The sequence below is a fragment of the Rhopalosiphum maidis genome, chromosome 2 (assembly GCF_003676215.2).
Source record: "Rhopalosiphum maidis isolate BTI-1 chromosome 2, ASM367621v3, whole genome shotgun sequence".
In the NCBI taxonomy this organism is placed as follows: Eukaryota; Metazoa; Arthropoda; class Insecta; order Hemiptera; family Aphididae; genus Rhopalosiphum; species Rhopalosiphum maidis.
The window spans coordinates 29,403,021-29,463,968 of record NC_040878.1 but is presented as its reverse complement, the minus strand read 5'-3'; the positions used below and the strand labels follow the sequence as shown (position 1 = coordinate 29,463,968).

The 60,948-nt window shown below is 30.7% G+C and overlaps 2 protein-coding genes and 1 long non-coding RNA gene across 4 annotated transcripts; 1 reads left to right on the top strand and 2 right to left on the bottom strand.

Annotated features, from left to right (window-relative positions):
* Positions 1-2,051: 2,051 nt before the first annotated feature.
* On the bottom strand, positions 2,052-2,651 carry LOC113552425 (troponin C, slow skeletal and cardiac muscles-like). The gene has a single exon (XM_026955308.1). It carries the CDS (start codon positions 2,649-2,651, stop codon positions 2,052-2,054), a length of 600 nt encoding a protein of 199 aa, XP_026811109.1.
* Positions 2,652-3,662: 1,011 nt separating this feature from the next.
* Positions 3,663-28,502, top strand: LOC113554981. The gene is made up of 3 exons (XR_003405321.1): positions 3,663-4,009; positions 27,156-27,261; positions 27,400-28,502. It is a non-coding gene; the product is annotated as an uncharacterized LOC113554981 (long non-coding RNA).
* LOC113554980 lies at positions 10,416-11,128 on the bottom strand. 2 transcript variants are annotated; one of them, XM_026959217.1, is made up of 2 exons: positions 10,924-11,128; positions 10,416-10,859 (listed from the first exon to the last, which is right to left on the bottom strand). In XM_026959217.1, exon 2 carries the CDS (start codon positions 10,846-10,848, stop codon positions 10,561-10,563), a length of 288 nt encoding a protein of 95 aa, XP_026815018.1. In that variant the 5' UTR covers positions 10,849-10,859; positions 10,924-11,128; the 3' UTR covers positions 10,416-10,560. The 2 variants fall into 2 exon arrangements, with proteins under 2 accessions (XP_026815018.1, XP_026815019.1); XM_026959218.1 differs by having other exon boundaries at positions 10,928-11,128.
* Positions 28,503-60,948: the final 32,446 nt, after the last annotated feature.

Sequence of the window (60,948 nt, the reverse complement as noted above, 5' to 3'; positions counted from 1 at the left end):
TAATTAACACATTAATGAATTATTTAAACAAAGATATTTTATCGCTACAATCACAGTGAACCACCGTATATTAACAAATTAAATTTTAAACGTTGGACACTAATATCAATGAATAATTCAATATTATGTTAACAATATTAATTATAATTTATGATTTTCTACATTAAACTCAACTACTTTAAGTTACAAACTTTATCATATTAATATTATCAAATACTTATCAATTTATGATCTATTTTTTTATTTCTGTGATAAATATTTTATTTTATTTATATATATTACTAGTTACAAGATTAAAAAAAATATTTTGTTATAAGATATGAGCTGGGATTAGTTCTCCGCTCCATTTTTCCTGCCACAGTTTCACATTGAATCTGGACTTGGCTATTGCGTCGATCATTATTGCAATGGCCCTTAGAAAACTAAAAAAAACACTTCATCTCATGATGTATTGACCGATGCGAATTATAACAAATACATATTATATACTTATTTTCATTAAACCTCGGGTTTTTGCACACTGTACTTAGTGTACCTATATTATAATTTACAGAAAAAAGGTAAGTGCTTATTTTTCAAGATAGATTCACTAGTAAATATATCGAATCTTAATTATTGGTTTACCCAGTACTCGCCAATCTTAAGTATTTATATTTGTTTTACAACTTTCGTCATTAAGCTAGGACATTAAAAAAAATTCTTTTAATTACAAACTCTTTCGGCCTGGTAATAATTATTAGTCTTTGCTATTTATGCTGTCACTGTTTTCCAACAAAGCTCGTCATATTTGTCCGAATGAATCAGGTATGAAAATTCAATGACGAAAATACAAAAACCGAATTAGGTATAGGTAGTACGTTATTTTTTTTCAACGTTAACGACCGTCGACCGTGTGTGAACCGCACCAAGCGCGACCGCGCGCGCGAAATATTGAATTTGGCCGAGTCGTTGAGGGGACGAAGAACAACTAGTACCCCGTGTCCGGGTAATCAATCAAAACGAAAAACGGGTAGAGGAAAAAAATATATCCGAAATAATACCCGTTTTGTCCGACGACGATACCACCGTAGCCTTTTTTCGCGCTACGTCCATCCATCATCATAGTATGTGGCGTGGTAATACGTATCATTACGTGTATATACGCATATAAGACCGGCTGCCGCCGATTCGTATTCGGTCAACCGTTGTCACCGGACGCGTCCGCCGAGAAAAACTTCTGCGGTCGTCCTGCGCTTATTTATGCATTCCTCTGCCCCGTCACCGTATTATATATTATTATTATTGTGTACAATTTGGTCGTTTTTATGTTAACCGGGGTGGTAGTCGTCACATGTAGTGACGCCCGTCCGTCTCGTGTTTTATATTATATATAGGTATACCATGCCGTTTTCGATGAAGGGGTTTGAAACTCTTTTGTCCGAAATACTAGTTTGACGGGGTGGGTTTTTCTTGTTTTATCGCCTGGACGCAGCTTGCTCTGCCGCGTGTAATGTAGCTGTCTGCTCTCATCTTCTCTCGTCCATCGTGTGTTCATTATATTATATTTATGTTATATCGATGTATATAATATCTACAAACTATTATATATGTACTTAGGTCGGTTAGTCGCAACCCTTGCGTTGATACCATTGTGGAGACTGTCGTGTTTCTCTAGTTACTTACTTATTGTTACATCGAGTAATACCTACCTATAAATTTCGATTTCGTATGATTTCTGATTGATTTGAACTATATTCCGGTTGTTTACAAAATTTCGCGCGAAATGCAGAATAATTTAATAGTAATACAACCAACCGCAATCAATGAGATTCGGGAAAAACTCGATTCCAAAACCGTTGTCATCACGAATTTTTATTAACTTTTAATGGTTTTTATTTTTTATTTTATAAATTTATAAATTTAAGAATACACATTTCCATCTCACGGGGTTAAATGTATTTTAATAACATGAAATGCAATATATGCATAGATAGTAAATATAGTTACAGACTTACAGTTATATGGGTGCATAATATGTATATGAAAAAATACTAAAATAGTTCGCCAACGATCTAGTGATATTTGTCCAGCGGGGCCGGTCGGACCATCGTGTCCATGAAATCGTCGTAGTCGATCATTCCCATACCGGCGTAGTCCATGGTGGTCACCATCTCCTCCACATCTACGGCCGTCACCGCCCTCGGGTCGAATTCGTTAATCACGGCGCGCACGTGGTCGACCGTCACCTGGCCGGTGAACGTCGGATCGCCGGCCGCCAACATGGCGCGAAACCGCCGGCGCCGAGCTCCGTCTTCGGCCCAACGGCGTGCCATGGACGCCGTCCACTGATTGCGAGTGATGTAGCCGCGGCCTTTCGAATCGTATTCTTCCACCACGGTGATGACGTCCTCGTCGGTCGCGTCCACGCCGAGCGCGCGCAGCGCCTTGTACAGTTGCCTGACGTTCATCCGGTCGCCGCCGTCGCTGAACATGGCAAAAGCCGCGTGTGCCTCAGACAACAATTCCACGGGTAGCCTGGGCCCGGGAGGCCCGTCATCGACGTCATCGTTCGATGGCTCTGCCTCGGGCAGTTGTTCCTGCTGGTCGTCGTCATCGTCATCGTTGTCATGAAACTGTTCCGACGCAGTCAGCTGCCGTTCGGGCTCAGACATGTCAGATGATATACATTTTTGTATTTCTTTTAATGACTATAGATTTTTTCGTTTGAATATGCGAATATCTTTATGAAAATATATCATATGCGTATGATGTATTACCTAATAATATATACATGTATGAATTACCTAAGTAACAAAAATAATAGTTAAACGTAGGTAATTGCGCGGGTGATTCTTGTAGTGTTTTAAAAAAAAAAATGAAGTAGGTAATCGTCTTATTTGTGTAGTGAACAAAAGCCAATAGGTGAGTGCGTTGATACTACATGAATACTATATATATGAAGAAAACAGACACGTTTCGAATAATAAGGAAATTGAGAAACTTGTTATTACAATCGTCTTATTAAAGACCTTTTATTTTTGGACCTCGTAGAATGCTACACTGCATAATTGCTATTAAGGGTACAAAATCGAACTTTTAAGGTAGTTTATAATAGATCTATAATATAATACTCATGTTTAAAAAAAATTTTCAGTGTCCATCTAGTACCTGCAGTGCATTATAGCCGTCAGATTTAGCAACTATATATTAATTTTTAATAATTTTACTACCTATATTATTTTATTAGCAGAATACGTAGGTATAACTAGCGAGGTGGGCCGTGGTGATGCGATTTTTGATGTGCTGCTTGCGTAATGTGCTACGAAAAGGAGGGGATCGTTTTGGTTGTGGTGGCTAGAGGGTTGGACTGCTTACGATGAAAATTGCATGAGCTTTGCCTCTCACGCAATGGCTCCTTGGGTTGTATGAGTATAGTGCACGTATATTAACTTGGTAATTAGCTCGGCGGGGGTGGACGGCGGCGGCTACTCGATGAATAATAATTTTTGAATACATACATACATATTGGACGGGCGACGGCGGTGTTAGGGCGAGAGGAAGAGAGGAAACGGAATAATAATACGCCGAAAAAAAGAAGAAATTTATAAATATATTATATAGTAGACCTCCGCCGCGGCCGAGTTGCGGGTAAATAACCGCCGCAGTCTGTGCCGAAGAACGCAGTAGCCAACACGCGCGTGACTTGCACGATGGAGACAATGATAATATACACGACGCATCCGTTGTCACCGACGTTGTGCAGCATCTGCGTCCAAAGATCAGAGACATATCTTACTTGAGTGTCTGCTCGCGAAAATAATATACAAGTCGCCAGCGAATATAATAAGAGTCCATGGAGGAGGCGGCGGGGAGAATAGGAAACGTGCGCAAGCGCTGCGAAAACCTCAACCGATCAACGAAGACTTATATCGGTGTCTTTATATATATATGTGTGTGTGTGTGTGTGTGTGGAGAGAGGTACACAACGCATCGTGCAGGATATAACATCATTACGATAATTGATAAAGAGGTATGTTTATCATATATTATAAATATTATAATATCAAATCGTCAATGGAACTATGAAGGAAAGATCTTCTCATTCTTTTCCTACCATAGTCTCGTTTATGTATATACTATATACTATATAGTACCTAGGTATAATATGTAAAAAAAAAATTGTAGATATTACTAAATCGCCATTACAGAAATATTAATATTTTTATAAGTATAATAGAAAAATTATGCATATTTTGTCTATTTCGGTTATTTTTCATAATAACTTGTCCCTCTTTTTTCAATATTCCTGACCACATGGATCATGGATGTACACAGGCACCGCTTTTATAATAATATTTCCGATAACATTTTAGCTTATAACTTTGATGATAAGCAAATGGTGTTAAATAAATCGAACTATGATATTTTTTTAACACGTACGTACATAATAATTATTAATTACAGTAGCTATATATATATTATATAGGGCTGCAATTTTAACGATTTTACTGCACATAATATCAAACTATGTAGGACGGTCGAGAAAAACTAATAAATGATCCGTGTCAACGGTTGTGGCCTTGTGGGTGGCCCGTGTGGAAATCAGTGATCTATTGAAAAACGCGACCGGGTTTACCCTGCGGGTGTGAGAAGGACTACTATTATCGTTACTTTCAAACATTTATTTTTTTTAACTTTTCATCGCACCGCCAGAGTTTTTATGATTACAATGATTATTATATATAATAATCAGTCGTTCATTGTGCCTGCGCAGCGCGTTGATTGCATTATCAGTACTTTGGATGAGTGGGCGTAGCCTGCAGCATCGAGAAATCGCTGCCGGGCAAACGCGCCTTTTATTTTTTCTCTTGCAAGTTTTTTCAACAGACTCCATACCCGTTCATTGCGTAGTTTATTTACGCATATATTATTACCACGGTGAAGTTTTGACTTGTATATATTATAATAATATCTGACACATTTTTCTCTTCTAATATGTTTAATATCCCTTCTCTTTCTTCACGCTACATTGCATTAGAAAATCATTTTGTAACTGCTCTCCTCAAGGGTGGCGTATTTAAGATCCGAAATCACTTGCTCATACCTACATCCAATTTAAGATTTTAATCTGTGCTATCTGTAACCTAGTCCAGTTCTATGTCCCAAACCATTCCACATTCTATATGCCTCTATGGTTATACAAATCACCGCCAGTCGCCACTACTTCGTAATGCAAATTATATTGTGTCTTAGCTTGTTTTAACTTAGTTTAGTTCTCCGGCTCCCTTGAACATATTTTAAGTACTCTGTTTTACCTTCATCTATTTAATAATGTTGTCATACCACATTGTTTTTTTATTGTTTACTCGTGTAATTTTGTTGAATACCTACCGTTTAGAATAAAATATTTTAATAAATATTAATAAATTAATAAATATCGATTATATATAGCTGACTCGTTTGTATACCGATGAATAACAACTTGAATAACTTTATTTTAATTGTTAATTAATGTTGTTTATCCATGAACTTTTTTATAATAAGTATCGCAGAGAAATGACTTATAAGTGAATTTTCTTTATCGAGACCAACTCCCCAGACACCATATTAATACCTTATGACTTTATACCGCGTGATTTATTGCGTATAATAGAAATTCCAATATTTAACTCATATTAATGTTTAAATATTAGGCCGATTCATCTGCGATATTATTTGCAGTATAAATTTAAATTCAAATTTATTTCGTAACACATTTTTTTTTACACACATTTATAAAAAAAAAAAATATTTTTATTATTATTATTATTTTATAATTTCATATTTCGTAATTTGATATGTTTATTGGATGTTAGCTATCTTTATTAATTTTGTGGTATAAAAGTACAGATTAGATAATTTGGCTCTTGATATAATTGCATTAATATATGTGGCTCGCGTACATAGTCATGTTGGCCACCCCTGATATATATTAAATGGTTTGACTGGATAGCAATAAATTTCATGAAAATCGTTACCTACGTAAACGATCATACGCAATCGTTTCATATCTGGTCCCGACGTGTATAACACTATTATAATAATAATATATGCAGTGAGGGCCCGTGTGCAGAGGACACGTCGATGTTGGGATCTATTATGCTTTGGTGATGGGGGGGGATCATACTATGTATAATATATTATTATTATTACTATATTTTTGTATGATGTGCGCGCGTGCAATATAAATATATAATAATATAATAACAATTTAAATGTATATATTATTTATGCTCACCTGTTGGCTGACGTCCAACAGGACGAAACATTTACGTGATAGCAGCTGCTGATAACCAATAGGATGTGGTATATGCGCCAAAAATAATATATATATGCAATATGGCATTTGAGTTTGTCCCGTACACACTATATCATATATACCTGGCTGTCTATCTTCACATATACGCTCGTGTAAGTACCTATACTTGGCTACTTATCTACATTAACACACACATATATACACAGACTAGCGCATATCCATACCTAGCTATCAACCGTCATATACTGCTGTCCACGCTGTGGTTTATTCTATGTGTTCGTGTACGTGCCCGGTCCGGTTCAGTTCTGTCATTGCGGTCACGTAAATATTATATTATTATAGGTATATGTTATAATAATAGGTATACATACGTTTATGTACGCTGCAGACGCAGAAACGGCCGGCGACTACCGGTCCCGCCGAATCGGACTTACGGCTATGGAATACTAAAAGCTCATATATGATATATACATAGCCGGGGAGACACGCAATTGTATAGATAGGTACACTTCTGCAACTTACGTGAGCATATACGTTATGATAATAATATAGGAACATGTCGTATTATTACTATTATTATTGTATACGTTTGGCTGCCTAACCTCTGTCGGCCGTATTTCACTTTCCAAACAACCGGTTTCTATGCTAGTATCATGTACGCCCGACAGTGCTCACGTCCACAGATCGTCTGCGCGTGGGTATAGTATTATTATTATTATTATACATGGATATGCGAAAAAATAATTCTTTTACGCATCTATTGTGACAAAATATACCAAAAACTAAAATATTTTAACGTCTTATATATTATGCTTATATAATATCGTCATAGTTCTATGATATTATTCAACTTTTTCCACTCTACCGATTAGCACTCACCAACCGTTTGAAACTTTATGAGAATGTTGTACTCAAAATAATTTAATTTAAAACTATTTTTAAAAATAATTTATTTTCTTATGAATAAATTAAAATAAAATAAAATTTTAAAGTAAATTATACAATTTCACTTATGTGTGAACGGTTTAATCATTGATATGGTAATTATATGTCTCTAAATTGATGAATAAAGAAATATGTATTTTTCTGGGTGAAAACTTTTTGTAAAAAATGGTATAGAAATTTAAATATACTATGTGTTCATTTAACATCTACGTAGATAAGAAATTTGTTTGAAGTTTACTGAAAAACTGTAAAATTGTTTATACTCACAATATCATCATTCATCATATCAAACTTATAAGGAATCGTATGGCTGCTTTCTCTAGTCATTTATTCAAAAAATTGTCAGCTCTCCCACAAAGTAAACTGCTCTAAAGTTTTGCAATATAACCGTGGTTATGATATTAAGTCTTAAAAATTAATTAATTACATTTTCAGGATTTAGTGTCCCACATATAATTATTATAATAATAAAATGGAAAAAAATATTGCAACACTTATTGCGTACGGATTTTATACTTATAAAGTTAAAAGACATTATATTAAACAATACTTGAATACTATTATACTTAACTATACTAATGAATAATATAATTAATGATTAACCCGTCGTTGGTGCACATGTGAGCGCGCCGCTCACACAGATAGTATTTTGATTTTGAGTATTATTCGTACACATATTATCGAATTAATCTGATACTATAAATACCTTCAAATAACATGCCTATAAATATTTATAAGAATAAATTATTGTGCTATTTGCCGTTTCCTATCAGTTATTGACTATCGTTAGACAAAGTCGACAATACCAATTAATTGACCGTGTCAATATGTATGCTCCATACGTCGAGCATATATAAAGTAAAAATAATTTTTTGAAATGAGATTGTAGTTTTTCATTTTTATTTTATAAATTATAAACTGTACATGCAAAGTGTTTATTTACTTTTTTGTAAAGGATTAAAATATACATATTTCTAGGTATGGTTTGATTTTTTAAGTTAATTAATTAATAATAATAAAATTATAAAATTATAAAAAGTAAAGTGTGAGCGCCACGCTCACAGTGTAGCAATCATGTTACGAACTATATACGTACCAACGACGGCTTAAATAATATAATATATTGATTTAATTAAACTAATATAGGTACCTACATAATAAAAAATTGTAATCTATTCTACCTATATTATAAGTAATTGTAGTATTATACTTTGTGGCCGTTGTGGGTACCTATTCCTACCTAAACAACGTACAGATAACTACAGATTAATGCTACTTTAACATTATTACAACAGAAATAAATAATAATATAATATTATGTACTCGTATTTTAATTGTATTATAATAAACATTATCATTTATGTATATTTGTATACTACTTGTAATTGTAGTAATTGTACTCATATATAAAAAATGATAATAAAAACATAATAATTAATAATTTATTATTATAAACGTTATCGTGGTTTGGTATTCATATTGAAAATATATTCATCTATTATATACATTCGTGTTTGTTGTTAATACTAAAAAAATATTAAAATATCTAAGTAATAATTATTTGTTGGCAAAATATAATAATACGTAGGTAAACGAAATTTAAAGAGAAAAACATGTATTATACAAATTGTTTTTTAAATAGTAACGCAAATAATAAGAAGGAGTGGAAATTATATTGGAAATTGAAAAACTAAAACTAAGATTGTTAAAGAAGGAAGAATATATTATTACAAACATTTTTAATTATATTTAAATTTTAGGATAACATATAAATTATTAGATATAATAAAAATACTTGTATAATATCGTACTGGGTAGTTTGGCTACGTTATACTATACGACATACCTGCCAAAATTATGTTGTAGATATATAATATAGTTATCTACGCGCTGGTGGCAACGGGAAAATGGGATGTCTTACTTGTCATTACACTATCTCAATCATGAAATATTATTAATTATTATGCATTTTGGTACACTTTGTTGATTTGTCATATTGCCAAGCAAAACCAATGAAATTATATTTAACGAATATTATATTAAATTTTGAATCAGCTACAGCAGTCGACCAACCGTATTATTCAAACACGACGATTAATGTTTGATACTTATATAAATAATGGTAATTTTAATACAACCAATAATAGCAATCTATCATCGGTTAAAAGTAGGTATAAATAATATGTTCCTTTTTGTGCCATCAACCACGAAATCGAGTTTGACAACCTACAGCAGATAAATATTTTTTTGTCAAGTAATTGCCTAGGCGAATAATATATACTATTAAATTTTGTATCCTATTGCACAAGCGTTAACCAGCAATTCTAAAATAACTCAGTGCCTATGGCTATTATGGTTATAGACTATAGATACTTATATTGTGTTATAATGGTTTATAAATCATTCGAACAAAAAAAATATATTAACATAGTTTTCTTCTCTTTTATTTATTATTGATAAAGCAATATTTGATGTTGTTTTTGGTAGGACATATTTTTTTTAATACTATAAGCTCTTCAAGCCATTCCACCCATACTTATAGTTGTGTCCATTCAGACTACAATATAAATTATTACACTATACCTTCGCAGGCCGGACACGTATTGTATAAAAGTAATTAAATTAAATATAAGAGAATTATTCATTTACTCAAAAAAAAAAAAAAAATGAATTCGTTTTTGGTTATAACATAAACCCATTTGCGGCAAATTTACTTAAAACATATTTGTGTAATATTTGATCATAGTGTAATAATCAAAAATTTTATATATTATATAAAATATAAATAAAAATATCAATCAAAAATAACCCATAATATTAAATTTATAATAATAGTACCTAATATTTTTTTTTATAACATTAAAATGGATATTATTTTAAATAATAATCAAAGCAATGTTTTTTTTTTACCATAATAAATTATTTTAAGCCCTATGATGAGTTATAAAAATAGCCCATTGTAACGTACTTATGTATATCATGTTTTTAAATCTAAAGTACCTACATCATGTTGATTGTTGTAAAATGTTTTCACGTTAGGTAAATTTAATGCAAATGTGTTGTACCAAAAACAATTTTTAAGTTCAAATGGGCAATGCCTAAAACGTATACTAGTCTTCAGTCTTCGCATCTTCCACGATCTTACGATGGTAATCCGTGGATGGTTTTAGTATATTATCGGAAAACGAGAAAGAAATAAAAACAATAGTATATTCATTAAACCTTATTTACAGACTACAGGTATATTATAATTATTAATTTTTCGTTGTTTATGTAATGTTGCAATATACCCATATGTATTTTATTATCGATATCATCGATGCATCGCCTTCGAAGTCTTATTGATCATCGGCTCGGGACAGTCTGTTGGTCATCAGTTGTCCATCTGTCTGTTGCACGTAGCAGCTTGTCGACTTGGTCAAAGGAGTCCTCGGTTGATCATCGTCGTCTCCGCTGTCCGGAAGTGCGGACATCTCATCTGTATTGATCATTGGCTGACGTCTGTCACGACAAATTTCATCGTTATGTGTACTACTCTGACCGAGTATCGGCATGCTAACGGTCGTTTTCAGCGGTTGTTTGCGGTTTGATGCGCTCGTCACTTTGTCCATATCGCGTTTATCCATAACGGTTGACTCTAATATAATATTTTTTTTAAGTCGCAGCTGCGATTATTCGATTAATATTTGATATAGGTATACCTACTGAAGATACACGCACAGTCTGTCGGTATATAGTTGCGACTAATATATTTTAACGGAATCGTCACTTACAATCCGCTGAAGACGATATGACTTCTCGACTCTCGTTATTATACTCGCTGTGGTATGATATATATATATATAATATATTATTATATCAATAGGTAAGATGTTAAAATTAATATGTTATTGCACGAAATACAAAGGCAATCGCTGCTGATTAACTGCCAATCTGCAGTTGATCGATCAATGAGCTTTGCTCGGAATTATATATATATATAATAACGTTTTACTTAGATACGTATATTTTATTTTATGAACCGTTTACATATTACCATAGCTTGTTATTTTCTCCGTTGCTTCGTTGCAGCATATGGTCTTTGATTGTTGTGCAAACGGACAACGACCAATAGCAGCTTATATCGTAGATCTAAAATATTAATAGATTAATATTATTATCAGTTGAGCGCAACCTCGAAGACTGTAGGGAGAGGCAATGTGAGGAAGCATTTAATTAAATAATATATTTACTTAATAGTTTATTACAATTAATCAATTTATCAGAGAAAGAAGGTTAGGTTAAAAGGCTTATAAGTTACAATTATAACTAGGAATTAAATTTAAATTTATTATACATGATATTATTAAAATAATAATATATTAATTTTTATAAATCGAACAAAATTTCGAAAAAAAACTTTTTTTTCAGTACGCCTTAATAATTTAGATTTATTCTAAAATATTCACAGTTAAAAAAAAATAGACAAAGAAACCTTTTTTTAAAAAATTAATACTAATTTTAGCGTTAGCAAATAAATTAAAAAATAATGATTTTTAACATTATGATGTACGTGTAGTATATGCACAAATTACGAGTTAAATCGCTTAAGCTTCAAAACTATAAAGCTAAATGTTATATTTTGAATTCCGACTTCAGCATTATTATTAGTATACATAAATAAATAAGTTTAGATAAAACAATTTCAAAAGAAAGGGTATCCAATAAAATAACAATGTTGTACAAACGTTTATTATTTTTTATGTATTACAATTTTAATAACCTATTAACATATAATATTATACATATTGCATTATAAAAACAATTTTAATTTATCTTCTTTGCAGATTTGCAATAAACTTTCCTTGACATATTGTTAGATATTCTACATAATATATAGTGACATAATAATGTGTTTATTATGTATAACTGCAATGCTATTGGGTTATTGATTTAAACAATATTGTAAACCTACTGACTCGTTTGTCGGTTGTAATTATTATAATTAAAATAACACTGCAGATAAAGTAAATGGCAGTAAATGCACATAATATAATATGTGTATGTATACAGTCATAAAGCTCCGAGCATAATATTTGTATAAATTTGAATATCACGTTTCAGCCGTTTTGGTCTTTTCGTTAAACCCACAATTTCTTGCGAACTGTGTACGCGTATAATGCACGCAGTTAGGTGTAATATACAAAATACAAGTATAGTTTTCCCGTTATACACGATAATATATTATATTTACGTATATGATGTGCTGACTTATAACGATTACTATATTATTAAACTATGGTATCGTTCAGTGGTCATAAATCGGCCAGAAAACATTTTAAATTGTAATATCAACAATAAAGAATCGACTAAAATATTGCATTTCTTAGTGCAGCTAAAGTTCGATATTAGCGTTTGACTTCCTCTGCTTTTATTCGTTTGCACTTTTTGTATAAAAAAAACAGGCGTATTTCGTATTTTAGTTTTAGAGTTTATAAGCTTCAAACATACGGATATTGCCTTTTTATGTAGGTACATTTGAATAACAAACAATAATTCACTAGTATACCTATTTTCTTTTTTTTATTATATAAATTGGTTAGGTTGCTGCTTTTTATATTTCGTATTACACTCAACTCAACTGAGACATTTGTATTCTACTTTACTGAAAAGATATCGTCACTACTGCATTCCAATGTTCGTATTGTACCTGCCTAAATGACAAGATAAAATGTCCACTTAATAATGCCTTTTATATATATTTTTTACTATTCCTGAATAGACGGAGTTATTGGCATGATAAAAAAGAGCATAAAGGTATTGATATCTAGAAATAAATATACACGCTTAAGAAATCTTAACATTTTCAATATATTTTACAACACGAATAAGAATATATACGTCAATATTATTTAATATCTCATTAATTATTGTAGATGAATATTGCATGAATTGCACTATGGACACTATAATAATATGTACATTATTAAAACATTTATATTAGTATATTATATTCCAAGTTATATTTAAGCAATTAAGATATTAAAATATGTCAGTATACTATTTACAGTTTACACATACTTCTGAAAATTATTTTTTAAAAATCTTTTTTTTAAACTAGATTATTTTTCTTGTATACGTAATAACACGTCATGACAACATTCTATTATAAATCCCATCTTCTAAGTCAATATTCATGATTTGTAATTAAGTATAGGTTTCAGGTTAAAAGATTCATTCGATGAGTTTTATAGTATATAGGTATCTACCGTTTACACTGTACTTATCATAGTTTTTATCAATACAAATTTGAAGTATAGACTTGCAGCGGAATAAGTAGCTTATAAAAATTTCAATAAAAATATTTTAAAAGTAAATAAATTTTTGATAAATATACGAAATTTATGTAGATAATATCAAATAATTAAATATCGGAAAACCTAAAATTAGTATAGATATAAAAAGTACCTATTTAAAACTAAACTTGAGTAAAATAATTTTACAAAATTATATTTTCAGATCATACTGATTGTGTGTGTATAAAATAATACATAGATTCTGGGTACAATAATAATATTATTACACATGCACGGGGAGAACGATGTACATTTGAGTAAACCCTACTGCGGTTGCGGTATATTTTGAAAATGAATTATTCAACGGAATAAAAGTGTGTGGCCGATAATATACATTTATATAGTGATATAGTATACCACCAAAGTTATATGATATATCATATAATGGTACCTCACAACTCTCAACAGTAGTAGTAGAACAAAAGGAGTGGTTAGCGAAAAAGCAATACTCTCTCTTTAATCTCGACGATTGGCGATGGGGTTAAAATGTATTTCGAGTTCCAATACAGTCAGCGACAAAGCAACGTGTGGTTAACACAAGAGAAAATGTGCAATAGAATAAAATGATTTATATTATAGATCTGATATATATATATGTATTATAACTTCGTCAGATTGTTTTTTCTTTCTAAATACATCAATATACCGTGTGTATATTACACGCTTACAGAGTGTAGTTCCACATAGTACGTAAGTGATGAGAAAGCGAAAACCTTAGGAAGAAAGATATAATAATTGATAATATACGACTATTCGCAAACGATACATTATCATTATAATTCAAATTGTGCTCAAGCCAAGGGGTGGACAGTCAAATGAACCATTCGTACACATAATATTATATAGGTGTCAGTCAGATATTATCCAAGTGGGATTGAGGGTGGTGCAGTATACTGTATATTATATTATATAGCGTCAAATGTGCCGGAAATTTTAGGACATTTTTGACGGCCGATTGAACTGGAGACGGAATAATATCGTTATCATCATCATCATTATTATTATTACATTGAAAAACGCGTATACTATATTATTGCAAAGTAACTGCACCCGAAAGAACGCGTTATATTGTCATCGTAGTCGCTTTAACCGTCCGAAACGATCGGATCACGCGGTCCGTTGGAAACGGCCAATTTTTTAAATAAAATTGCGTACGAATCCATTACCGGTTTTTTAGTTTTTATTTTATTTATCTTTCAACACTCGTAAAATGAGTCTTTATACGTATATAAAGTACCACAGTACTCAGTAGATTGTTGCGAGCAGATCGTTACGCGTTCGACCCATTTGTCTCCGACAATGAGCACTGTGAAAAAATTATTATTATATATTATATTTTAAATGTGTTGTATTAAATTCGTATTCGTATTTTAAGTAGTACAGATAATTGTATATGTATTTTATATTATATGCTACACTTGATTTGTTTGTCAAAGCTTTTAATATTATTCATAAACGACTTTGAATATTTATATTATTGATATGATTTTAATAGAACAAGTAGGTAGGTATGTTTTGTTTACATTATATAGTATGTAAACATAAATAAATAGGTAGGCAGGGTTTGTCATTTAAAACAATAAAAAGTTTTCGACAGTTTAATTTAAATTATATTTATTATTAAATTGAAAAAAAACCATATTTAATACATTTGTATGTAAGCATAATACCTATACTGAAAAATAATAAAATAATAAGAACAATTGTGTAAGCTATATAATATGGATAGGTACGACTTGATTTTAATGATCTATTTGAAGAAGTGTCAGCATTAGAAACACTTTATGTAAGATTTTAATTGTTATCTCATTATTTACCGATAAACGAACTATTAGCGGTCTTCCTATGTGCTGCACAAGAATGATATTTTAGATTGTATTATATGAAATACCCGAGTGAGAAAAATCACAATCTAATTTTTCATGTCTTCATCGAGTCATATTATTTCGTTGGTATAGTGATTTTTATATATAATATATGGTGCGCGCATAAATATAACGGATATTATTATAAGTTTAACTTAGACGTATAACGAACCAACGCATAAAAACAACCTTCTCATATATTATTATTGAATACTGTACCCTGATGATATGATATTGTCGGCACTTACGTAAAATCAAATACTTGAATTTATAGTTGTGTAAATATACTTTGGTAAGCTTCCAAGTCGAGTTCCAACCAATACTATATTAGTTTGCATTCCGATTGAGAAATTTAGAAGAATTTCAAATAACATTTAAAAAAAAAAAAAACATTATTTATGAAATGCGTGCAAAACAAATCAATTTCTCCCTTCCGTAAATAATTAATTTCCATAATTGTTTTTCTTATGCCAATTTCAATATTCACAAGATTGAATTTAACGAGTTTATTTTTTACCCGGTACAGGTTGTGTATCATCGATTTTATAAAATCAATGTCGTAACTTGTAGAATAAGATATTATTGTAATCGTCTATTATATAACATTATGAATATATTAAAATTATGCTAATCAGCTAATCCCTAACAGCTTTTTAGTTTATCGAGTTCGTTTTTATATTTGCTTTTATTAAATATAATAAACAAAGCTAATCATGTAACATAAGTAGATATAATTCTCAAACTTTTAGGCAAATTTAATATATATTGTGATTATATCAATTTTAATCATAACCTATCCTTAATAAAATGTATAGAAAAAATATTTTGAAATTTCGTTGAGTAGAAAATGTTGATTTAATCGATTTTAGATTCTTTTGTATTTGTACGCTTACTAAGTTTATTTTGATTAATGAGTTGAAAATATTTTAGAATAATATTTTTAGATATTTATACCATAAAAACGCGTATTATGGATACAGTATTTTTTTTCCGTTTCTATATAAATATTGCTTTGTCACTCAATATTATTGTAATAAATATAAATATCAATAATTCTATGCTTATTAGTTATAATAGTAAATAGGTAATCTTATCGTTTTCCCGGAACTCTTTTCGCGGAGGAATATCACTTTATATAACGTTGTTTACTAACCGTCCACCATTTAATATTTCTCAAATTACTACACTGGACTATGTGTTAACGAACTTAAATAAGTAAATCGCTTTTTTTCCTGTACAGCATTTATTAAAATTAATAGACCTATGTTGTTACACATATACGTCTTAGTGACGAATAACTGTAATATTATTATATTAAAATATATACTTATATTAAGCGTGTTCTGTTCTTGTACTGTTATTTTTTTTATTGCTAAATGGTATGTAATGGATTGTGTAATTTACAATTCTTAATTTTGACTTTGGGGCGTTACATAAATAAATACTAATATTAAATAATGATACACATTATGTTCCTCACTTAAGTAATTATATAGGTATCTACTGACTTATCTGTGGTTATATTATTATGAATGATTCAAAACGGTTAGGACACATTATAATAATATACTATATTATCCATGTATTAGACAGCTGTAATTATTTGTTTTTTAATTATTATTTCTGTATCTTCCGTTGTGTTAATTTCATTTTTACGCGCATATTGATGATGTATATTAATAATTGCGTTGAATCATATAATAATTATATAATTATATTATAATTTATAAAATTATTATTAAGTATATTTGTTTTACGCGTATTGTATTCAGCGATGGTTACCATGGGATAATATGTAGATAGGTACTTATATATAATATTATAATAATTAATTATATATTTTTGTAATTTCTTTATTAATCTATTATCTTTTTTGTTTTTATTAAATAAACAGTTTTTTGGAATGAATTAAAATTTTTATTAAATAAAATGCTCGAGTTAATAATAATTATGCTTAAGAGTTGGTCGGTTAGATTAGGTCAGATAAACCAATGGGTTTATTTTAACATAAGCCACGTAATAATAAACGAACCAAACCTCAGCTGTTAAGTCCTTTTATTACACAGATTAATTTGAAAGAACATAGTTTTTATAAAAGCACACGTATAAAGTGTTGTTTATAATCCAAGACCAAGTTAAAAATCATATTATTTTCCAAAAACCAAAATACGATTTTAACACTTGAATTTTTAATTTTTAATCATTTACAATGCCCAATTTATACAACTGACTAAAATAGATTATTTATAATAATTGATTATAATAAATTATTATTGCTTTTTTTGTTTGGAAGTAAATTTCGGTGTATTATATTTATTTTCAATACATAATAGGTTAGGTAAAAAAACATCATATATAAATGTTGTGCTTTGTGTTCAAAAACTTATAAGAATAATTAAAATTTAATATATACTGCATTACCAATATAATAAAATATAAGTTGGATATACGTTCCACTAGTTATTTCGATTGCAAAGTATAATATTATTATGCACAATGTAGGTACTTGTTCAAGCATATTATATTATTATTATATTTATTATAACTATAAAACGTTTCGCAGTCACGCCACACCGGTCACTATATCATAACAATATGCTATGTGTTTACGCATTTCAACCGATGTGTCGTAAAATTTGTTATTTTAGTTTATCAGGAAAAAAAAATTCAAATCGTCCGTAAACTACGTACCTATTATGATAATATATTATGTGGTATATACCAATGCCAGGCACAATACAATTTTATATATATCGTAATATCGTCCTGACAGTTGTTGTGCTCTAACCAGTCTAACTTATAGTTGGGCAGCTATATGCCGTACTTGTACTCCTATACGTATGTATATATATATCATAGAGAAATATATACTACTTTATGGTATATATAAATATATGCGCACAACATACGTATATTTAAACCAGTTACATTTCCGTATTACGCGCCGTTCATACAGGTAGTAGTGCCTACATATACACATCGCACACGCTGGCGCGGACGTACCTGTAACGATTCTTATCTGTTAAAATTAATGCCGTTCGTATTTTACGTCATATTATTATTAGGTGTATAGGTATATCATCATTATTACGGACGTTGAAGGGGAAAAATATGAAATAATGAACTATATTTTATATATAATATTATACCTAAGCTCCGGCCCCGAAGACGGCAGCTGTATGTCTGTCCGACGTATACGACGCCGACCAGTCACTTCGATGGGTTTCAATAACTACACTATATATATATACGCTTGTATATATAGTACGGCTATATGACGTATGGGCATGTACCATCAGTGTCCCGCTTGTGCGTTCATTATCGTGCTGGTGGCGGCGAGCAGCAGGTGATTTTTGACCGATAGAAGTTATAATATACAATATAATATACTTGCCGAGTATTGCGTGTGTGTATATATATATATAGGCACACTAGTGGAACGGAGCGTTACGATCTCTTAATTGATTCAAAAAAAAAAAAAAAAAAAGGCACTTATGTATAATATTATACCTATCTTGTGTATATATATATATACCTACATGCTATCGTTATCTATACTTTTGATCTTTCCGGGGGCATCCGAGAAATTGCTCTCCGAATATTTTCATGCTATCCGGTTCCAATTAATAATAATAAGCCGTGGCGTGCGCGAACGTGTGTAAGGTCGTTCTTTTCTTTCTGGTATTTTAATTCTCTAGTTTTTTACCACTTTAAAAGTAATTCTTTTTTTATCCTATACTTTGTCGACGCTTTTTATATGAACACCCCGGATAACGGTGAGCAACCGCGCACCTTTATTCTGCGTTACGACTCGAGAGTTTTATAGGTACGTTATAAATAGTAATAACATTCTGTTTTTACGACGTCCCTGCAAGTCTAGCCGGGGTTGTTGTTTCGATGTCAATTACCCGTTGTTCAACTACGCACATCCGGTTGCTGACCATTTTGCAAATATCGAGCGTAAATCAATCATGTATTTTTTGGTATATTATTACCAATGTATTTTTTTTTTTTTTTTACATGAAATCTGTAGCTGTCGATTATATAATTATGATTCTAAATGTATAATTCTCGAACTTTGTGTGTATGATTAGAAACACATTCCGATATCCATATTCGATAGTATTGTTATAATAATTAATACGATAGATCGGGAACGTCGCGCGCGATGATCTAAAAACCAAATCAATCTTCAACGACTAGAACACCACTAATTTATTTGATGAATGCATATTGCATATGTTAGATGTTAGAACAATAATAATATAAATTACTATTATTTATTGACAAAAATTTGATTGAAAACAGAACCTACCCTCACTAAATCCTACCGTGCAATTTAATACTCGTAGTACAAAAACAATAACTATAATTATTATTTATCCATTTTGAATCTTGAATAATATCTGAAAAAATATATTTATTCAGTTTATTGGAAATTTGGAACACCTTTTAAGGTAAAAAAAAAAAGGCAATAGAGTATATTATTCAGTATTGCGGTAGTCCAGGAATAAGTGATCAATGCAAATATACAGGAGTATAATCTAAGATGAATAACTTCTTATACCTTGAACGAGATACATCTTCGCAAATATTGAAAATAAAAGTATATTAAAAACGATATAATTTATTTTATTATTATTTTTATAAATGCTCGCGTTAATAAGTGAATTCACTGGATTTTCAATAATATTTTGTATAGTTGGTTTTCAATTGAAATCAATTATTATCATATAACATTATATTATTCAATTAATATTTAACTATAATTATTTCACTACAAGTAAGATACATATCAATGAGATAGTAAATTATAGACTAATTAAGTAAAAACAAACAATAGGGAATACAATTATTTTAATAATACCACATTATAGTACTAGGTATATGGTATTTATATCTTTATACATTTCTAAACAAAATTATTGTTGGTATTTATGGGCAGTTTTGTGTGATGTACATTATGTTTTTTTTTAACAAATAATAATTAATAACCATATTACACTATTATTATATAATACTAAAAAATAATAATAAGCTAGTTGTTTTATAAAACCACACTAAAAACTTGTTTTAAGTCTTTTGTAGCCAATCTGGAGTAAAGCACACAAGGTTAAATGTTTTCTCAACAATATTTGACATTGGAATAATTAATTAAAATAGTATATGAGTAATAATTAAAAATAATATTGTATAACGTAAAGATTAAGTAAAAATGCAATTTTTTAAATTATGATTTCAATTATTGAATTAAAAAAAAATTTTAATAACTGTCCAACTTTATACTTACTTACTTATTAATAAGTAAAAAAAAGGAAAACTTCTTATACATTATACAACATATTTTGTATCCATTCCAAACGAAATTTAATATATTTTATCGTGTATAAAAAAGTGCATTAATTGTACGTATATACTATATCGGTATATATAAAAAATAAAAAATTAGTAGTAAGGATGTCATCAAGGGGAGAGGGAGGAAGGCATAAAGGGCAGCAGCTTATTAAATATTTTCTCATTTTTGTAATTATTTTTTTTTACTTATCAGTTTCTAATTACTAATGCACTTAGATTATAGATACTAAGTATCTTATAATTGTAAATTAAACTTTATATTTTAACAAATTTATGTTAAATTGTATTGTTTTAATATGTGATTGAAATTTAACTAATTAAATTAAACTAACCAAACCAACATTAATGACAATGTTATATGATAGTTAATTATAAAAGAAAATATTAAAATAATAAATATAATATTCGATAATATTATGAAATATTTAATTTTTAATTATTTATGTAGTATCAAGCACCTGCTTACTAAATATACTAATATAATTATTTTTAAATATTATCATTGCTATTAAGAATTTTGTTTTATATTTTTGGTAGTGAGCTTAAATTTATTTTTTATATACAATTAATTTCAAAGCAAATAATATCTATATAATATCATATTAAATACATTTTATTTATATTTCCATATAATTTATACTTACTAATTTTTTCATGATATTAGAACATGACATTTTTTTTATTTTACAACGGATACACACCGAATATTTTATTTCAACCAAAACATTACTAAAAACAAGTTTTATAACATAAATAAAACATTTGGCGTTTGTAATTTGTTTTCTTAAATTATCTACTAATATAACAATATCTAACATTGATATATTAGGTACTTACTTAATAACGATCAATTTAAAAAAAAAAAAAATAATAATTTTCATATTAAAATAACTATATTTTAAATTTTATAAATTTACAAAACGTTATTATTCACAATATAATAAATTTTATACTAAATTTTTTACCTAAGTTGTAAATTTAATTTTAAATAATAAAAATACCAATAAAGTATTGTTTAAAAAAAACAATAAATTATCTTGTAAGCAAATTTAATTAAGTATAAAAACTATTGTTATTTTTAATTAAATGTATTATTTAATATCTTATTACTGTTTAAATTATACTTTACTATGCAATGTCATAAAGCCAACCAACTATACCAAGTAAATTGATTCTATTGATTCAACGATTTTGGTGATATAATATTAAGTTTAATTTGTGCAAAGAATGTACTTACTTGTGATTTGATGTGCTTAGTGTTATTACTTCATCAGGTAATACAATACAGATATAATGCCTAATATAGGCAGTATATAGTTTATATTAAGTGTATACAGTATACACTATATAGTTAGTGTATACGATAAATCGTAACTAAAAAGTAAAATAATGCATTTGCAGCACTCTGAGTGATCAGTGCATTAAACTGTTTTATCGTCTGTCAACATCATACCATCGTATCTACACCAACAACCGAGAGTCAATAAAATATTGTTTGGATTTTATGACTTCTATTTATTTAAAGGATATATATATATATATGAGTGTATGTGTGTGTGTGTGTATATATTGTGGAATAAAATGAATATCCCAACACAATGACTTGCAAATTACTAATGTTATTAGCTAATGGATTGCTTAGGAGTCCATTAACTTGACTTCTATTCCGACCAGTCGGTTAATTCTCCCGGTGTGTACAAAGTTTTAGCAATGATTACAGACATTTAAGAAATTGACTTTATCGCGGAAGAAAATATTCTTCTGATTTTTTTTAAACCATTTGTACGTTTTAAACTAATGAAATGATGGAAATTCGAGTTATATACCCGTTAACTCTAAATTTAACCTGTGTACATTAATATATTTTTATTTATTACATTAAATGCAAAATATTTGTGCTATCCATAATAAAAGACAACAATTAAACGAGCCTCTCAAACAATTACACGATTCTCTAGGACCTAAAGAATCTACGATCAAATAAACTAAAAGTTCAACAGATAACATCGTACCTATTTTATGATTTAATTTGTTAGAAATAACAAGGTAAGTAGTGATTGGTTATTTTAATCAATGTTATTTAGTGAAATTTGGCACTCAGTGAAATTTCACGTTGATAAATGTCATTGGATAGTTGACTGGTTTTCGAAAAAAACATATATAATTTAATTTTACCCTTAAATATTAATATTATAAATATTGAAATGTTTCAGTTAGAATAAACTTATATCAAACTATAATTTATAATAATATTATCGATGATATTATGGGTTAAAAATATTTATCTGGCATTTAAAAATAATGAAATAATAACAGGTGATGAAAAATGTGGGTCACCTAATTGTTTACGTTGCATCTGCTAGTTAGAGTTGGCGCATGTTTATACGGTTAGCAAGGTTTTAGCGCAAGTTATTATATTGTATGGTTTACAGTTAAAGACTCGTCCTGTATAGGTATATACTATACAGGATATACAGTGTATATAATATTATTTTATTGTGTAGTGTACATGCAGGTGTATAGTATTATATCACATTCTTTTGAGAGGTAGAACTAAAAATATCGCACAACCCTTTCGTTCGTACGTGTAAATATATAACATAATATAAACATATATTTCACTTACACATTACGTGCATTATTTAAGGTTACCGCTCACCGAACACGTTTAGGTCCTATCGCTCCACGCTATACATTTCGTATATTATACTATGTCTAAAACCGTATTCTCCCTCAGCGTGGAAAAATGTGGAAAAACCCAACACCCATAAGGGATAATAAGTTTTGTTTTTTTAAATTATTTTTTGAAACACGTTTTGGGCTAGAGTTCAGTCTAAGCATAATATTTTGTATGTATTTCGAGAATTACAAGAAATTAACCACGGTGTGTCTATATACCTAAAACTAATACTGCAGTAAGAGTGTATACATACCTACTGTACCTATATAAATTGCTACCATTATGTACTATTTTATCCATCTAAAAATCGTGTACAATGTACTCTTGATCTTATAGGCGCGTACCGCAGCCTATTTTAAGTATTTCCTAAGGTCATAATAATAATATGATGTAGATACGTATTCTTATCTTTTTTATGCCAAGAACACATTTATAGTATTAGATTTTCATAAACTATATACTACTAAATGTATGTACGTTCAAATAAATTATAAGTCATATAATCGATTATATACGTGCATGAAAAATGTATTAAAAAATATAACGATTCGCTAGATTCGCAGAATAACCATCGACTTAATGACTTACTAACTCGTCGCACGTCGTAGTAAAACACTGCGAAACAAATAGTATTTTTTAAATTTTAAACTAACCTTGAAATATGGCCATTTAATACACTATAAGAATGATTGTGTGCTTGTTAGCACTTGGTATCTTCTAGACCATTTATCCGATTAGCAGTTTCGAGCGTTAACTTAAGATTGATATTGTAGTTTTGTTTTTTAACCTATATAGGGTAGAGGGTAGCTAAAACGTTATTTGAGTGGAGACAATTTTTAATATACATTGGCTGAACTTATTAATGGAAATGTCTAGTTTCGGCTATGTTTAGGATAAGACGACGGCGCTATAATAGATGGGTATATTATATACATACTTATATACACACTTATGTATATATATATATAGGTAGATGTATATGATAATATAATAATTAATTCAATTCCTCGTCTGGGGCAATAAGTTTCTCGCGCCAACTCTTCGGCACGTACATTGTATACGTATATATATATATAAATCGTATACGTTGGCATTACAGGTATTATATACCACATCTTTCCACCACTACTCCCCTTCAACAGGCGTGCGGACCGTTGATAAGTTTATGTATTCGTCTCTCCGCGGAGGGCGCGTTTTGGTGAACACGGTGTAGGTTAATTCACGCGCGCTTTTCTGTGTGAGAAAATTCGCCATCGTGAAGTAGTATATTACACACCTACCAGCCAGCCAAACCCGTGTCTCCTGCCCCGTACGTGTTGTGCGGTATATATATATATATATAGTATGTATAAATGAACCTCGTGGTGTAGGCGGCGGCGGATAGAAGGTATTTAGCAAATCACTGCAGACGATGCGCGAGAGATTCTGCGGTGTACTGCCGGTTGTGTGTATACGTGTATGTATAATATATATTAAGTGAGTGGTGACGGCGGTGGTAGAGGCGACCCGGGAGACGACGGTGATTTCACGAGGGGTGGAGGGGGGTGGGGGGAAGGGTTTGAGGGACGTGTATACATAGGGCGCCGCCGACGCTGTATTGAAGTTCATCAAACCGAAAAATACCACCGCCTCGCCCACCGCCGCCGTCAATTCCCGTGTGTGTTTGGCATCGCTGATTTGCATTCGCCCGACGAAATTATATACACCTAGAAAGGGTCCCCGCCGCCGTCTACCGTGCGCACACACATACACACACATACACACACACACACACACACACGCGCGCGCGCGCGCGTACACGTATACACATTACACGCAGTACAATAACGGTGGCGGCGGTTAATTGCAGACGCGGAAGCGTTCATGAAGAAACATTGCCGCGGACGTGTAATTAACGCGGACAAAAAGACGCGTCGACGCTTCCTCGCTCGGCGGCGGCGGTGTCGTCAGTCCCTCCGGTTCGAGAGCCGCCCCTCGTCCGCAACTCCCACCGGTTCGTAGCTGCAGGTTCCATTGCATGATCCCTTATATATATATATATATATATATATATATATATATATATATATATATGATAAGTATACGTACACACGGTGTGTGACGTATGCGCCCACGAAGGCTCAAAGACGACACTGTATATTTTTAGGTATATTAAATATATTACACGTAGATTAATTAATAATAATATGATATAAGTACGTCATTATATATGATCGTCTTTAATGCGGTACGATGATATTAGATATATTATAATATTAGACGCAAATATAGGTCAATCAACAATTTTAACGGTTAAGTCGAAACAAATTAAAAAAAAAAAATTGTACAAATATAATTCGTATACTAAACCATCGGTTGAAAATTAATACAGAGAATAAATCAAAAGTTGTATCCAAATCTAAAAGTTCCATCTCTCGCCCTCTCGGTGTGGAAAAAATGCAATCTAAATTTAAAAGTGAAAGAAAAATATGATGAAATTGTAATTTTCTTTTAGATTTTAAAATGTTCGTGACTTCTAATAATAATAATAATAATAATAATAATAAAATAAATGAACTTTCGTAACTCTGGATAATATTATCTTGTTTAAATTTGATAATTGATCTGATCTAATAATTTCTATTGAGAACACCTTATAAATATAGATTTTATTGACTAAAATGTGCTATGATTTGTATTTGTAAGACGGAAATATCAAACTATACACGTGAGTAGAACGTCTTCTTTAATTTTTTTTACATATTACGCAAAATAATATGCAATTTTTGCGGTTTTAATGAATTTTGTAAACATTTTAACTCGAATTAATTATCAAAATATCACTGAAAAATAAAAAAAAAAAACATTAAGTACCTATAAAAATCTTAAAATAGTCGAAATCATTAAAAATTTGAAAACTATACAAAATCTATAAAATGCTAGAATTAGTATTTAAATAAGTTTCTACAATTTTTTTCGATTTTGAATTAGGTACAACAAACAAAAGACCAAAATCTATTATGTCAAGAACTGGTTGTGCTTAAGAATCCCGGTTTTTTTTTTGTTTTCCTCGATTATTTTTTAAAAGTATTGAACAACTTATTAGTTATTACTAATTTATAATTACACCGATGATGAACTGATAATTACAAAAACTTTGTATAGTAATATTGTGTATGTTAAGAATAGGTACTAAAATGTAGAAATCACTTGTTAAATTGTTTCTTGGAAATTATTATTAATCCTTTGATATAATTTTTAATTAATTTTCATTACAAAAAAATAAAACTAGTTACTGTATATTATATCACATTATATTTATAACGATAGATAATAATATGTATATTATGATAATTTTTATAGACATTATATAAAAAAACGATCAAATTATTTGGAAGGGTATAGGTCAATATATTTTAAAACTTACGTAAGTATAAATGTATAATATACCTATGGAGTAAACATATTTTAATATTTGTTGTTTAGCAATAATTGTTTAAAGAGTATTTTTTTATTTTGGTTTTCGAGTTACCACAAGAATTTTGAGCTATAAAAATTTGTGATATCCATTATTAACTACTATTATAGGTACTAATAAAAATATCACAATTTCCAGAGGTTAACATAATATAATACCATATAATATATACACTTACCCTATTAATGTATAATTAAATTGTCATAGAAAACTAAAATTGGTTTTATTATTTTATTTACAGAACATACTTTTTAAAGCAGTGAAAAAGCGCCCTGTACCGGCTGTACCACTTTTATATATTGTAAATTGAAGAATAATCGTGCTCAAATGATGCCGTGTTTTAAAAAGTAATCAAGCATTTTCAACAAATTATTTTTATTTTAAGAAAGTATATTTATAATTTATAATATTATTGTATACATAATAAGTTAATTTGGTAGCTTAACTTTAAATAACAACTACCTATATTAAGAAATTTTTTGCAGATGAAAGGAAAACTCTTTGATCGAATTCTATAGACCTTTTTTATGGTTTTTTAGGTATAATCCAGCCAGGTAAAATTTTAATATTAAATTATTAATATTTATTGCTGTTTTTGAATTTAGGTTTACGCACCCATTGATAAACGCATTTATATTTCTTATCGATTTCGTCATAAATCCTTTAATTTATAGCTTTGTATTAAATTTTAAAATTCACATTCGGTTTCCTTACATTCATTACGATTTGAAAAGTATACATTTTAAACAGTAGTTGCATTATTTTTGTAAACTCATTATATCAATAACAGATCTCAATTTTCACACAATTGATACGTCTTGTATCTGTTATGATCTCATCGTCTGAACGATATCAACTGAATAAATGTCCATAACACGACCTTCCCGTCAAACGACGATATAATTATTATATCACTTATTATTTAAAATGTATCATAAATTGTGTATCGTATACAATTTTTTTTTTAAGTTTTAGTTTAGATTTATTAATATTTAAATTTAAAATAATATAATACGTAACATATTTTATAACACAGCATAATAATCATATTGAAATACACCTGGCTTATTGTATACGTCGTAGAACCAAATGAATGAAAAATCTTAAGAAAAAATGTACGGCGGCGGACAAAAACTTATCGGCTCATCGTATCAAAAGAAAAAGAGATGCGATCTGAAATCACGCTAACCCTATAATAGAATGAGGTAACATCACCGGTAACCTCGCGCCGTCTGGGATCCTGCCGTTCTAACCGACATAATATTTATAACTTTTTACACCCATTGTAAACAGATAGACACACACGCACATACGACATTGGTATACAAACACTGAAACACAATACGAATCGGTTGCGTTTGTTTTCGAACACATATTGTTATGCGTGTGTATATATATTGAATATACAATATATATATATAATATAAACGTGTGTGTTACTGTGTTATGTTTACGCGAGTTTGTGTGTGCGTACAAAAGGACCACGAAAAATTTGAATACGACCGCAACCAAAGGTCAGAACACACACAGCATTTATAAATGCACACGACGAAAACAACAATGCTCGAATAAAAAAAAAAAAAAAAAACCAAACGTGTCGCAGCTTATATTATTCAAATGAAAACCCTTGTCATTCGTTCGTGTTGCGCCGTGCGTATATCTACGCGCGCGCGTGTGTGAGTATTATTGGTGGGCGGTAGCGCGTTATAATAACAATAATAATAATAATAATAATGAAAAAAAGAAAAAGAAAAGCCACCCGAACCGTCGGCGGCCCATTATTATTATTATTATTATTATTATTATTGCCGTACAGGTAGCCTATAGGTGTGTGTACAATGTATATTATGGGTATTCCTTATCACGCGTTGGATATCTCCGACACGACAAATTGCGCATACAATATAAAGCGCATTGACGTTATATATACGAAACGATACGATAATAGTATATAGAAATGGTCGCTGGCTTGTGTGCGCGCGCGTGTTATATACGTATTGTACGTGTATGCTGACGCGGTTGCCACACAAAATATGCACCATTATAATATCCGTGTTAATCTTTCATTCGCTTCGGAGACGGTCTCTCCCGCGGAGAAAATTACGACGAAGGCGTCGCGCACGTCATGACGGCATACGGAGGAGGTTGGGAGCAGAAAAAGGGGTCAGTCAGACGACCCCCGGACGAAAATAGTGTCGGCGTGTATGCGGCATACGCATGCTACTATATATATAAACATCAGTACAGCGTGTGTGCATGTATTATGTACCTACACTCGAGTCATGTCGTCTCATAATAGTGTTGAACGTCGAACGTGTGGTCGATTACAATACATATACTCGGTATGGGCAATATCGAGTTAGGTTAGCTCGATGCTATAGAACCAATACCAGAGTGCTGTATAGTGAGATAGAACTTCACTCGTAAAAGCAGCGGTACGAGTGTAGTCGAAGAGAAAAATAACGAATTAGTACGGAGCCCTATTTTGGGTTGAGGGTTTGCGATATTCAATGGTATTTTAAGATATTCTAATAATATCCTAAAAATCGTAAATTGAGAAATAAAAATAAAAGATTTCTTATAACTTATTAACTTATACAGATTAGTGGTTTTCTTCCAGTATTTAATACGTAAATTAGTAATTTTTCTTTACAACCTTAATAATCAACATTTGACAGTCTCTATTACAAATTGAGAAACTCGAATAATTATTTATAATAATAGTTGTATTGTTGCATGTTTTGTTAAAGAAAGAGTTGTGTGAATAATGTATTTATGTATATATATAGGTTTAAATATAATATAAATAGGAGTTTAGTAAATATTTTTGTACTTAAATTGCTTGTTTATGTTATATAAATGTTTTACTGTAAAATGTATTGTAATTGGATTATGTACTCCATTTAAATGTAAATAATAAATTAATAAATTTAATTATTTGATATAAAATATAAATTTATGTTAAACTCAAAAATATGTTATACACTGCATATAGTATTGTTATTTCTAATTTAAACCTGTTTATTTTGTATAATTAAATATTAAAAAATCATACGAGTTGTGCCTTATTATTATAGATACGTTTATTTTGTACGTTCGAAAAAATGTGTGGAAATCAGAAAAATACTGGACGTCTTGTTGAACACAAGCATGTAATGCAGCGTCATCTAAAATCCATTTCATTCCATCTTATTGCGTTTCGAGTAGTTGATCAAATTTAATACGAGTATATATGTACATTGTACACACATGTTTATATATATATATATATAACTTTAATACTCGTATACGTACTTTGTCCGGTAAATTTATGCGCATTCGCGATCGGCCACGAGTTTAATTTTCTGGAAACAACAATTGCGGCAGGACGAGTGATAAGAGATTGCGTTCGGTGGATAGGCAATCGCGTTAAAAACCGAACATGTGGTCACGGCCAATGCATCAACATCATGGGCTGTTCACTCTTTCATCCTCATCCCACTGCCGGTTGAAAGAAGGTGAAAGGAGGGGATCGCGATCCCTTTTTAGCTAATCCCGTACACTGGTGAAAGATGTGTTAATCCGATTAAAAGCCCACCTCCCCTGTCCACCTGCCATCCCACTAACCCGCAACGCCGTCGATTTGTGCGATTCTTCCGGTCCGCCGATTTATTGCCCACGAATAAAAACCGACGGATCTCGGCTCCCCGGTAATGTGATTAAATAATAATAATAATGGTAAAAAGTACGACCAGCTAAGAGAAAAAAGTCTGGTTTCGTTTACCACCACCACTATATCCAACGACGGCGATATTAATAGGAGGTTGTTTATTATGTAGGCAATATATGTACACGATTTAGGACGTATTCGATTCGCAGTAAACACGTATTTTATGCAAGCTCATACGCATAATATTCACGTTGCCGTGAATCTATCATTAAATTAATATAAAATAAATGTTTCTCTAAATTTCATTTATCCACAGGAATTATGTTATACTACATGTATTTGGCCATCAAACAAGAACTTGATACGCTCGTCACACTACGGATGACCTAATGTATTCACAACTAAAATTGAATAATTTAATAGCGTACACTTGGGTGGAGGAATCTTTATGAACAGTGAATGGCGTATAAAGTTAACGGTATTTTTCAAAGAAAAAAAACTTATCTGCTAGTTGCCATATTGTCACATTGATCACAAATTGACAACTTATTGGAATACAAATAGCGGTTGAAATCCAGCAAATTTCTAATAACAGAAAAAAACGCTTCTATCATTAGCGTCGTAACCAAAGATTAACATACTGTACATAATATATTATATAATACACCTACTTACATTATGAAAAGTGAATTTAGACTGATATTTTTAGAATTTTTGAATCAGCTCTAAAAGATATCACTCATACCGTAGTCGGTGATATTAAAATATTGGTCGTATTTTCTTTCTGGTTGTTGCAGTGCGGTGCACCTTTAGTATTTTGAGAGGAGGAAAAAATGACGATAAATAAAAAGTAAAACTATAATAACAAGCTGTGAGGACGGAATACTCGAGTTTTTCAACCGTCAACTCAAAAGGAATAGTATATAAACATTGCACGCGGAGCAAAAGCAGTTCATGCGGTATTTGACACAGAAGGCGAACAGGCCCGAGGGATGGTAAAAAAAGAGCGAATAAAAAAAAACTCGATGTAATACTTTATCTCCGAGAAATTTAAATAGTGTTTATGTAAAGTAAAATTTATGTATATTTATCGTCAATTTGCATTTTATTGGCAACCCATCTCTTTCGAAGGTCTGTATTAAACAGCATAGGATAGGTAGGTAACTGTTTCCTTTTTGACAAAGTCACCCATACAAAATATATTGGGTGTTAACGGACAAAAGTTTTTGGGAAATATGTCTCATAGTTCATAAACACATAAATACGTATGGAAAGGCGGAAAAATTGTATTTAGAATTTCTGTGGTGAACCGTTTAGCAAAACATTGGTTTCGATTGTACCTACCTATAAAACTCAATGAAGTATAATATATTATATATTATACTTATAAAAAGAAGAGTAAATTATTTTGTCGTTGAATAATAATACGTAGTATAATAATCTTAATATTTAAAATCATTATTGTGATATTTAAGTGTTTTTAAATTAAATTCAAGAATTTAAAAAAAATAAGTAAAATGGATAAAATTAAATATAATATTTTAATATTTTAACTTTTGGAAAATTCAAGATATATAATATTATAATCTGGAAAAAAACATAAAAGCCTCATTTTTCATTTTCAGAATGAATCATCCTGATTAAAATTTTGGGGGAATATTTATTGATATAATAATATTGTATTTTAAACTACAAATGTGAATAAAAGTTACGTTTTTAATTTTGATATTAAATTTAATATTGTTATTACTTAATTTATATTAATCCATATAACATAATATTATAATGAGTAATGATGACTGCAGATACTTAGTCATTAGTTTTCTTCAATAATCTACACTGCCACTGAAAAATAAAAGTTATATTTTATTTTTGGCGTACATTTTTTTGCTACTCGCATTGAGCTAGATTTATAGTTAATTCATATAATCACATTATATACAAGAGGCAAGAGCTCTTGGAAATTATTTTATACACTATCACATTCAGGCTTACGTTGAGTTCATGCGTTACGATATATTACCACAGAGACAAACACACTTTTTGTAAGCCATAACGCCCCATAACTTAATCTCGTGAGCAATTTTAGCTCGTAACAGAGGTTTAAACTCATAAAATGACATTAAAAGAATCGCGAAAACAAAATCAAAAGTAAAAACCCAATATGTTGTCTTCAATGGATACTAACTATTAGGTTAACTACTAGCTACTAAGATAGCTACTGTATAATAATAGTATATTCACAACGAATCAATGTGTTTTGAATTATGCCATTTTATTAAATGCATGTATGCTGCCAACCTTAATAATATATAAATATATAATAATTTATATTTTTGATAGTTCAAGTACCTTACTTAAAATACAAAAGTCGAATATATGTGATGTATGTTAAATTTGTCATAATATATAATCACATTACAGTCAATGACTGTACAATATCTAAATGTATTCATTGTTGTATAAATATTTAGCGTTTTAATAAGAATAAATGGATGATTATTTTATTATATAATATAACATTATATTACTGAATTATATGTTTATACATTGAGCTTCAATCAGTTTTAATCGTAACGTAAATTCTCATTACCAAAGTTATGACTACATTGTATATTTTAAGTACTAATAAAATTCAATTAAATACGTTTCTCTTCAAAATATTATATAATTATTATTAATTACTACTAAAACAATATACATTAGAAGAACTTTAATAAGGACTTTAATAGTTTTGTAAAATACCAACAATATATTTCGCAAATGAAATATGTAAATATGTAATAATATAATAAAGATATTTGTTGTTTTTCGATATAATTTCGTCTTCAATATTAATTTTACGTCTAAATTATGAAGTTATTATACGGTAAAATTAGTTTAATATATAAAAAAAAATATTGGTATAATACTATTTACTAATAAATATTACCGCACGACACAATGTTATAGGTATAGTGATACTATTAGTAATTGAAAGTTGTAACGATAGTCTGCGGTCGAGATTTGAAAATCCCCACCCGAGATAATCCATAACAGTGGAAACTGTTTTTTTTTATTCCGTTGAAAAGGAATCCCATAGCAATTTTTGCTAAAAGCTTCTCAAGTGTCACTCGAACGGGACAGCTAAATGGATATTTTATTGGAAATATTCAAATACAGATCTCTTTCCAAACTGTTTATATTCGAGGTTACACTTTATTTTTGTATTATTCAACCTTATTATATATTAAGTATATTTTACACTCGCTCCACGACGCTTGGGTACACATGCTTTTAAATTTTTTTTCGTATCGGTACTACTTAAGGTTATTGGGAATACGAATATATGTATGCTATAATGTATGTGTATGCTATAATATACTATACGTGTACAGCAAGTATTCAGATGTAAATATAGTAAAAGATAAATCCTTTTTAATATCCGTAACGAAAATTGTCCTTAAAACATTAGACTCGTGTTAGAACACGATTTAACTGATAGAAAAATGAAATTTATTATGAAAAGCGAGAGAGCAGTGTGCATACAATATATAGACATATAATAAATTATATATCATTTTATGATATATAAACTATACAAATGTATAACACAAGCACAGCGTTATAATAGACGTAGCATTATAGGTACTTAAACGTTTGAACAATACTACCTATATCTATTTATATACATAAATATATAATATAGGTGTTGCTAGAACATGTTATATTATACACATACGTATAATAATAATCACCTTTGAGGCTTTTTTCAGATTGCATCGTATTATATAGGCTGTATAATATAATATTGTGCACTTTAATGCAATAAATGTTTCACACCGCAGTTTAAATTAACAGCTACAGCAGAAACCATCCGAATTCTAGTCCCTCGGCAAAAATATATATATGAATACTATTTATTTGTTATTGGATTAACGACAAACGGAGGGTTCGCAACATAATAATATCACATCTGGAAGGATTAGGGTTTACTGCGGATTTAGAGCTACGAAAAAAAAATTGCAAACTGTCATACGGAACTATAAAACACGGCGGGTATGGTTAAAAATGGAAGCACATAAAAACTTGATTAGAAATGGCTGCAATGGCGTACACCAATATAATATAATATACTAATGAATTGGGCGACGCGAAGCGACGTTGTAGCAGTAATATAATAGTGCAGCCACTGCAGCGCATTTCATAATACATAAAACTAAATGAAAGGAAACTATTTTATAACAAATTTATTAATTAATTACGTTTATTATAATATTGTAGGTATTATGAACACGTGATAAAAAAAATTAAATTTTGCATTGAAATAATTCGAAATACGTTTTGCATGGCGTTTTTTAGAGACGTTTTCAACGGTCTATGCAAGTTATACTAAGGGTATAGGGTATATTTTTTATATAGACTCTAGGTAAATTGAGTTCAAGTGGTTTTGATATACTTACTAAATTTAAATATTAAATCAATAACAATAGAAAATCTATTTATTTGACTTGATTTGACAAATAGGAGCTATATACGCTGTGAATCATAAAATTAAATGTTTAAGGTGATTCAAAAAATTCGGTTTTTTAATTTTATTTAAATTTTATCGATATAATAATATAGCACTTACTATATAAAAACACTAAACATTCTGATCCCAACTTGCAGTACCATCAAAATTATTGAAACCGATAAACCGTAAAATAAATTATTATCGAATCGCTGACAATTACCAATCTGCAGGTGCTTATTTATAATTATTATACCGCAGTGAATGGTATTGTTGGAAAATTGTGTTTTATTTGTTTTTAATTTTACGATTTTCTCATAACTGATTAAACGTGACAATTATTGACGAGCGTACAGAATATTAATTTACCTACTATTGAACGTTTGTATAATATTTTGTAAGCCCTATATACTAAAATAATCGTGTCTGCGGTAGTAAAATAGATGCAATAAATAGTGACCTCTCAGTGGTTGAATTTTTTTTTAACTAATTTCTGTTGGGGGGGACTTGTTATTTGTACGCGGTGAATAGTGCTATACCTAACTATAAATGTCTAGTTTATATTTAAGTATAATTGTTTATTCTTTATAAAAACTTAAGGTGATTTTTACTTCATAATATTTGAAACTTGAAAAAAAAAACTGATTCTGAATTACTCGGTATACAGGCGTATTGACTGTGTTCAATCAGCGATGTCATTCAACTTTTAGATATTCCCTTTACCGTTCGCGAAAGAAAGAAAATCGATCTTTTCGTCGTAAAACTAAAAATATCTAATTTTTTGATCCACTCCGCACTCACATTGTTTGAAAACTAAGAGAACTGGCAGGCTGTCCACACACGATAACCGGCAATACTTACTCGAAAATAATATGTGTAGTCGTTCTAAGCATAAATACCACTTGAAGGTTAATAAATCACCAAAATACAGTTTTTGTTATTTTTTTTTAATTCAATTTGCCATTATTCAATATGACGTGTACAACAATGCGTTACCTATATATGGTACCAGCAAATGATTGTACTGTTTTTATTTCTCATGATCATCTCTCCCACTATAGTTTTGATATGATTTCCGTAGAAAGTACGCGATTTTTTTAAATATAGTTTATATATTATGTTTTCTGTCCAACCTTTTTTATTTAACTGTCTACAATAATTAGTAAAATGTGTCTTAGCGATAATATACTTTGAATATTCCCACCACTGCAGTATTAATGTATCTGCATACTTATATGTATATTATTGCACACCTATTATACAGTGTACATTGTAATATCTATTTTTTGTTGTATTGTAGAAAAAAAACTATAAAAGTATTTATCTATTAATTAATAAGAGGATAACTGAATATTTTGGAAAAAATGTTATGTTTAATTTCAACTTAAATAAAACTGGTTGTCGGCCACTTCTGAGGAGAAATTGTTTGGGCATCCGTTACTGGTCTGTACTGTAAATAACAGCCTCCCCCCTCGCCATGTTTAACGATCGAGCTGCGCGTCGTAGAAAATGCTCCTTATTATTTCACATACGCCGCAGATCTCAGGTCTTTGATGTAATATTATTAAATAAATCGTCAGAAATTGAACGTCGCAATCGCAATACGATTATAGCTATATGACATTACATCCCGCGAGCATACAATCGCTACGACGATGACCGGACGACGACGACGACGACGACGACGGGTACGAGTCTCAGGAACCACCTCGGGGAGGGAGTTTTACATTTATTGTATACGCGTGGGCGTAAACCGGGCGCGGCGTTCCCGCAGGGTTTTTCGCGCGCGCACACGCTGCTACGCGACATCTGCCGCCGTCATTGTAACCGAAAAACCGCACATAAGGTCTCGCCTCCGCAGCGCGTACGTTTTATTTTCTGTTATAACTGTTATTATTGTTTGTTCTGATTGACTCTGTGCCCGGACGGGCGGGTGCTGCTGCTGCTGTTGCAGTGATTAGCATCGGCTATACCATTATCCGCGCCGTCCGTAATATATAATATAATGTCATTGAGGGGATAGGCCGCGGTCGTATTTATTATTATTATTATTATTGTTTATTACGTAGTATGACATAATGTGTGGGGCGGCTAGACGTTTTTGCACAAAACCTCCGCGGATATAACCAGCAGTCGTCAGCTTATATATACCCGAATATGAGGGATGTACACGTTTAGGAGCTTGAGCCCCGCGAAATGTTTAAAAACGAAAAACCCAGGGAATAATACAATAATATCATGTGCAAGTGTTTTGATTTGCCTACAAAACAAAAAAATGTTAAGCCTTTTTCCGTTTCTGCATATAACATGGCATTGGACATCTACGAAATCAAAACGCTTTTTGTTCCTATATTTACACCTATGTTACCTATGTACCTATGATCGTCTGGTTTCGATTTGTAGTGTAATATTGTTAGTGTACAACGATATGTCTAATGTCTATTCCCCGATAACAATATTAAGTCTCTTTAACCGGCACTCTGTACAACATAAAGCGGACAATTTGCGACCAAAACAGATGAAAGGTTATGCATTTTACTATTTCATATAGATAAAACTTACGTGCTTACTATAAAAATGTTTTATAAAGCGAAAACCTTCTAACACAAAAACGAATTGTGTTTTCACTTTACCGTGAACAAAATGGTAATATCATATGTGATAGCTTATATTATTATGCCGGTACAATAATATTTACTTATTGGTATAAAACATAATTTTCTCATTAAACCTCGTCGAATATTTCGTGTACCTATTTTAAACCACTAGTAGGTACAATATTGTCTTACCCGTGGCTTAAAATATAAAATGTATATACTCGTATTTATACCAATTGTTGTAATATTATTTATAGATATTTATATTTTTTTTATATTTTAAGACGCAGTCTTACTCGTTAATAATTATTATAGTAGTATTTTTATTGATCATAGTAGTGTTTAAAACACTTATACTTTACTGCTACATAATTTTTAAAGAAATATTAAAGATTGAGCTTACAAAAATAACAGTTATTGCAGTGAATGAAGAATTTAAAGTTGTCTAATATTTTAGATTTTACTCGTATCAAACAATATACATGTGGAATTAGAGTTTTGGTAAAAAAGTATTTTTATAGCATCTATTAAGTATTCCATAATTATATTATATTTTATTCATGTCAATTAATAGATATTTAAAGTATTGTTTTTATTTATGGAAATTTGTATACGTAGAATACTTTACTTATAGATAATGACTAAAAAAAATCCTGCGGGTTGTGACCTATTTTTTTATTAATTATACTTGACTGTACAACAAACTCTGTTTATATTCTATAAAATTAGAATACATATTTATGAGATGCTCAATTTATGTAAAAGTTGTATTGAGTCACATACCAATTTAATTTGTTCAACTATTGTTCATTTTTATGGAGGAATCTATCAACACTAAAACATCTATTCAATTTTTACGACGTTCGTTTAGATTTTAGAATATATTAAAAACATAAAGGTTTATAACGTGGCTTTGTATACGATATTTATGTATCCATGTCTTTCATGTCACTATACATTATTAATTATTAAAAATAAAGAATATCTGGGTCATCAATTTACATTTACAACACTAATTATTTTATTTAAAGTTTAAATTTTTAGTGCATATTTTTGTATTATATTGGGTAATATTATAATATTTTTACACCACAGTATTATATTATATTTGTACCAATACCAACTACGTTATAAATTATTGTAGTTGCAGTATAGAGTATGTTTGAGTAGAGACCTATTTTTATATTTTTATCATATTCCTCCTATTGGTTGTCAGCAATCACAAATTCTAATGATTAATGAGAATGTGTATAATAATATTGATCTTTGAACTTCAAGATTTTATAATTTACTTAAAAATATCAAATATTAAACGCATTAGATGTTAGATGTTTATTTGTCAGTTAGAGAACTTTTTTTCCTCAAAGGTATAAGTACCTTTATAAACTGTTTAACAATAATAATTATATTTAGCTATAATTCCAAGTTAATCTAGTATAATTATAATTTATTATCTAAACATCAATATCTCTACAAATATATCAATGATCAGGTTTACAAAATAATATATTGTAACTTATTGTTCTATTTCATTATTTTTAATAGATTCGAATTTAAACCTTAAAACAGGTATGAGAATATTTTTATACATAAATAATGGACAATGAAAATATGTTTATTTGATTGAAACATCATTTAAGTTTTAAACATGATATTTTTAAATAGTAGTAAAATAAGTTTAACTTTATTTAAATAAAGTAAAATGAAAATAATTTCAAAGTATTAACATTTTTTAATCCCGTAGTATGTTTGTTATCAAATATCAGTTAAAAATAAATACTAATGTAATACACACAAATGTTCTTGCAATTTATATTTTGTACGAATCTTTAACGTTTTCAATTTAAATCCATTTGTATACCAATTATAGTTATATTGTTAGTTGTAATGTTATACATATTTTTAAAAAAAAAAACCAACATCAAACATATATTACCTACTTAATATTGGTGGTTGCAGTGTAATATTTTTGTAATAATCTGGCTAAAATTATATTTCTTTTAAAAACGTTTCTATTGTGAAATGTTGAGATACCATAATTTAAAATAATAATTAAAAATAAATTACCAATCATTTGATAATGATAACATTATGTTATTTTTTTTGTGACCGTGCGCTAAAAATATTTTAACCAATGCTACGTGATTACCATTTCATGAAATTAAAGTTGAACAAATATTTTAATTTTAACACAATCTAGTCTATTTTTTGTCAACATATACAATGAATTATTCTATACCTGAATGTATGTAAATAATTTTTAATTTATAGATAAATTAGTGTATTTCATATAGTTTTATCTTAAACTTCATTTTAACTGGATTTTTTGAAAATTAAATAACAAACCAAATCAATTTTATTAAACTTCTAAAATTATTGTCCAGACTAAATCATTTGTTAATTAATTTTTGTATAGATTATTTACATTGAAATTTAAACTGTTAAGGTTATTAGCTTACTAAAATAAATATTTATTAATGCAAGTGAGTATATTTAATTTAGTTGTGCATATTAATCGTTTTTAGAAAGGAAAACATTATATTAAGGTTGTCTTATTATGGGTTCAGTACTTTACATAGGTTATCCAGAATTTCTAGATTTTTCTAGTTTCAGCTATAAAGAAAAGAATGTATTTTACTGTAAAAATTTTTCACGTGTTTGGTACAATACTAGTTCCTTTTCTCACTAAAAAAGGTATTTAAATAACACTACTTAAATATGTAACTTACATATTGTGCCAATACTTATGATATTTTATTTAAACTATTTTTAATTCAATATATGTACATATTTATCAAAATTTTAAATATTTCTAGTAATATTTTAGTTAACTGTCGTTTGTCCAAAATTCTACGGTTTGTATTTAGGGTAATACAAGAAACAATCCCATTTTACCATTTAAATGTCAACATGCACCATGTATTATTGAATTTACTCAATACCTTGATCATTTAACAATCATTATTAGACGTAATATAGGATACGAAAATATTTTATCATATTATTATGTCATTAATGATTTAAAAGTTAAATGACGTTTAACGCATTGAAAAGAGAAAAGTTTATTTAAAAAAATAAATTATTACTAGATTCTAAATGTAATAATAATATTGTGCAGTTTAAAATTGTATAATAATAATTTATTATAAAACAAGAACATCTTTAGATTACTATATATTATATAATAGCTAATTTATTGCAATTATTTTGTCATGCCATTATTGAAGCATATAGATGCGTAGTAGTGCCATTAATCAAAAACATTAAAATAGGTATAACAATATTTAATATAAGCTGGAATTTCCAAAATGTAATGAATACAGTTCAAAGAAAATATATACTGTTCAAACGTTTTCCATATTGTTGTTAATGGTTTATGAAACGTCACAATCGATTGTTTTGCAGATCACTCGTATTGAAAAGGTTAAACATGTCGTTTGTTGATATACTTTTGTAGTACGCGTCGTACGACGTATATATTCATATAACATTTATATATTTTCGTTCTTCTCCGACGAGGGTGCTGCGTTTTTTTTTTCACTGCATTTAGCGGCGCGTAATGGACCGCGCAATTGTTTACACCTCTATGTATCATTAAGCACGCGAAAAGTTTATTTAAAACGGATATATCTCTCTCTCCCTTGTATATATTCTCTTTTATGTTCTCCCGTCGAACCCTAATTTTTACTATTGCTTTTTTAAGGGACAAAGGGATCAAAAGGGTCCAACGAAGCGATTTCGACAGGAGAAAAAATCCTATATATATATATATTATATGTATATATATCCTCTAAATAGGTTCGCGGTGTTTGTTTAGTTCGCACAAAAGAATCGGAAAACAATATATTGGTCCGACACCCTATGGATATATATATATATATATATATAATATACATTTGTATATATTATTATATAAAGTTATATATATATATATATATTTATAGTTCGATTGGGTTTATATATTGTGTTATTCTCGTTTGTATATATTATGTATAATATGTACTTGTATGTATCAAAAAAGGGGAATTAGAATAAGACTTGATTATGGTCGGAAGGATACATTTATTTCATTATTAAAAAAAATAAATACTCTTTGACAGTGAAATGACTCACGATAAACCGTACGTACGTGGTATACGGTATACGCGTCACTTCCGTCATGTCTTTATTTGGTATTTTACGTCGCAACCGGGGTTATATTTGACGGCGAAGTTGTATCCTTTGAAAAGTAATGAGTACCTACACGCGTACAAATATATATCATATGCAGTTTGAAGTAGTGTGAAATACAAACAGGCAAAACAAATTGACATTCGAAGCCCTTGGTATACACACGGACGTTGTAATATAATATGCCAATCAAAAATATGTATTACGTGTATATGTTTAATCTGTGCCACGCTCGGCTGATTTCGTACGATTGCAGAATTATAAAATATATCGACGACCCTGTTATATGATGTGCATTATCACAGAATAAATGAAATCTCATTTATTCTATGGCATTATCAGCCAACTAATAAACAGTATTTCTCGTTATTCAAAATGCATAATATAATAATATACACATGACGATGAAATATAATATACACGTCGGCCGCGGTTGGCTTGAAAATTGATTGAGAAGGGAATGAATAATATACGTCATACCGCACATTGTCTAATAATTATTTAGTCGACATGCAGTGGCAACACGATCGTATTGCATTGGATAGCCGCAGTCGAGACCTTATACCAGACAAAACGAAGAAAATAATGCTAACCTTACCAGGTGACACTATTATTATTCACCGGTTTAAAACCTAGGTCTATATTATGAGTGTATAATAATTGAAGTATGTGTATGTCATATAGGTAACTGTGGTGGTTATACAATAAAATAACGATTATAATACTAAAATGGAGCACATATGTAATAAGCACAATTTTGAGACCAGCAATCATCGAGCAACATTTTTCGTCAAAATACATTAGCAGCAGAAGCATTTTTTACCTTTTTACGATTTTTTGACTAAAATATAGGACTGTAAAGTTATCTGATATTTTTTTTTTATCAAGGTATACTTAATACTTATACAAAAAATTTACTCGGTCGCAGTGTTATGGATGCTGAGAAAAACGTGTCCACGACATGGGTTTGGTAAATTTGGATTATCCAGGCGAAATTGTATCTAGTGAAATGTTTTAAGTTCATAAAGCTCGCATATGTACATTTATCGTTGAGCTTAAGTACACAAATACTATGCGTACGATAAGAAATAAAAATGGTCATTGACGCAAACCGTCGAGGATTTCATACATCCAGCGCGCGGAAAAATAACTAAACGTGGATCGTTTATGAGGGAGGAGACTGAAACTGTGTACTTGCCGGACAACAACAATACGTCGTCGCCGATTTAATGCGCACGTTCGGGTCTCTCGTCAATTATTTCCGCGGGGCACGATGGTGGCGAGGGTGTGTATATAATTTATGTAATGACGTAGTGCGTATAGCCGAAGAAAAACCGCGTGTATACGACGAAATAATAATTGAAACTAACAACAGAATTCGATTTCGACGTGAATAAGTGTCCTCGTCCGGCGCGGCAGGCGTATAACGCGGACAATATATATAATAGAATAGACGATAAATACAATAAAATATAATATAAATAACGGTCCGCGGGGACGCGGCCTGCGGAGGGACACACAAAAGCGGACTGACCGCAGAGGATAGCGTACACTCGTAAATTATATGTATATATAGGTGATGATGTTTAAGTACACACTTGTTGTCGGACCGCACCGCGGATAAGTCATTTTCACCGCCGGCTGTGTTTAACGCGATTTGTCTCGTCGCGTACGATGACCACTGTCCGGCAGCAGTTGCACACACGTCGCACACGTCGCTATTGTAGTTGCAGTAGCCCAGGCGAGGGTGGAAGTGCGTTATCTAATACCGTTATTATTATTACTATTACCGCTTTAGATGTGTGTACATACATATACATGTGCTGACTTGCAGTGTAGCGGACCTCGATGCGGGGAGGGGACATTGTTAAATGACTTAACGAGGTCCAGCTAAGCCACGAGCGAGGTTGTTAGCGCGATGTACCTACCCCGGAAATAAAAGGCGCGGTTCGGAAAAACAAATACCACCAACGTCGCAAGCAGTGTAACGATACCGTGGGATGCGGTGGGACTGTAAAATCGAGGTTTATACAACATTATAAATTAAAAAGGAAAAATATACGATTTTTCACCTATAAACTGAGTACCGCCGAAAATATGAACACAAATAATAATACATAATAAAAAAAATTGTCGACGTCAATCGATTGGCAATTTGGCATCGCACGTAAAAATACTACCGTCTATTTACGGATCTCACCTTGCAGTGATTATAGTGTAATTTAATTTGAGTTACGAAGTATCGGCTCTATTTTCGTTTTAATCAGGGTTTCAACTAGAAAGATTATCGGGTTAATGGCGAAAGCCAAAATAGATATGATATATTTTAACGATGCACACTATAGAGTATGAGGTGAATTCCCGGGAAAATGTACAGCCTGGACCGTATTCTTTTTCGCTGAATATAATATTATCGTTTGAAACCATATAAAACGGCTAAAATCGATTATCGCGATTCGACGAGTTCCGAGAAATTCGCTTTCCAACTGAATAAATCAGTTGTACGCATAGCATAGCACATTAGCACTTGTATAATTTGTATATATTATATATACAGTGTAATTCACAATAAACGGCCCACCCTCAATCTCGTTTTTTTTTTTTAAACAACTAAATTATTCAAAATTTGATTTTTGCGATTTTTAAATATACTTAAAAATTAGTCCTAGTATTATAATGGATACTACTTCCGATATGACATCTATTTTTTATTTTTGATGAAAAGATATTTTTGACTGTCTTTATCTTTGATATAAATATATTTAACCGAAAAACTACTATTTTGAATTAAGTATATCAACATATTTAAAAAATCTACTCACTAAATAATTTACAGTGAAAATATGTTTTTTATTTGAAAAACAAAAGTTTTTTTATCACTACACGAAACTCCCAAAGTAGTGAAATAATATTCAAGAATTTAAAAACATGATTTTTGAATCAGTATACTTAAAAATTACAAAAATCAGAATTTGAATGAACTCATTATTAAAGAGAAAAAATTAGGGTGAGCATGTTTGGCGAATCACTCTGTATATAACGCCCACGCATACTATCACGAATATAATATAATATTATGCAAGTTTACATCGCGTAATCATCGCGCATATACCTAATATTATTATTATTACAACTCGAAGTTATAATATTGAATGTATATCTATTATGCATGTTGTCATAATAATATTATTGGACGCCTGCAATGTAATATAATATACATAATATAATATTGTTTTATGTGTGTCGAAGTGCGATCAACCGAAAAACCAAATGTTTTCAAAAATCTCGCGTGTAATCATAATAGTATCTTTCAATTAGTATTTATTTTTATCAATGCTATCCACTACTCAGAAATGATATCTAATTTTCACTGATGGAATGCGTCGCTGCAGGATAGTTGGGATACTTCAATAACTGCAGGTTTATGTAATCGATCCATTTGTTTCCGCACCAAGAACACATTGTTTTTAATTTTATAGTATGATTATTATGCCTGTGATTGATCGTTATATTTTGTATAGCCAATTGACACGATACGTATAATATATAGCAATTTATTTGTCTGTATCATTATATTTCTTAATATTAATTAAATTTGATCGATATTATTAAATGTCTGTATACCTAATTATTTTTGCAGTTCTGCTTACATAAATACTATAAAATTATAAATTTTGGTTTTTTCTGTTTTATATTAAATGTCAAAAAATAATCACTTAATATAAGTACTCACTACAAAAGTTTATCTTACGGATAGAAATTATTATTTCTATTAATAATTTCCCTTCGACCTTTGGTCACTCGTAACGGTGCCTTACACGAACGCATGCATTACCAGCAGGTATAACCGATACATTTTGATCGAAATAATATTAAGTACACAAAGTAATATATTAGACTTATCATGGTTATTTTTTATTATTATTGTAGTTACACTCACGAATTAAAATATTTTAATTCTTGGTTACACTTGTATCGCCAAATTTCAAATTTTCTTATCGATATTTTAGTGAACTTTCTATATAATCGACTCAGGACACCGTATAAAGACGCCTGCATAATATTATTATACGACTATAATACTGCATATAATTATATAGTATATGTGCGCTATACGCACACACACAATTAATTTAACGTGTTACGATCACAATAATTATACATGCACTCAAGTTGGTTTTTGTTTCCCGTTTTTACCGTTCTCGATAAACCATTTCGAGATTATGCAGTAATGTAAAGGATTATCAGTATACATTAAGAGCCGTTCGTATATAGAAGCGATTAAAAGGATACAATTAGCGGGTGTGCGTGTGTCGTATAGCTGTGCTTGTATTGTTTGCATTTCGGGTTTGTCCATTTTATGCGCATTTGCGTTCGCATATTTATATATGTAGGTATCTTTAGCCTGCTGTATAGGTAATAGGTTAGGTATATACTCGTATATATATATATATATTGTATATTATAACCTATACAGATAAAGTGCCCACGTTTCCTTAATCCATTAATTTATTAAAATTGTAATTTTTAGAATTTTTATGTATTTATAAAGAAATTTATTTTCGAAGACATGGGATATTCATGCGTAAAATAACAATAATTTTTGTAAAAAGATTTTCTTATCATTGTTGTTATTCAAGAACGAATAAGCATAGATACTCGTAATTCAAATATTTCCCAAATCATTAAAATTTCAATCATAAAATTATCTCAGTATTTTCTATATATTGTGCAATTTTAAAAATGTTTCAACATTCTTTGAGCTATTTACAGATACTTGACATATTTAAGTTTTTAGTTTTTTTTCTATACCCTTACATATCGATAAATGGTTTTTTATTTCATCAAAAAGCTTGAAAATTCAGCACTAGTTTCCTTACAACATTTAACTATTTAAGGCCTTTTGATCGTGTGTTAGGACTCAATAATGCACTAGCTATGCGTTGTGAATCTCTGAATTTCAGACTTTATTATCTTTACGCGTCGTACGCTTAATAAAATATCATAAATTACTGGTCGTCACGAGAGACGACCACGGCTTCGGTACCAGTGGTGACGACGTGTCTTCTGCTGCGGGTGACATTAATCCCAGGGCGGTCGTCGACCAAAACGATATGATATATATGAATACGATATTTCGGCCTTCGTGTCTTTTTAGCACGCTAATAAACCCGAACGGCGGCGGTTACATCCTCCTCTGCACACACGCGAACGGGGGGAAAAAACGACATAAAAAAAAAAAAAAAATTGTTTATTATTATGGCGTCGGCATCAATTTTACGGGCCAGAGATCTCTGCCCACAGCTATTGTGTCCGGACGTTATTAATCACTCCTGCGCGCGTGCGCGCGTGTACACACCCTGGTGATCTAGGGCGGGTGTACAATACTGCACACAGACGCGCATCAGTGGCAGAAGCAGTGGCATACATATATACATAGGTAGTATACACACACGCGCGCGCGGACGTCGGGGGACCAGACGGGCGTATACGTATGTATTATATTATATTATTATTATTGCCCGCGCTGAGCGTGTGCCAACTTGCACAGGAGGCTTATCACTTCTGTTTGTACCCCGCCCTGGTTTTATCAAGGTCCGTTCATCTGTATATATATATTTATTTCTGCTGCCCGCTTATTATTATTATATACCGTCAGAGCACCCGCCGGATTATTTATATATATATATATAGCACACGTACATACATTTATGTTTACTACGGTGGCGACCGCCTCCGCCTGATCATCACCGTGTGAATCATCCTGTAGCACTACTGCCGCTGCTGCTGTGCGTATTTATTATATTGTATATATAATGTGACGTCCGCCACCGACACCGCCGTAACGAATTCGATAAACAACTTAAATAAATTGATGGGTTATAATAAGTCCTCCGTATCACACTACCCTCTACCCCAAAATATATACATACGCAGAAGAAAAGGGAGCGAAAAAACTTTAGACTGTAATTTCGGTCGGCTTCAGAAGCGATCATTATTTAATATCAGCTGTTGGGGCTGTGGAATCGGTGAGATAGCAGAAAGTCAACACCATTTTATATTTTTGTTGGTCGACATTTTGAGAACGTATTAATGCATAATATAATAATATTGAAAAATTATTTATTTATTTTTTTAATTTTCAACCATTTCGACCGGCAATGTCACAAAAACACGAATTATTAGCTTATTTTTTTAATGGATTTTTGTGTTAAAAATACTAAATAGACGCTTATAGGTTATAACTTTATTCCATGTCTATTAATTTGTTTATTAAATTTCACTAAAAATAGAAATAAGTTCGATGCTGAGACAAAAAAGGTACCTATAATGTTTCATTTCTTGAACATTATTTTACTATTGTAACACTCTTAAAAATATAGGACTTAGTTATATATTTTTGGACCTGGAAAATATACATTGTACTGATTAAAAAAAGGAAAAACGTATGATACAATAGATGAGAAGCTTTTATAAATACACTTCGTTGTCTTAATTATAACTGGTTTCCTTAGTAAGTATAGTATATTATATAATAGGTGGGTACTGTTATTGTTTGAGCGATAGGTATTTTGGTCTGAATCAAGTATGAATTATATGCAACGCAATAATTAAAGTTATACATAATTATAATTTCGAAAGCGTTTTAAACTTAAAATGAACTTAAAATATAAAGTACATTTAGTAAAAAGTACTTTTGAAAAGTATTCGAGCAGTAAGTGAACTTTTTTATAAGTCTTGGTTTAAAACTTTTTTTTGTAAAATTATTATGAATTTATGTGATATATATTATTATTTACTATAAAATTAATCAAAACGTCGTTGTTTGCATTATAGAAAACTATTTTGAAAGTAGAATAGTTTTGATACCAACTAAAATGCTATATAATACACATTAAACCTCAATCAATAATAATATTGTATTAACGGTTGATAAACACTTATACAATTATATTAAGTTCTATATGACTAAAAATTTGAATACCGCATTTTCAATTAAGCCATAATGCCGTAATACATAATATGCATATAGGTGTCTATACTGTAAAACGTATCTACAGACTAGTGTGTGCATTAACAATATTATAATTAAATTTAAATATTCAAAGTTTTAAACTTAACTTATTTTCACACATCCCGGCTTCCTGCTATGCGAATAATTAATTATTTCTGTAGAGTTATATTATACAATTGGTATCACACTGAGTAAAAATACAGAGTTATTTATTATTATTTAAGATACATAAATATATTTTGGACAATTTAAAGGTTAGGTTAGAGGATGCATGCACTACACCTGATCTTTATCGAAATCAAAATATAATGAAATTATGACTTTTTTTGTTATACATATTATTTAAATATTTATTATTGTTTTTGTGTGTTTGGTATGTACGAGTATATATAGACAGGAACAGAACTTTTAATAAAAGATCTAGAATTAGAAACTTGTCAAAACTACACAGCTGAACATCACTTAAATTCGTTTTTACATTTTATAAAAGACAAAATCAATTAATAATTTCAGATACATAAAGATTTTTTTTTTGTTATTTATGGTGTACATTCAATATATTATATTATTTTAGTCAAATCATAAGTAATAAAATACTATGTATTAATTTACAATATTTCAAATGTAACTAAAAATATACATCGTAGAAATATTGGAAATACCTAGTTGGTTATAGGCAAGTTAGATTAGATTAAATATTATTAATCTGGAAATATTGAATACCGGTATTACCCAAAATGTTGATTTATTTTTATAAAATTTAAAATAAAAGGACTTTTTGATGAAAAAAAAGTATTTTTTGAGTGAAAATAACCACTTAAGTTATTACTATAGTAAGTACAGATAACAAACCAAATTAATACACGATTTAAAATGTTTTCTATATCATCGGGTTTTTATTTTGTTGATATCATATTATTAATTAATAGAAACCTGTTTTCATTATTTTAAAATGTTTTATTTTATATTTTTCAAACACGAGTAAATTTTTTTTTGAAATTCATAAAATAAAAAAAAGTTTTGATAAAAATTATTGTATTGTCTACCCTTGTGTACATAATTTACACATTTAGTTTCTTAACTACAGTTTTAGCTAAAACCGTTTTTTAACCGTTTTTATGTATTATAATGCCGTAACTATGAAGCAATTTACAAACAATTCAACTACAATCTATATGTGTATCACTTTAAATCAGTATTAAAATATATTTGAGATTTAAAATCATTCTTAATATTTCGTAAAAATTGTCGATGTCATAATCTAAGGCTACATCATTCATCCTGTTTACCATTTTTATTATATTACATTATTTATACTATACATATAATAAAATAATTGAATGTTGTATAATACATACTAATTAGACGATAATTTTGGCGGATGTTAGTTTGTCGTTTCATGTTAAATACGGGTTTATTTTTTATTCGGTGATCTGTGGTTAGATTACATATTATGTAACAGTATATTATATTACGGTTTTATACGAAAGGAAAAAAAATAATAAAACAACTGTTACGCCATCACAGTAGTAGCTACGACGGGAAAAAAAGCCAATAATCTTAAGAGCTTGTACGGCCCTAAACTAACTATTCTCTTTCTTCTAAGTCACGGTTTAATTTATATCCCTGCTAAAAGAAGACCAATAAAAAGAAAGAAAAAAGGAGTACATTTCAGTTGCAGAAGTCATTCGGTCTCTCCTTTTTATATTATTTAAAAGTATAATTTCAGGGCCGAACTAGAAATAGCTGCTACTGCGGTGGAAATGTTCCTTTTTTATATATATATTATATTTATCTTCCGTCTTTACCGAACGGGAAACAATTTGAACAACAGAGCTTTTATACCCCCGGGATGTTGCGCTCGACCAATGGGAAATGGTTTCTTTTATTATTTTTTTTCTCCGTTGCCCTCAATGTTTGTTTTTTGCGGTTCGATGGACACGGAAAACCAATGCGAAATATATGTAGATAAACTTCAATATACTGTATTAATACTCGATTAATTATCATATTGTATATTTGTATTATTATTATACAATATCAATACGATATGGTCTGGTCGAAAATAATAATACGTAATAACAGAAATAATGCGTAATGTACAGAGTAACCAGTGAAAATAATTTTATATCGAGGCGAGTTTATACACGCTTGAAATACATATTTTCGAGTGGAAAGTTTTTTTTTTTTACCATCCCTGAAATATTTATTCGAAAGAAAACGTGTATTCGCGTTGAATGAATACACGTTAATTAAAACCGAACGCACAGCGCGGCTCTCCTCTCGAGCTCTTAGGAAATCGGTTTAAATTGGAAAAAGAAAAACACCGGAAAAGAAAAACATAAAACACGTTTTACAATGCAAATCGCGTAAAGATCAAAGTTGAAAAATTCCGAATCGGGTTGGTTTTTCTTTTTTTCTCTCGCTCATTTTTTTTTAACTATGGCGACTTTGCATATTGGATTATGCCTTTGACGTCGTAGATTTTTTTGCCCCTTCCTCAAGTTTTATTTTATGTATATATATTATATACGCGCACCACCGCCATCACCTCGGGGACTCATCATAATTATCAACAGAAAAAAAAGCGACTGGCACAAAGAGTCGAGGAGACTTTTGATCAATAAATATGCGGCGTTCTTGATTAGAAAGAAAAAGGAATTTGAATAAAAATCGTGGCCTTATGATAGAAGGAAAAATGTTTTTTTTTCTTTCTATCGGCCAAGTACCCCTTGTGAATAAATTTACGTAAATCAGCTTCGTATATATTAATTTTTGTGTGTATACACTTAATTCACGGACTTTTTTTTCCGCATCGGGGGTTTATTAAAATTTCAAAATCCAGTTTATTATTTACTTTTGAGAGATAGAGAAAATAAATCGCCACGTTTTCTGGGCGATACTCCGCAATCTCTAGACTGTAAGATCTTCACCACCGACGCCACGGTAGTTGAACACCTAAGTATCAAATACAGTCAAAAATAATGTATTTATGTATCACTCGGTATTTGAAAGTTGTGGCTGTAGTGCGTGCATATATATATATAAGTTTTTTAATTAGAAGTGGGAAAAATACTCGAACAAGATTGAGTAGATTCACCGTTCGTCTATAACTCAACTGTACAATGTGTAGTTTTGTATTTGAAAACAATATAATAATTAATTGGCAGATTGGTAAAGTTTTAAAAATGAATTCATTATGGATCGATGGATGACAATGAAAGTGTAGTTTTGCTGATAATGTTCAAAGAAAAATCAATTTACCCGTATAGTTTTTTTAATAAACGAAAATAGTGTGTATTTTTCTCTGGGTCTTAAAATCTAGCTATTAAGTAGATCAGGTTGGAAATTCCGGTTGCTATATCTACATAGTTCTTTGAATAACCACCGACAAATCAAAACTGAAACGGTAATTTTTATTCTGATTTACGGCCAACCGGACCATATACAATCATCGGAGTTCGGTCAATACATTATATAAACATGTATATATATATATAGAAATTACATTTATACGGTGAAAACGACCCGGAAACCTGCTCGAAAAATATTCAAATTCGCAAAATACATTTTCGTAACGTAGAAACGCAAGCGCATCGACATAACAGGATATTGAAATAACGCTCACCACATCATACATATATAATATAATATATATATATAATCAAATTTCGTTCGGTCGATTTAAAACAATTTCCTAGTCGGTTTTCTTTTATTGGGGCCTACCGACACACACACGCGCGCGCACGCACGAATTTATACACATTATTATACACACATAACCGCTATGCACGTCGTCCAGCGGCGACCCTCGTTACGCCGCAGTAGAATACAGCGTCATACGCCGGGCGACTCGGATTTTGATGGATGAAGATTGATGACCGTTAATGCGAATTCAAGGGCTTTTCCAAAAGACGGCCAGCGCGTAATAGATTTTCCTCGAGCCGCCTACGCCGAAAAGAACGAATGTGTACAGGATATCGCGTGCGTGACGTGGATATATATAGGTATGCGGAGGAGAATAATAATAATAATATATTATGATGATGTGGAAAAAGAGGGAAATATATCCGGCCATGGTCGGGGGTCACTCACTACAATGTGGGTGGAGATAGGCTTCACAGTATCGTGTGTATGTATATTTGGTATATATATTGCAGGTATATATAATAATATATATAATATATATTCAATATTGCAATACATCATAATATAGCCTTTGAATAATATTAATTATGTTGCGAGTATCTGGGAATCGCAGGCGGCCAGTAAACGAACTTTATCACGCTGTAGTTGTAGATAAGACATTTTTTTTTTTCTTTTCGATGATGGGGTTTTCATTAATTTTTTTGAACTAACTACCTCGACTTTATTTGAAGAAACACATTACATTTTGATGGCTCCCGAAAACTTACCGAACCCTTAAAGTAGCCCTAAAAATATATTAATTGGTTTGATCCTATATAATAAAATATGCAGTCTATTGTCATAGTATAATAGTCGTTGTTTTGCGTGTACGTGCGGATAACAAAAAAAAAAAAAAAAAACCCAAGAAAAACGATAAAACAATCGACGCGACGTCGCACACTCGACCGTATAATAATATAATATAATAAGAAATTTGAATGAACAAAAATAATATAAAATGGTTCGATAAAAGCGTGTGGTCGGTCGGGAAATAGGGCACGTCGTAAATAATACGTAGGTACCTATATATATATATATATATATATATATATGAAACTCGAATAATAATATTTACCGTTATCGGCGAAAAAGGGGTGTACACGCGGGTAATACACGCGGGTATATATATGATGCATCCGTATTTCGGGGGATGCTGCCCCACCGCTTGTGTACGATATATATATATATATTCGTATACAATAATAATATGTGCGCGTGTGTATAATACGCTGTGATGACTTGTACAAACGCGGTCGCGTGTCTCTCGCTGTATATATACACAGCTCGAATCAAAACAAAGTCACGAGCCTCGTGAAATAAGTACGGTGCTGTGTATAATAATAATAATAATAATAGTGAGCGTAGAGTGTGGTACAGCAGGGAGGACGACGAAGACGATGACGACGACGACGGACAATCGTATAATAACATATATAGGCGATTGACTGACAGCTGCGCCCTCCTAGCCGATCGCGACGGGGTGATCTCGCGAATATTATATATTATTATTATTATTATTGTTATGTGCGTAGGTTTCGACAGTCTTTGTACAATATATATATATATATATGCGTCGTCGGCCCGGTGCACAGTACATACAATATTATATTATTATATATCGTACCTATCTATATAATATATTATTATGTTATTATAAAAGTGCTGCACGTGTGTGTGTGTGTGTGTGGCAGCGAATTCACGAACGTACACAATGCGCACGGAAACAATAACGACTATAAATGATATTGTATGTTAAATGTATACAGTATTTGTTTACATTTTGGTGGACGTCGTCGTACTACCCAAACCGACCCAACAGAAATGTCCGAAAACACATTAGGAGATAATAAGCAGAGTAAACAAAGTTCTAAACCGGAACGTTCGTCCAAATTATTTGATTTTTACTTACCTATTATAATTATACACCTATCACTGTGAATTAAATGCACTGTATTATTATACTACTACTATAGAATACATTTAAAATCCTTAAGAACGACGTAAAAATTAAAATAAAGGTTTCAAAATTGACTTTGATGTTACATAATTCAAACTTTCTGTTGAGAAATCTATATTTTATAATGAGATAACAAATTTACTCTACTATAAGCTTACATCACTATATACTTATATATTATTGATAAATGCGACGTAATAATGCCTGTAATAATTCAAAAATGTATAAAAGGAAGTTTTAGCTTACTAAAATTGATAAAATACCATAAAAAATAAAAAAAAAATACCTAAAATGGTAAAACAGTCACTTAAAAATCAAAAAATATAAAAACATTTTGAAATAAAGGTTTTAAAATTGAATTTGTTGTAGCATAATTCAAATTTTCAGTTGAGTAAGCTACGCCTTAGCAATAAGTTAAAAAATGCAATTTGCCATAAATTTTTAGTCTTACGACAATAACTATACGTTTCTCGATCCATCTCAAATTACGCAATATGATTATACCTGGAAACATAGATATATTAATTATAATATACTAAAACATAATTAAATGATGAGACATTTATAATCATAAAACTAAACAAATCATTATCGAATTGGACATGATTGTATGAAAAGTTATTGCTGAAATAAAAATACAAGCAAACCAACTATCCGTATGGTATGGTTGAACATAAATAATATTATTATAAATTACTCATAGTTATTAGGGTTCGGGACTTCTCGCATTTGCATGTTTTTTGTATTAGTCGTAGATTATTCTAGGTGAGTTATAAATTTGTCTGATGATATGGTGAAATTAAATTTAAATTTAAATTTACATATTTTTGCATATTTCGTCATATTTTTGGAAAAGTGCACATTTGAGAAATTTTAGCATATTTGTGCATATTTTTCATTTTTTCATTTGTGTGTATATATTGTATATAAAAATTGTCGGGAGGAATCATACTTGCAAACATTCAAAAACATTTTTTAAATAAATTAATGTCGTAATCTGTTGTATAGCTGACTCGTAAGTACGTCTGTTTATGATAGTTTCTTTGTCGCTTAAGAATCAGCCATTTTATCAAAAATTTCGACAATTGTGTAGATTTAATAAAACTTAATGACATCTAGATTCTAAATTGTACGACGAAACGAAAAGCAGTACGTGTTTGTTCGTTAATCACGGTTATGTACCTATCTAGTATTTAAATTTTTATTTTTAAAATTATAATATGCTTAATGCGTTTTCAAAATAAAAATAAAAACTAGCTGCATATTTTGTTAGTTTTGACTGCATATATTGATAATTTTAAGTGCAACAAGTCTCAAACCATACTTATAATACTTATACTTTTACTTTATTGTTTCGTCCAAGATTTTGATCCTAAACACATTTGCGTAATCGAAATGTTTTAAGATAATAAAACTATTAATTAGAATTTTTTTGGAAAATTCACTGTAAAGTAATATTTTAAAAGTTACTGTGGAAAATACACTAATATTTTTAACACTAAACGATGATACATCCATATTAAGTGAAAAATCAAGGTTTGAAAGTTAAAAATGTTTATGTCATTATTGAAACTAGTTGCTAAAAAATTGCAGTTAATTCCAAAGCGATAGCGATTCATGTAATATTGAAGCGTCCGTAAAAACCACGAAAACCTTAACGTAAAGTATCGTACTCTTACGTCAAACAAGATTTCGGAATAACTAAAAAGTATACAGAACACGTATAGCAAACTGTAATTCACAGACGGTTTGAGTTCAAGTGCAAGCTTATTAGGATCAAAGTACTTATATAGTTATATTATATTCACGACGGATACTTAGTAATTTTTAATGGACCTAAACCTTATTTGATTTGCGGTTGCACTCTACACATCTACTTATATGTATAATAGACTTACTCAAAGTTATACTACATATTATATTTGTCTATGCGAATAAGGCACTCGATATAAAAAAAATTTGCATCGTGTACATAGAGAATAGATCGTTTCTAACAACACTTATTAGTCATTACTAATTATTGAGGCTGGGATTTGGAACACAAGAAAAAAACTGTAAAGATGAAAATAATCATTTAAAATTTAAAAAAAATCATATAAAAATGTACTCGACTTAGACTTTCAATAGTAAAATAATATAACATTTTTTTTTATGACGATACTTCAATAATAGAATAACTAAAGGAAAACTGAAATAGAAATATTGTCATCCGTGCTCTTCATGGTTATATTTGTAAGTATGAAGACGGTAATCGATTTGATCATTTTTACTACAGCAGTACATTTTGTACAATTATTTACGTATTATGTTCAACTGTTAATGAGCAATTACTTGAAAATAATCAATATCGTGGGCCGATGGACATTTTTACTCTCGAGGGACTACGTTTTAAAATACTATAAATAATAATAACACGTATGCATATAAGTACCAGCCCTATTGATAATTTATAGACGCTTAATAATTAAATGCACACGTCACGGATTTTCGCATGGACCGCGAAAAGCAAACCATAACGACGGCGGTGTGGCCGGAACTCGGACTTTCCGATCGCGTATACACATGTTGTTATTATACAATAACAATAACGATACCGGACTCGCGAGGTCATCAATTCACGCACACATTATACATACCACACTCGTATTATACTCGTATACTATATTATCATCATCGCATAATAGTCATCGTTGTGTGCACAATGTCCGATGTATATATATATATGTATGTGTGTGTGTGTGTGTAATATGTATTATTTCAGCCTCCGTGGCGATTCGCGCGGGATGAAAAATGTCGCGGCGACGACGACTGCAGAGCGAAACGAATGGTTTGTATAAAAACCCCTTATCTTCATTAGGGAATACAAAAGCGACTCGAAATTAATGACGCCGCTCGTAGACCGCCATAAATCAACCCGTTTTTAGATCATAAGAAAACGATGGGCGGTGGCTGGCGACGTGCTGGTTACAATAAATATATATATATATATATATACAATGATAATACACTCTTGTGGATATGCCGTACAACACAGTGTGTGTGTGTGTGTGTGTGTGTATCCATCGTGTGTATATATATATATATATATATATATATGTGTATAATGGAGGATAGGTCTGCGGGGCGAAAGAAACTGTTTAATTCAATCGCGCACGTTTCCTCGACAAACGCGCGGCGCGCGCGATTCCGCCTCCACCGCCGTCCGCTCCGCACGGCCACGGTCGCCCGTTCCGTGAACGCGAAGAGGGCTGCTTCATAAATACGATTCGCCGTGTATCTGTTCCGGATATCCACTCGACAATTGATGATGGTTGGTATAACGGCGACCCGGCGAATCGCTCTCTCGCGTACATATACATTTATATTATATTATATATGATAATAACGATATAATGATAACATAATATATATATTACCGCACACCGCGTATACATTATATCAGCGTCCGCAACACTCGTTAGGCTCTTAATCATGCTGTGGAGGGGCGGGCGGGGCGTAACACGCACGCATTGCCGCCGCCGCCGCCGCCACCGGGACGGAGGAACGCTATTCTTGCTGATCTGCGGTAGTTATTATCATTTCGATATAATATTTGCTCGCACTCACTTTCACCGCTACACCGCAGCTGTTTTCTCGTCTTCAAACTTCTCGGATTTTTCTCACTCTCGATCTCTCCGTCTTCCTCTTTGACTCTGCCTGCTGCAGGCTCTTCCGCCGATCCGTTTTTAATAAGAACCATTGCCGCCGCCGCCGCCGCCGTGCAGTGGCAACACTTCGAGCGGTGTAATATAATATACATATATATGCGCGCGCGCGCGCGTGTGTGTAAGCGCGATATTTCTCCCTCTCCACTACACGTCCCGATATAGCTTACAGTCTTAATGGCGGCTATCAAAATACTATCAACGGTGGCGAGAGGCGGGAAAAAAATCTTCGCCACGCCGCGAAATTTGTCCAGGTGTCAGTGAAGATGAGCGAGCGAGAAAAAACAGCTTAACCGCGCGAAATGCAAAACAGATTCACTTTTTTTTTTTTCGTTTTTATTTTAGAAAAAAAAGCCCAGAAACTTTGCGGTTTTTATTATTTAACCATCTGGCAATTTAAACCGGAGAGATAAGACTGTTGGCCGTCTCTTCTGTACATTAAAACTTCGGAAAATCCGTTTTAATAACAATAATCTTATTTTATATTCCAAGACAAATAATGGAATTTTAATTAAGGATTTATTTCACTCTCCGAGAGAAAAATATTATATGTATATATATATATGCGTATATAATATGAATTTATAAACCGTTTCTTTTTCTCTTGCTGCGACGTTTTTTATTCCTATATATCTTATAAACATCGTCAAAATTAGTCTCGACCTATACAAAGCACAATTTGATCTATATACACAAACACAAATACACACACACACACACATATAAATATATATTGTCGTTTTTGACCCGGTGGTATATATATATATATTTGGTATAATTTCACCGGAAAACGAGTATTGGGGTGGTATATACAAATATATTTATATAATATATATACTCAGATATCGGAAAATCTCATTTTGCGGAGGGAGAAGCGGAGTGTAAGCGTGAGAGAGAAAGACGGAGGGGAGATTGTGCGAGAAGAGGATTGCCGCGCTGTGTATAGAGTCCGCGCAGAGTTTGTTTTTCAGATATAACGCTCTCAATCCCCGTGCACCGTATTTCAACGCATTTGCATAGAATTAGCATACTAGTTGATCCCTTATTGCTCGCCACCCCGGCTGCCCGTCCACCAGCCGCCCAGACAACAACTTTCGGCACCAGATATCTTTTGATTCCTGTACAATTCCCTCCCCCCCGCCAGATATATATATATATATATTATATAGCTCGGTAAAGCTCCAGTGAGTTTCTACACGCACGTTAATACCCATCCGGCTTTCGAACACGAGTCCCGTCGACAGTACATACGCATGGTATATTATATAGTATTATAAATGTATATATATATATATATATATGTGTATATTGAGAGAGAGCATGTGAGGCAGGTAGGTAGGTTCAGTCGTAAAAAGGTATATATTATACAGTTATAGGTACATGATCCATTAGTATTTAATCGCGGATTTCGTTCCTCCGCGGTGAATTCAATATATTATGTATTTTATCCCGACGGATCATCGTTGTTATAGTAATAATATTTATATCGTACATAGGGACGAGCGAAAAAACCAGCCGTGACACGGCTAATAATATTTAGAACCCACTTGGTATAGTTGATTATCAAAGACACGGTTATAGTTATATCGCGCTTAGAATTGGCTTACATATTATTATTTTGATCGGCAACGTACGAGTAGTATAATTTTTTTTCCGTCTCACGCGTACTTGTAGTACGTATACAATCTATTCGAGACCTTTCTCTTCGTACTTTGCTCACTTATTATTTATCTGTGTAAATTCAGATCAGGAATTTAAAACGCGTGACCCTCGCTTCATTTTTTTGCAGTCCAAAAACTAAGAAAAATAAAGAGTAAAAATACGTATTTTTTTTCATAACTATTTTAGAAAAATATTTTTTAATATTTACACGTTATTTATTATGTATTATATCTGCTTAAAATCAATTTATTTCGTTAAGTTTTTTATTTGATCTGAATAGTATGTTCTATTCAATATTTTTGGCCCAGTTGAAAATTTTACTTTTGACATCGCTGGTATAGTTAATACGTTAAATAAAACGGTGCATTATGCTTTTCACATAATTATATTATCTGAAAGTACCGCAGGCACAAGAATATCTAGGGTACTCACCATGCTGCCACTAAAACAGTAATAATATTATGTTTATAAGATAGACGTATAAGACTTGCATGTGGGCCACCGAGTATACCGACCGCGTACTACACCCTCCGTGTTTCTATCAGTTTGCATTCGCAGGTTATAAGCTTAGGTAAAATTATAATTTTATTCAAAAGCAAGGTATTTAAATTTATGATTAACTATTATTTAATACGCGATATATGTGCACATAGACTCTGGAGTCTGGACATATTATTAAGTATTCAAAATTCAAATGCCGGTTTTTTACTTAAATATATACCTATTTATTTTTTCATTACATTATACTAACTAGTTATTATTTATTTATTTAATATGTTATTTATAAAGTCATTATTTTATTATTTTTCATTTCTGGAATAATTTATTTCTAATATCATGGTAAATATTTTTATTTTAATGTATTTCGAAGAAATTTTGGTGAACCTAACATCGTATATAATATGCATTTGGCTATTTCGGATAATGTTTCAGCAAAGTTAAATTAAAAATATTTATTACAAATATACATCTCCTATTTCTAATACCTTATATGTAATATCATGTGATATCATAGAGTAAGTTCACGTTTTTAAATAATATCTCGATAAAAATGAATTATGTATTATAACAATGGTTCTCAAACGAAGGTGGTGTGAAGGA

Coding starts and splice junctions, on each gene's coding strand:
- LOC113552425 (XM_026955308.1), bottom strand. CDS start 2,651: ATGTCTGAGCCCGAACGGCAGCTGACTGCGTCGGAACAGTTTCATGAC.
- LOC113554980 (XM_026959217.1), bottom strand. CDS start 10,848: ATGGATAAACGCGATATGGACAAAGTGACGAGCGCATCAAACCGCAAA.